General features: G+C 33.9%; 1 protein-coding gene across 1 annotated transcript; it reads left to right on the top strand.

The window, feature by feature from the left end:
- Positions 1-24,106: 24,106 nt before the first annotated feature.
- On the top strand, positions 24,107-56,584 carry LOC131078655 (probable transcription factor KAN2). The gene is made up of 7 exons (XM_058016397.2): positions 24,107-25,932; positions 26,576-26,652; positions 26,864-26,909; positions 27,240-27,432; positions 43,730-43,844; positions 55,594-55,774; positions 55,913-56,584. Exons 1-7 carry the CDS (start codon positions 25,038-25,040, stop codon positions 55,927-55,929), a joined length of 1,524 nt encoding a protein of 507 aa, XP_057872380.2. The 5' UTR covers positions 24,107-25,037; the 3' UTR covers positions 55,930-56,584.
- Positions 56,585-72,089: the final 15,505 nt, after the last annotated feature.

Raw genomic sequence — 72,089 nt, 5'->3', positions numbered from 1 at the left:
TCAATGTCTTCAGATAGGGAAAACCCATCTAGTTGCTCAATATACACCTCCTCTTCAAGTATACCATTTAGGAATGCAGATTTTACATCCATTTGATATACTTTGAAACCTTTAAAAGTTGTATATGCAAGAAGCATACAGACTCCTTCCAATCTGGCTACAGGAGCAAAGGTTTCTCCATAGTCTTCTCCTTCTTCTTGAGCATATCCTTTGCACACTAATCTAGCTTTTTTCCTAATCACTATGCCATCCTCATTCAGCTTATTTCTGAAAAACCCATTTAGTACCAATGACATTTTTGTGCTCCAGTCTGGGTACCAAAGACCATGTACCATTTTTCTCTATCTAGTCAAGTTCCTCTTCCATTGCCTTGATCCAGTCTTCATCCTTATGTGCCTCTTTGAATGATTTAGGCTCAAATTCAGAGATCATACATGAGTTTTCTCTAACCTTTCTTCTTGTAAGGATTCTTGCATCCTTATCTCCTATGATCTGCTTAGGATCATGATTCAGCTTGACATACTGAGGAATGGCCTTGATAGATTCCTCTTGCTTTTCTTCTTCATCCTCATCTTCATCAGTATCAACATCTACATTTGCCGATGTAGGAACAATGTTACTGGTACTCAGTTGGCTGTCAACCGGTTCCCAGAAGTTTGCAACCAGTTCGTTTACCGCTTGCTCACTATCGGTTTCCTCAATTTTCTCAGAGGTTTCATCAACTCTTACATTGATGCTTTCCATAATTCTTTGAGTCCTATTGTTGAAACACTTGAGAGCTTTGCTCTTGGTGGAATATCCTAGGAATATTCCCTCATCACATTTTGCATCAAATTTTTTTTGGTGTTCACTCCTCTTGATGTAACATTTGCTACCAAACACTCTAAAGCAGCTAACCACAGGTGTCTTACTGGTCCAATACTCATAAGGAGTTTTATCCTTACCTTTCTTGATGAGTACTCGGTTCATTGTGTAGACTACAGTGCTCACCGCTTCTCTCCAAAAGGTGTGAGCTACCTTTCCTTAAATCAACATGGTTCTAGCTACTTCAACCACAGTCTGGTTATTCCTCTCTGCTAGGCCATTCTGATGTGGAGTCCGAGGGGTAGACAATTGCCTCTTAATGCCATGTTCTTCATAGTACTTGTTGAATTCACCGGAAGTGAATTCCCCTCCTTGATCAATTCTCAGGCACTTGATCCTTTTACCACTTTCCTTCTCCACTAATGCTCTGAAAGCTTTAAACTTTACAAAGGCTTCAGACTTGTCTTTCAAGAATGTGACCCACATCATTCTTGAGTAGTCATCAATGAGAATCATGAAGTACCTATCACCCTGCACACTTCTAGTTTTCATAGGACCACACAAATCAGTATGCACAAGATCAAGCAAGTTGTCAGCAGTGAAAGATTTACCTTTAAAGGTTGAGGAAGACATTTTCCCCAATTGACACTCTCTGCACAAGGTATTATCCAGTTTTCTTAGTACCAGCAATCCTCTAATTGCCTTGATCTTACTAGCCTTCACAATGTTATCAAAGTTTACATGGCAGAGTCTCCTATGCCATATCCATCTATCATCAAATTTAGCCATAAGACATGTACTTATATTTGCATTCAGCTGAAATAGGTTTCCTTTGGTCTGCATGCTAGTGGCCACCAATTCACGATTCTTTCCTTTGATTCTGCAAACTCCATTCTTGAATTCTAGAGTGAGTCCATTGTCATTCAACTGGGCAACACTCAGAAGGTTGTGTCTAAGACCATCAACCCAATACACATTTTCAGCACTACTCTTTCCATTCAGAGAGATGGACCCTCTGTCTTTAACCATGCATGGTGCATCATTGCCAAAGCAAACCACACCACCATCATACTCCTCCAAGGATTGAAACTTGTCACTCATATGGTGAGAACAGCCACTGTCAATGATCCACTCATTGGAATCATCAAACCGAGAGACAAGGGCCTTCTTGTTTGACACATCTTCCTTGATAGCAACAAACACAATATCTTCATTTTCTTCATCCTCTGATTCTTCATCTGTGACACCTTCATCAACTGCCACAAAATAGTTTCTCCAGTTTCCTCCTTTTAATTTCTTGAACCTTTCTAGTTTGTCCTTGTTGTCGCCATTAGGAGAGTTTACAACAATATGTCCTATTTGATTACAAGAAAAGAATTTCAAAGGTAGCTTACCTCTCTATTTGCTAGTTCCTTTAGGAAATTTCCTGGAAAGGAGAGCTTCAAATGCCATTAGAATCTCCTCATCATCCATTTCTCTACCTTGTCTTGGTTCACCACTAGTGCTAGCTTCTTTTCCTTTTCTAGATGGTACTGCAGAAGCTTTAAAAGATGATTCAGTCTTTTGAACACTGCCATCGAAACTATTTAGCTCATAGGCTATCAACTTTGCAATGATACCTTAGTCTTGTTTATTGATCTTAGCTCCTGAATAGCATCAATTCTTATTGCATAGACCAGCAAAAGGGATCTCGGGACTTTTCTTACCACAGTTGAATCTTCTATTTTACCACCTGCACTCTTGATATCTCCAACAACGGTTTTGATTCTTATTCCATACAGTTGAATGGTCTCACCTTCAACCATCCACATATCTTCAAACTTCCCTCTAAGGCTTTCTTCCTTAGCCTGTTTTACATTCTCATCACTGCCATATATATTTTCAATAGTATCCCATACCTCTTTGGGATTTACCTTATCCTGAACATCAATAAACTCAATGTCAGATAAGCTACTAAGTAGGGCTTCCATGACTTGCCCATTCTCCTGCATCTCTCTCTTTTGGTCATTGGTGAGAGTACCGGTAGGAGCAACATAAACAATCTCAACATAGCTCCAGTGTTGAGCACCCATGCTTCTAATGTATATCTTCATTCTATCTTTCCATATACTGAAATTTTCTCTGTTAAACTTTGGACCTTCCCTCTTCATCATTAGACTGGGATCTTTACCTCAAGCGGTTAAGCTTATAGCACAAAGGACCTGGAGGACACTCTGATACCAATTGATAACTCAATGATGAACAGATAGTACTAACCCGGTACTGAGAGGGGGGGGTGAATCAATGCAGACAAAAATACAGTCCTAAACCGGTTTGACAACAGACACTTCAAATGACTGGCAAACAGTGACACCGGTTTGAAACAAAGTGCAACCGGTAAAGCTAAGAATGACTGAGACAAGCATTAACTGGTATCTTTTCACTCAACTCAAGACTAAACTACCATTTCACCCTTATGCATAAACAAGTAACCTATCATCAAACCATAATAATAGCTAGTTCAACATGTTTTATTAACAAGCATAAAACACAGAACCATCATATGCTTGACAGCCAATAGCAAAGCATCACAAGATAAAAGCATCACACATGACACACATATTTTTCACGTGCAAACCCAACTGGGAAAAAACCACGATGGGGATGAAAACCCATAAGCTATTTTTGAACTCTTTAGAAGTCCGCTCTGTTAGGAGCCTTGTCCAGTTAGAGACATTACAATAGGTTCTGCTAGGAACCGATCCTGTTAGGGATCACCCGATTAAGGGCTGGCTAGAATACCTAGTTAAGGGTTAAACCTTGTTAAAGGTTACATTGTTAGAGGATTTCAAGAACTCAATAGCTAAAGGATTTTGAACTCAATAGCTTTGAATTACCCTATTAAAGGATTTACAACAAGCCGGTTAAGGCTACCCTGTTAAGGGATTTTCCAACTGTTGAGGTGGTTAGAGATCAACAAGTATTACAATTATCTGGTAACAGCACTCAATGCCGATGCAAATCCACTCAAGCTCCTCTTCACCTTCTGCACTTACACTCTGCAGGTATCACTTCTCTCCTTTTGGTCTGGCAAGAATCACGTATCCCTTCTCTTGGATACACACACACAACTTTTGCCAACAACTTCAGAAAGAGACACAATATCGACCTTATAGGAAAATAGATAGGTAGGTAGAATAAACCCTAAACCCTAAACTTGTTAGGTTAAGGAATTCAAATGGTTCAATCATGACCGTTGAGCACGCTGCATTAAATGCAGCAATTCTTGATCCAATCTCAAGACATTCTCCATCGTCCATTTCCACCAATTTTATGGCGGCTGATAATGTTAGGCCCAATATGGAAAGCTAATGTACTGAGAGGGGAGGGGTGAATCAGTACTTCAAAACTTTTCTTCAATAAGAACTTTACTGTTATGCATAAATTGAATAGTGCAATAACATAATATAAAGTTAAAACAAATAGATAGCTATCATACATGATTCACTCTATAACACATATATTTTGGTTACGCAAAAACTCTTGGTTAGAGAGAAAAATTGCGGTGGGGATGGCACCCACAACTTCACTACTGCAATAATAAAGAGTGCTCAGTTAGAGTTACATGTTTAGCTATTTCTGATAGCTTACCCTGTTAGGAGTAATAAGATCTGTTAGATCTACCTTGCTAAAGGATTTTACAACACTTAAACTAAATGTTGCACCTGGTTAGAGGCTTTACAATTTATAGACTTGATTAGAGTCTTTTACCCTGTTAAAGGTTTCTCTTACAACTTCAAAATATTACAATAAAAAATCATTACAAATATCTGCAACTTTACATCTGGAATGTTATAGCAGATTCTATGTGCTCAGAATATGATTACCTTGCTTATAGCATACCTCGGTAACCCATATAGTAGCTCGGTAAACCCTTTTGTTTACTCTGTTCTTCAACTGTTCTCTGAAAACCTTCTCGGTGACCTTTGTGTCTCTGTAACAGTCTTCTTACTCTCGTGCACACACCTATTTAATTCTTAACTCATGCTGTATATATAGATCTCTTATGACGGTGATCCATTTATTGCTTCGATCTTACAAATATGATTTATCGAATGAATAACCATGCAAGATATTTCATTGGTTAGATGACCTCGAAATCATACACAATCTTTAAGTGCAATTTCCAATGTGATAACGGTTAGATGTTCCTCGATCTTGTAACACGTTTTCATATATATGTCTAGGTTCAATGAATCTGGTAACACATTTCACTCAGTGTATATCAACTTGGTGTGTCATCTTTGCTACTCAGTAGACATGGAATGATACTCAGTAGACAACGCGATGTATACTACGTTTTGAGACTACTTTCTTCTGTAACCAACTAGACTGTGCATACCGACTGTATATTTCGGTAGTAGTAACCGACTAGAGCATATAGTATAACTTTGACATGAAACTAATGGCAACTTGATAAGTAGTGATAGATAACCCATCACACGTTATCACCATTTTACAGACTTCTCACATTCCCGAGTTAGATAGGAACAATCTCCTTCATGCAAGATCCTTCACGCGCACAAGGCTTACATGGCAACATGATCTGTTCTTTGTTACCATGCTAACTCATCACACGAAGTCACCGGTTGAGCCACACAGGCTTGAAGCACTTAAACTGGAAACCCTGAAGTTGAGACTACCAACCAATAGTCATACAACACTTCCATGTGCCGGTTCCCATAACTATATGCCGGTTCATCATGAACAAACACACCGCTTCACTTTGGCACAAATGTCGGTTCACATTGTTCTACCGGTTCTCTCATATGCCAGTTCTCACTTCTTCAGCATATTGACATCAATGACAACATACAATGTCATTATGTCCTCATACCGGTTCACATAATGCCAACAGGATCTAAGGCTAAGTCTGTGAAACTCCTCCGTATAACCACTTACATCAAGGTCTTTTTGTCTTAAGTTTTGTCTTTTCCTATGAATTCGCACTTCATAGTCATCAGTGAGATAGACTTCTTTGATTTTGACTAACATTTTTTTCCAAGAAGAGATGGGTGTTTTCCCTATTTTCTTCCTCTCATCTTGCACAAATTTCCACCATTTGAGAGAAGCTCCTCTCATCCTAGACTTGTCCACTTTGACTCTTTGGGCTTCAGTTTTGCCTTCACATTCAAAATGGTTCTCCATGCCCTTTATCCATTCTAGAACCACTTCTACCTCCATCTTACCAGTATACAATGGAAATCCTTCTAGTGATTTACCACTTAAGGCTTTCAATGCCTTTAGGAAAGGTTCTTGTTCTAAGACAGGATCAGGTTTAGGTACTTTTTCTATCTCTGACACCTCTTTACCCTTCCCTTGTACTCCTTCAACATTTACCAACACTTCATCTGCCTTGGTTTCAATCTCACCAAGCTTACTTTCCAATTCAATCAACTTTTCCTTCAAGAATCTATTCCCTTCCTCCTGATCATCAATTTTCTTTGCCAACTCTGAATTGGTCACCATGGTTTTGTCTCCTATGGATTCCACTGAGGACATCTGCTCACCTAGCCCAAATCTTATAGGCTCTGATACCAATTTGATAGGGTCTACCTAGCTTGCTCACACTTCACCTAGTTGGTATTGCTCAATTCCACCAACCTCTCCAAGTCTAGCAATGCTCCAAGACCTCCAAGTCATTCTCAATCTCTTATAGGGCTTGCTCTTTGCTGTTGAAATGTGGTGACTGATCAGCAAAGTACTGTACACTCAGCACGTATCCTCGCCAATTTTTTTTGTCGTTTTTGTTGATGAAAACCGACATTGTAATAAAACCCTAAAAAAGGCCGACTTTGTTTGTTGCCCTAAAAATGCATGTTATAAGCGACTGGGATGCTTAAGGCATTGTAAGGTTGATGTACTGTTTTTGCTGGATAATAAGAAAGATTGGACGGCTGTGTATGGTGGACGTAACCCATTCTGGGTGAACCATGTTAAATCTCTGTGTTATCTGTGTCCTGTTTTATTTCTTTATCTTTTGTATTTAAATCTGCATATAATTGTTAGTTCATATTTCCTTCGGATCTGCTTGAAACCCTAACATTTTCCAATCTCAAGCTGTTTGCAACAAGTGTTTAACTAGGAATCCAACCATTACCAAGTGACTTCCATATGCTCAATTGTGTTATCTTGACAACAACTTGTCAAATTCACCCCCATACTATTGTGAGTCATTGCAAAGGTGTGGAGGTAGCATTTAACATGGAATGAATTTTATTTCGGTCCATTTGTGGTTTGTATTCATTATCTTTCCTACCGATTTCACCATTTTGCCTAGAATTAGGGCTACAAGGAATGAGCCCCTATTAGGCCTCGAAAATCCAGTTTTCAAGGAATTTGAGGAAAACGGTCCAAAATACCTTGCAAAGAGTTTTATTTTTCTTCAATCATTCACCTATCCCCAAGATATTTTGGTGGTTTTGGTTTCCCAACTTGTCGTAGAATGCCCTAACCCAAAAATGAGGGTTTGCTAGGGTTTCTAGGCCTCTTAACCGATAGTGACTGTTCAAATTTGAGGAATGGGTATCTAAAGGTCTTTTCAAGGCTTCTACTCGTAGTGGCAACTTAGTATGGACCTTTTGAAACTCTCCAAATTATTAGGCTAAGTTTTTGTGTCCACCTCTACACTATGCTCTCAAATTTCACCTTGTCTTCTCTAGCTGGGTTGCTCCTGGACTCGCCTAGAACAAGGTGGTAACCATGTCAATATTCACTTCCAAAAATCCTCCTTGCATATATACACTATAAAAGGGGTTGCCTTCCATTTACCAACAGGTTGTGATGGTAGCACGGAGGGATTTTATGGGGCAACCATTTTACATGAAATTGCTATTTACAAGCCAAAATTGGCTGATTGGAAATAAAACAATGAAAACACTAACACACCCTATCTACAAAGAGTGAAATGAAACAAATGGCACTAGAACACAACAAATTATTTCAATCCATAACTAGATCAATGGATTCAATCCATTATCATTCACATTTTATGCAAAATAAGACCAAAACATTGATAATAGTCCGAAAATGAGTAGTTTCAGATTGTTAATCTTAGAAAATCAAACTTCCAACCTTGGTAACCATGAAAGAGGAGGTTTAAATAGTCTTCCCCACGTGTGGAGGCATTCTATGGCATGGTGCTATCCCTAACTCCACTGCTAAGCTCCTTTAGGACAAAAGTTGTCATGACAACTTTTACAACTTTCCACTTTTTGCTTTGCCAACCTAAACAACCTATTACAAGTCATTGCAGAAGACTTTTTAAGCATTACTAAGACCACTATAAACCTCTCTAATGCTTATAGCAAGTTATGCCACTTTTGACCATCAAGAAGGCCAATTCAACTACTCAAACCACTACTTATTCACAAAGTGCAAACCTAGGAAGAAAACCAACTCAACTAGGCCTACACTTGACTCAAAACAAACATCACACACACTCCTTGGACCCTCCTGGAGTCCTTATTAGGAACTTTACTTGGCTAAGGTCAGTACAACCCAAAATTGTGAAAGGGCTATGAACCTAAGTCCTAGGTGCTCCTGCACCATTCTCCCAAACAAAAGAAAACTAAGTCACCTCCTTGGGGATCAGATTCTGATAAATGCCTAACTTCTTAAACTTTGTCTCAAGCACCCATGTAGCTTCGGCATCATCCATACCCTCCCACTTGATTAGGTGCTCCCAATAGATTTGGTGTCTTGTCTTCTTAGCGATCCTTGAACTCAATACATTTTCAACCTTCTGATTTGGTCTTGTTGGTATTTGAAGGTTATTTACATCATCTGATACCTCTGAGTGACTGCTATTTGAACCTTGAATGGGTCCTTTGTAAGAAACTAAGTTTGCTATGTTGAAAACTGGTGACAATCCTATGTCACTAGGTAGGTCCACCTTGTATACATTTTCTCCATACTTGGCTAGGCTGGCACATGTACCCAACCTTCTCATTTGCAACTTGTTAGGTACTTCTTGTTGTAGCCTTGCTTTGTTTAGGTGCACCATGACAAGATCTCCTACTTGGAATTGTAGGTTCTTCTTTCTCTCATCAAATTTTTTCTTAATCTTACTTGTGCTCTCCATCAATGCTTGCTTGACTGATTCATGTACCTCTTTCATTGACTGAGCAAAATATTCAACATATCCACTTCTTGTTGCTGCATTACCTAAGTCTCTTAGCTCCAATATACCCCTTGGGTGAAGACCATAGACCACCTCAAAAGGACTCTTGTCATTGGTTCTATTTATTATGTCATTGTAAGCATATTCAGCTTGTGATAGCACTTGATCCCATGTTTGCCATACTCTTTGGTAAGGCACCTCAATGAGTTTCCTAAGCTCCTATTTACCACTTTGGTCTGCTCATCTGTTTGTGGATGGTAGGTTGATCCAAAAGAGAGGTTGGTGCCAAGCTTTTGCCAAAGTGTCTTCCAAAAATGACTCATGAACTTTGAGTCCCTATCTGAAATAATGCTCATGGATAAACCATGTATCCTTATCACTTCCTTGAAGAACAAATGAGCTATATGGCATGCATCATGAGTAGTCTTGCAAGGTACAAAGTGGGCCATCTTACTAAATTTGTCCACTATGACATAAATGTTGTCAAATCACTGCTTTGTCCTTGGTAAACCTACTACAAAGTCCATACTAATGCACTCCCAAGGTCTATTTGGTATGGGAAGAGGTTGGTACAAACCAGCATTTGAAGAAGTGCCCTTGGCCTTTTGACATACAATACAAGTCTCCACATACTTTTTCACATATTGATTCATCCTAGGCCAATAATAATACCTTTGAACTAACTCTTGAGTCTTATTGACTCCAAAATGACCACTAAGACTGCCATTATGCTTCTCTTGTATGAGATTTTCTCTCATTGACCCTCTAGGCACACAAAGTTGTCCACCTCTAAACAATAACCCACCTTGTAAGGTAAAATCTGAATACTCACTATGAAATGATTTTGATACACTTTTCACACCTTGTAGGCATTTGTTAAGTATTCATCATCCAGGTATAGGTCTCTAAAACTGTCAACACCTATGCTCCTTAACTGAATTTCTTGGACTGTCAAGAGTCTTCTCCTCAATGCATTAGAAACCCGATTTAATTGACCTTTTTTGTGCTTGATTGTGAACATGTAGGCTTTCATATACTCCACCCACTTCATGTGTTTGTGACTGAGCTTGTCTTGTGAGTTTAGAAAGCTCGAAGCTTGGTTGTCCGTATAGACTACAAATTCCTTAGGAAGGAGATAGTGTCTCCACTTCCTCAAAGCCTACACTAAAGCATATAATTCCAGGTCATATGAGGAGTATTTCCTCTCTGCATCACTTAGCTTCTCACTATGGAAAGCTATTGGTCTTTCTTCTTGGCTTACGACAACACCTACTGCAATATTGCTTGCATCACATTCCACTGTGAAGAGCTTATCAAAACTAGGGAACACTAACACTGGTTGAGTAGCTATCTTCTCTTTAAAGGTTTCAAATCCTCTATTTGCTTGTTCATTCCACTAAAAAATTTCCTTCATTCCACCTCTAATGGTGTCCAACATTGCTGCACATATAGCACTTAATTGCCTAATGAACTTCATGTAATACTGAGCTAGTCCATGGAAGCTTCTCACCTCTGTTGCTGACTTAGGAGTAGGCCAATTTACTATGGCTTCAACCTTGCTAGGATCCATCTTGAGGTTTCCTTGAGACAACACAAACCCAAGGCAAACCAACTCTTGCTTAACAAATTCACACTTGTCCAAGTTCATGGTTAGCTTCTCTTCATACAATATTTGTAGTACATTTTGCAAATGATTAATATGATTTGCCCTATCCTTACTAAAAATGAGAATATCATCTAAATATACCACCACAAATTTACCTATGAAGTCTTTCATCACCTCATTCATGAGTCTCATGAAGGTGCTTGAAGCATTGGATAAGCCAAATGACATTACAAGCCATTCATAAGACCCTCTGTTGTCTTGAATGTTGTTTTCCATTCATCACCCTCCTTAATCCTAATTTGGTGGTATCCACTTTTAAGGTCAATCTTGGTAAAGTATTTGGCTTCCCCTAAACAATCCATTAGGTCTTCTATTCGATGAATTGGAAACCTATATCTAATAGTGATCCTATTTATAGCCCTAGAATCAATGTGCAATCTCCAAGTACCATCTTTCTTTAGGGCTAAAATGGTAGGTACATCACAAGGGCTAATGCTTTTCCTAATTAGGCCTTCGTATAAAATCTCTTGGATTTGTTTGGAAATCTCAACATTTTGTTGGGGAGTCATTTTGTAAGTTGCCTTATTATGTAAGGATGCTTCGGGAATAAAGCCTATTTGATGGCTTATGGTTCTTTTAGGGGGTAAGGTGGTTGGTTGTCCATCACTCACTATCCCTTTGAACTTCTTAAATAGGTCCTGAACCTCTATTGGCAAATCTGGCTGCTCTTTCTTATCTTGCTCTTTAGGCTTCATTGCTAATGCAAACCCTATACCTTCACCTTCCTCAAGTGTCTTCAGGAACAGTTTTTCAGTCACTAAGAGAACATTAGGACCTATTGCCCTTTTTTCACCTTCCTCAAGGATGGATTGGATCTTGAATGTGACTCCATCTTTCTTTAATGAGTATGGATTCTTGGCTCCATCATGAATAGCTTGTCTATCAAATAGCCATGGTCTTCCTAATAGAAGATGGCATGCATCCATGGGTAGAACATCACATAACACTTTGTCCTTATACCTCCCAATGGTAAAACCCGCCCATGCTTGCTCATTGACTAGGACATGTTGGCCTTTGTTCAACCAAGTGACTCTATATGGGTTGTTGGGAGGTATCCTTTGCAATTTAAGCTTACTCATTGCCTCTTCTAACACAATGTTGTCTATTGACCCTGAATCAATGATCACTTTACAAACTTTGTCCATAATCTTGCATTTGATCCTAAATAATGACCTCCTTTGGCTAGGCTCTTCTCTGACAGGTTCTTTTATCAAAGTTCTTATCATCAAGTTGTCACCTACCTCTTATTCTAAGGCAACCTCTGAATTCTTGCTGCTTGAAGTCTCTTCTTGAAGGTAGTTCACACTCTTCTTTCACTATTATGTGATGATGATCCCTTCTCTAGACACCTATATGTTGGATGACCAAGTTGATTGCAATGATAACACTTCATTGAGGCAAAAATATGAGGAACCTCTACCTTATCCACTAGACCTTCCTCTGAAACCATTGTTTGACCCTCTTCCTCTATTCAATCCTCCTTTACTAGTGCCACTTTCTTGTTTCTCAGTGAGTTTAGACTCACCTTGTGTTATTTTCTCTGAGTTTCTTCCTCCAAAGCCTCCCCTATGGCCTCTATTTTCTTTTCTTCTACTCCTGTCCCTATTACTAATTGAGTCATGTTTTCTTTTTAGTTTTTCTTCCACTTTAAGGGCAATTTAATAGCTTTGATGAACTGTCTTTGGGCTCATTAGACTGATTTCCTCTTGGATGTTCCACCGTAGTACATTTAGGTATCCAACAACTTTGAGACTTTCTTCTTCCACCACATGAGATCTAAGGCTAAGTTTGTGAAACTTCTCCGTATAACCACTTACATCAAGGTCTTTTTGTCTTAAGTTTTGTCTTTTCCTATGAATCTACACTTCATAGTCATCAGGGAGATAGACTTCTTTGATTTTGACTAACATCCCTTTCCAAGAAGAGATGGGTGTTTTGCCCATTTTCTTCATCTCATCTTGCACAAATTTCCACCATGTGAGAGCAGCTCCTCTCATCCTAGACTTGGCTACTTTGACTCTTTGGGCTTCAGTTATACCTTCACATTCAAAATGGTTCTCCATGCCCTCTATCCATTCTAGAACCACTTCTTCCTCCATCTTACCAGTAAATAATGGCAATCCTTCTAGTGATTTACCACTTAAGGCTTTCAATGCCTTTAGGAAAGGTTCTTGTTCTAAGATAGGATTAGGTTCAAGTACTTTGTCTATCTTTGACACCTCTTTACCCTTCCCTTCTGCTCCTTCAACCTTTACCAACACTTCATCTGCCTTGGTTTCAATCTCACCAAGCTTACTTTCCAATTCAATCAACTTTTCCTTCAGGAATCTATTCTCTTCCTCCTGATCATCCACTTTCTTTGCCAACTCTTCATTGGTCACCATGGTGTTGTCTCCTACAGATTCCACTAAGGACATCTAGTCACCTAGCCCATATCCTATATACTCTGATACCAATTTGATAGGGTCTACCTAGCTTGCTCACACTTCACCTAGTTGGTGTTGCTCAATTCCACCAACCTCTCAAGGTCTAGCTATGCTCCAAGACCTCCAAGTCCTTATCAATCTCTTCTAGGGATTTCTCTTTTCCAATCTCAAGGTGTTTGCAACAAGTGTTTAACTAGGAACCCAACCATTACCAAGTGACTTTCATGTGCAGAGGTGTGGAGGTAGAATTTAACATGGAATTAATTCCATTTAGGTCCATTTGTAGTTTGCATTCATTATCTTTCCTACCAATTTCACCATTTTGCCTAGAAATAGGGCTACAAGGAATGAGCCCCTATTAGGCCTCCAAAATTCGGTTTTCAAGGGATTTGAGGAAAATGGTCTAAAAGACTTTGCAAAGAGTTTTATGTTTCTTCAATAATTCACCTATCCCCAAGATATTTTGGTGGTTTTGGTTTCCCAACTTTTCGTACAATGCCCTAACCCAAAAACGAGGGTTTGCTAGGGTTTCTAGGCCTCTTAACCGGTAGTGACTGTTCAAATTTGAGGAATGGGTATCTAAATGTATTTTCAAGGCTTCTACTCATAGTGGAAACTCTGTATGGACCTTTTGAAACTCTCCAAATGATTAGGCTAAGGTTTTGTGTCCACCTCTGCACTATGCTCTCAAATTTCACCCTGCCTTCTCTAGCCGGGTTGCTCCTGGACTCGCCTAGAACAAGGTGGTAACCATGTCAATATTCACTTCCAGAACTCCTCCCTGCATATATACACTATACAAGGGGTTGCCGTCCATTTACCAATAGTCCGTGATGGTAGCACAGAGGGATTTTATGGGGCAACCATTTTACATGAAATTGCTATTTACAAGCCAAAACTGGCTGATTGGAAACAAAACAATGAAAAGACTAACACACCCTATCTACAAAGAATGAAATGAAACAAATGACACTGGAACACAACAAATAACTTCAATCCATAACCAGATCAATGGATTCAATCCATTATCATTCATATTTTATGCAAAATAAGACCAAAACAGTGATAACAGTCTAAAAATGAGTAGTTTTAGATTGTTAATCTTACAAAATCAAACTTCCAACCTTGGTAACTATGCAACAGGAGGTTTAAATAGTCTTCCCCATGTTTGGAGGCATTCTATGGCATTGTGCTATCCCTAACTCCACCGCTAAGCTCCTTTAGGACAAAAGTTGTCATGACAACTTTACAACTTTCCACTTTTTGCTTTGCCAACCTATTATAAGTTATTACACAAGACTTTTTAAGCATTACTAAGACCATTCTAAACCTCTCTAATGCTTACACCAAGTTATGCCAATTTTGACCATCAAGAAGGCCAATTCAACTACTCAAACCACTACTTATTCACAAAGTGCAAACCTAGGAAAAAAACCAACTCAACTAGGCCTACATTTGACTCAAAACAGACATCACACACACTCCTTGGACCCTCCTGGTTTCCTTATTAGGAACCTAACTTGTCTAAGGTCAGTAAAAGCCAAAATTGTGAAAGGACTATGAGCCTAAGTCCTAGGTGCTCTTGCACCATATAGGGGGAGTTCACAACTTTACATCCCTTGATTTTTGAACCATATGTTGGCCAAAGAGGGAGAGTTACCTACATAGGGGGAGAACATACATTTGGTATCAGAGGAATATACAAGTGATATCAAATTGGTATCAGCAAAATAGTATCAAAATAAATTTCTACATATCAAAGGGGAGAAGATGCAATCTAACCAACAGGTAAGTGAAATTTACTGACACACTTTTCAACAATTGGTATCAGACTGGTATATACAATTGGTGTCAGATGGTGTCTAAGACCTCTATCTCAAGTATTGTTGGTTGAGAGGATGCAAAGTGAAATGGTCAAAGGGGGAGAAGCAACTAGTAGAAAGTTTTGTCAGTACTCTTTGTTATTATTTCCAAGGGGGAGAGAAAACCAGTAGTATACTAGATACTACATGTGTTGACATCAATGCCAAAGGGGGAGATTGTTGGCATTGGGTTGTCATTGATGTCAATTGGTAATGGTCTCATTGATGTCAACCGATATAGCATGTTACCAGTATAGCTTGTCACCTATAAGAAGAGGATGCCAATTGACATTGTGATCATTGGAGTCACCGGTACACAAATTAGTGTTGGAGACATAAGTTTGGATGTTGACCGATGAATAGGCATTGGAGACAGTTGGCATTATGGTAATGCCAACCGATGAGTGATGTGTTGGCAGTGTATGGTTGCCAATCGGCAAACATGTGACTGGTAAGAAAGAAAGGTTGAGCTAATAAAGAAAGTGCAGGCAATCGGTATGCAGTTGGGTGTCATTGATGTCAATCAGTATAGCATGTTACCAGTATAGCTTGTCACTGGTAAGAAGAGGATTTCAACCAACATTGTGGTCATTGGAGTCACCGGTACACAAGTTAGAGTTGGAGACATAAGTTGGGATGTTGATTGGTGAATAGGCATTAGAGATAGTTGGCATTATGGAAATGCCAATCGGTGAGTGATGTGCTGGCAGTGTATGGTTGCCAACTAGCAAGCATGTGACTGGTAAGCAAGAAAGGTTGAGCTAATGGAGAAGGTCCAGGAAACCGGTATGCAGTTGGGTGTCATACAACAAGACTCCCAACTGATGAAGAGGTTAGCACAGGATGAAGATATGACCGACAGAGTTTGGGCTGCCAAAAGTTAGTAAGGTAGACAAAGGGGATGTCTACCAGGTTATATGCTTTGATTGAAGATGTATCTACTCAATGTCAGCAAACTTATATAAGTGCAATACCAAAAGTAGAATGATAAGGTGACAAGGATCCACTCCCACTCAGTGTTGGCAGGTTTAGCGCATTGGTCCATCTACTCCCACCAGTAAGTGGTAATACTTAGCTCATCTCACAATATGCATGGAATGCATCATAACCCTTCGGGATAAGACAATTAGAGAAGTTAAAGGCACGTGGTTGAAGACACATACCAGATGACCAAAGTGAAACATCAGAAGCCTCCAGCATGTGAAATTAGAGATGTGTATCGGATCAGCAAAGGAAAGTATGATGAGCTATCGGGACAAGAAGAGGAAGAGTGAGGAGTGATGAGTTTGTCACTTTGACAAACTAGTTGAGAGGAGAACCAGTCTAATGAAGATGAAGGTAAGGTTTAGTAGTTGCTAACATGGAGTTACCAGAATGCTGATATCAATAAAGATCCCTATTGATGATTGATATCTATGTTGTCATGTCACCAGTATGATAGAATGTGTATATTGAAGACTGTTGACATGCTAGTGTCAACCGATAAGGATGTCAATCGACAAGAGACCAAAGAGGAAAATGTGAAAGGCTCACATCAAATGGAATTGTGCATTAGTGGCTCACTTTGAATGTATGTTGAGGATTGACATGTTTAGTGACCAGACAAATGTGATCCAACCAACAGAACAAGAGACTGCATGTCATGAAGCTAAACTGGTCTGTGTATATCGGTAAGGTAAGACGAACTGGTAGTATAAGGAGAAACACCAGTTGTGTGTCCAGTCGGTGACTAAGCTTGAACCGACATGATTAGATGAGTTGGATGCTGACTGAGATGCCACGTGGTCTTCAAGTGGCAAATGAACAGTGCATCATCAAAGTTATCGGTGATTGGTTAAACATTAATGTCGATTGCAAAATACAAGGATCAATTGCATAGGTGTGTGTCTTGAGGCATATCGAAAGGTTGACTGATGTTGTGATGATCGATGTAGGTTGTGCAGATACAGTTTTGATTTGGAGTAAGAAGCTGTGAGATCATTCATTGTGATTGACAAGTGCAGGCCAACAAACAGGTCATGTTTGCTAAATATAGCAAGTGTGTACTAGAAGCAACGAGATTGGCGGAGTTGAGTGATCTATTACAGGTGGTCAATCTATGGAACAAGATCAGATATAATTTGATATTGTCCACGATTGGTGGAAGGAACCCTAGCATGCCAAAGTTTGAAGTTGTGTTTTGGCAAGAATGCTTGGATATAAATATGCAGGCAAAAGACCTAATTGGGGTGTTGCTGGATGAGAGAGTGACATTGGTGAAGTGAGTGCAAGTAGAGAATCAATAATTCAAAGAGTTTATTGCAGAATATTGAAGAAGCTGAGTAGAACCGGTAAGAGGGTTTAACCGATGAGGTTAAAGTGACCGATGAGCTGTCATAGAAACTAAGAGATCATTCAACCAGTAGTGTTAGAATAGTGAGAAGGTAGTAGAGAGTGAAGTAGTGCAGAGTAAGTGTATGAGGAGATCCAACAAGGTAGAGCAAAGGCAAAGTGGCAAAAAGAGACTCAACCGGTAAGGGTTGAGGTAACCAGTGAAGCAGTTACAGTGTCTATCAGTTCACTCAACTAACAGTGTTTGAATCGGTAAGGTTGCAACATAGAGGGAAGAAGAGTAGGAACAATGTGAGTGGAGAATGGGCAGAGAACGGAGTAGAGATGAACCGGTGAACAGATATTTGTGAGAGTTACAAAACACATTTGTAATAGGGTTATTACTAATGTATTGTTTACAATTATTGTAATCACTGAGTTGGTGCTCATTGGGTTGGTACCCTAAATCAGGGGTTGGTGCTCCTTAGGTTGGTACCCTAAATCAGGGGTTGGTGCTACTTGGGTTGGTGCCCTAAAATTTGTAATACAGTGTTTATTGTGAGGCTGGATTGGAGCAATATACTCCAACAACATTTCTCACCGAGGTTTTTCCCATTTGGGTTTTCCTCGTACATCCAGTGTTATGTGATGTGTATTTGTGTGTTCTTGCATCTTGATGTCTTCCCCTATCTCATAGGTATATTTAATTTGTGTTTGAACTGCTAACTAGTACACACTTTTAGGATTAAAAGGTTAAGGTTTTTGATAACCACTGATTCACCCCCCCTCTCAATGGCATCTTGTGTTCTACATCACCTCCTCTCATGTCTCTTCCCCAAAGACGAGTCTTGATTCTCAGGACCAGGGCACTAGGGTTCCCTAATCTTAGCTCAAAAACATGGTACCACAATGCCCTAGTTGTCTCAATCAAGACTCAAATTTGGTCCTCACAACGATCACATCAAGTGAGTGATAATTTAGATCTTGTGTTGGCCTACTTTGAAAATTCAAATAGTTTTTGAACAGTTAGGTATAAAAAGAGGTCTACCCCTCTCATTTAAAACCTAAGCTTCCTAATCTAAGTCTAATTACACTCTAGCAAATTCCATTCAAGTAAGAAAGAAATCAAGCATTCATCAAGTGTTGGAGAAGTAAATTCAAGTTCAAGAATTCAAAATGGCACCCATGATCAACCTTTTATGAAGAAATTCTACAAGACATCTTAAAACCCTTGTATGAGGATTCAAGCAATCTTCATCAAGGTATACATTTCAATTACAAGCATTCAGTTTTAGATCTATCATTTCCCTCAAAAGGAAAGTATCTTTCTATTTTCATTACAATTACAATTTCAATTTCAAGGTTAATTCCTAAATCCAATTATTTTCTTTATCTAGGTTGTAATCATGACTATTCTTAAACATCATCCAACTCAACAATTAAAGGTAAATATTGGTCAATAAATATAAAATAAATTTTTACAATTATTTGATCATTGAAACATATGATGTTTAAATAAAATATGAGCATTACATGCATCACCAACCTAAAATTATATATACACACTAAAATTTTGAGAAAATATAATACTTATTTTGCTTTATAATCATTTGATCTTCTGAGAATCAAATGACAAACACATTATAAATACTCTTAATATATTTGAAAATTTACTTGAATAATTTTTCCTAATGTTTAACTGAAATCATAACCCAATTCTTGTGTTTATCTAGGTTGTAATCATGTCTATACTCAAACATCACCCAACTCAACAATTAAAGGTAAATATTGCTCAGTAAATACAAAACAACTCTTTACAATTATTTGATCATTGAAACTAATGAGGGCAAAATGCAAGGCTCAGAAAAACATAGTAATAGAGACAACAAAAAATTATTTTATTATTGTTTGAAATTTATTTTTAATGCATGCAATTACAATCTGGAGGATTAAATCCTCACAGGTTGCAACCCATAACAACTTACACAATTTTCTAGAAATCCCCTTCTCTCACAATCCAACTTTTCCCTCCCAAAAACTACCACAAGTTTCCTCAAATGGGTCCTAAATAGCTTCCCTACGGTTTGGAGCCAAAAGTACAATTTGAAAATTAAAATTTGGCGATCTAGTGCTAAAAATTGAAATCTAAAATTTCGAAATCAAGCCAAACTTGAAAACTGGAAACTTTCCAAAAAGTTCTCCAACTTCTGAAAGCCATAACTTTTGATTTGGTGGTCTAATTGATGCACCGTTTGAACAGTTGGAAAGCTCTCGAAGTGAATAATATGCTAAGAATCCACTTATCCTATTCCTGCCATTTCTAGGGTTGTTTGACATTGTTTAGTGCCTCAAATCTGACTTGGAAGAGAATTTGGGAAACTAAAACTTGAATAATTTTCAAACCATAAATGATTTTGGCCTAATTCTTTCGCCAAAGTGCTTATTTTTTTGTTCTGAAGCTTCCCACAAATTTCTGTCTCCATCCACCTTCAAATTGAAACTTTCTAAAAATAGTAGGTTGGTTATGAAAAGCAACAAAACAATTCTAAAAGTTGGAATTTCTTATTCACCCAAATGGGTATCCAAAAATGCAAAAACATTAAAAGAAAAACTAACAAAAGGAAAAACAAATTTGGGTGATGCAAGATTGCCCTTACACCACTGGATGCAAGATTTTTATAATGTGTTGCATTAGAAACATATGATATTTAAATAAAATATAAGCATTGCATGCATCACCAGCCTAAAATTATACATAGTAAAAATTTGAAAAACTATGATACATATAATAAATTTTATTTTATTTCAATTTATAATCATTTAATCTTTTGAGAATCCTATGACAACACATTATAAATACTCTCAACATATTTGAAAATTTACCTATTAATTTTTCCTAAACTTTAACTTGAACCATAATCCAATTCCTATCTTTATCTTAGTTGTAATCACATTTGTTCTTAAACATCACCCAACTCAACACTTAATGGTAAAAAATGATCAATAAATATAAAACTACTCTTTACAATTATTTGATCATTGAAACATGTGATGTTTAAATAAAAAATAATCATTCCATGCATTATCAGCCTAAAAGTATATATGCAATAAGTATCAACCTAAAAGTATATATGCAATAAGAAGTTGACAAAAATGTAATACTTTTTTCACTTTATAATCATTTGATCTTTTGAGAATCCCACGGCAACACATTATAAATACTCTCAACATTTGAAAATTTATCTAGTTACTTTTTTGTAAATTTTAACTGAAATCATAGTCCAATTCATGTCTTTATCGAGATTGTAATTAGATTTTTCTTGAACATCAGCCAACTCAACAATTAAAGATAAAAACTGATCAATAAATATAAAACAATTCTTTAAAATTATTTGGTCATTGAAACGTACGATATTTAAATAAGATATAATCATTCCAAGTATTACCAACCTAAAATTATATACATAATAATAAGTTGACAAAAATATAATACTTATTTTACTTTATAATCATTTGATCTTTTGAGAATCCTATGACAACACTCTATAATTACTCTGAACATATTTGATAATTTATTTGTTAAGTTTTCCTAAATTTTAGCTGAAATCATAATCCAATTTGTGTCTTTATCTAGATTGCAATCACATTTGTTCTTAAGCTCACCCAACTCAATAATTAAAAGAAAATATTGGTCAATAAATATAAGACTACTCTTTACAATTATTTGATCATTGTAACATGTGATATTTTACTAAAGTATAATCATTACATGCATTACTAGCCTAAAATTACATACATACTAAATAGTCTCAACATATTTGAAAATCTAATTTGTTAATTTTCCAAAATTTAACTAAATTATAGTCCAATTCGTGTCTTTATCTAGATTGCAATCATAACTTTTCTTAAACATCTCAGCAATTAAAGATAAATATTGGTCAATAAATATTTAAGCTACTCTTTACAATTATTTGATCATTGAAACATGAAATGTTTAAATAAAATATAATCATTCCATGCATTACCAACCTAAAAGTATATACCCAATAAGAAGTTGAGAAAAATAATTATTTGATCTTTTGAGAAACTTTGACAACATATTATAAATACTCTCAACATATATGAAAATTTATTTATTAATTTTTCTTAAGCTTTAACTGAAATAATAATGCAATTCATGTATTTATCTAGATTGTGATAACGACTATTCTTAAACATCACCCTACTCAACAATTAAAAGTAACTATTGATCAACAAATATAAAACAACTCTTTACATATGTAAAAAATGTACAAAATTGCATGTATTATTAGCCTAAAATTATATACACTCTAAATACTCTCAACAAATTTGAAAAATTAGCTAGTTAATTTCCTAAACTTTATCTATATCATAGTCCAGTTTATGTCTTTATCTAAGTTGTAATAATGACTTTTCTTAAAAATCACTTGACTCAACAATTAAAGATAAATATTAAACCACTCTTTACAATTATTTGATCATTGAAACGTGAGATGTTTAAATAAAATATAATCATTCCATGCATTACCAACCTAAAAGTATATATACCCAATAAGAAGTTGACAAAAATAATTATTTTATCTTTTGAGAATCTTATGACAACACATTATAAATACTCTCAAAATATTTGAAATTTTATCTTATGATTTTTTCCTAAATTTCATCTAAAATCATAATCCAATTCCTATCTTTATCTAGATTGTAATCACAATTATTCTTAAACATCACCCAACTCAATAATTAAAAGTAAAAATTGGTCAATAAATATAAAACGACTCTTTACAATTATTTGATTTTTTTTTATCTAGATTGTAATCACGACTATTCTTAAACATTACCCAACTCAATAATTAAAAGTAAAAATTGGTCAATAAATATAGAACTACTCCTTACAATTATTGGATTTTTTATCTTGATTGCAATCACGACTATTCATAAACATCACCCAACTCAACAATTAAAAGTAAAAGTTGATCAATATTTTAAAACAACTCATTACACTCATTTCATAATTGAAACGTGTGATATTTCAACAAAATGTAATTATTACGTACATTACCAGCCTAAAACTATATATATGTCAATGGGCCCTTGGTGTCCACTGGTGAAGTTGAAAGGTTCTTTATGAACCCACCAAGGATCAAGTCTTATTGAAGGTACGGTTTTAACATTATAAGGGATGGGACCGAGATCATATCTTGAACGAATTTGGTGAAATAGATTTTAGTAGAATAGATACCCATCAATTCTTGACTCTTAATCGAAGAAGACAGATATACCCCTTAATTCTCGACTCTTAATCAAAGAAGACGGATATTCTTTTATAAAAAAATAAAAATATCATATACATAATAAAAAGTTGAAAAAAATATAATACTTGTTTCACTCAACCTCATTATATATTACATCCTACACAAATTCAATGCAATTTATATGCCACATCATACAAAATATATACACAAATTATATGCCATATCATAAACAAATTCAATGCAATTAAACAAATGCAAAGTATTTTGTATTGTGTCCTCGCCAAAAGGAGGAATTCAACAATTAATTTAGTAAAAGTTGATCAAAACATATAAAACAACTCATTACAATCATTTGATCATTGAAACGTGTGATATTTCAATAAAATATAATTATAACATAAATTACCAGTTTAAAATTATATATACGTCAATGGGCCCTTGGTGTCTATTGGTGAAGTTGAACGGTTCTTAATGAGCCCACTAAAAATAAGTCTTGTTGAAGGCAAGGTTTCGACATTATAAGAGATGAGGCCGAAATCGTACCCTGAACAAATTTGACAGAATAGATATCCCTCAATCCTTGACTCTTAACTAAAAAAGAAGAATAATCTTCTAAAAAAACAAAAAACTATATATATACAATAAATTTTATTTTTTTTAAAATACTTATTTCACTCAACCTCATTATATGCCCACATCATACAGAAATTCAATGCAATTTACCTAATGTTGTCCTTACCAGAAGAAGGAATTCTGATGCCTAACCAATTGAACTCCCAAATTCAATGAGAGCATAAGTGGAAAAGGAAATGACAGGGGAATTTGGACCATGGGAGGTCTAAGTGTTGGCAACAATTTGGACTTGGAAGAAAAAGAAATTCCAAAATATTCTATTCTATTCTTAAGTGTTGGCAACAAACAATTTGGACTTTATTTATTTTTCTAGGTTAGAAAAGAAATATTCTATATTCTATTCACAAGTGTGTGTTAAGAATTTGTATGCGTGTATGCCGGCACCTTATGATGGGTGTCATGATGGTGTCTTTTTTCCCGATGATGAATGTGATGATGTGTTGTGTTGCATGGCCACAATTTTTTAATCATTAATTATGACGTCGTTTTCACAGAGTAGCAGCAGCCTTTTTACTTACCTCTTTTTACCCACCCAAAAATTAAATTGAAAAAATAATAATCTTTTTTACCTTGACCGCGACTTCCCAGGAGGATCGCCCGGATCGGTCGCTGACTATTTTTACCCCCAGTAAAAACACAAGACCAAACAGACAAGATTAAAGAAAAAACAATAGGACGAATAATCTTTGCGACCCTATAATTTTCGAATTATTACAAAATGATGAAACAATTATTAAATAAAGAGAATTTGCAGAGTCCTTGTAGCAGTCAACGGAATGCATGTGCCCGTGACGCTTGTCCCCACCGCTCACTGCAGCAGGAAGAAGAGGATACACGGTCATATTCACTTTAACCCTGGGTTAGGGTGGGGTTCGAACCACACCTATATGCTTTCTTTTCTTTTCTTCGTTCTGTGAGGGAGTGGAGAAATAAAAGCACATTTACAGAAGGTTGTGCAAGGTTATATATATAAATATATCTATATATATATATATATAGATATCTGTGTGAGTTACCGAATTCTATGTGGGAATGAGCGAATTGAGGTGCCTTAGCTTATTTTTTATTTTTGTTTTATTGTTGTATTGACTAAGTTGCCTGACTGTCTCTGTCGGAGATATACTTTCATACTCTCTAATCTATTCCTAGCTCATTCATTCATTCTCTTCTCTTCTTCTTCTTCTTCTTCTGTCTTCTTAATCATTATCTGCTCTACCCCATCCTTTCATTTCCTTTCCTTTTCTATCATTTGGTCTGTAAAAAACAGTGGGGAGAATCAATCTGTGTGGCCTTGAGGACTATGGTGTGACTGTGACTGGCTTCCTGCAACTTGTCCTCTCTGTTGTAAGCTTTCTGAGTTGTGGACATATATCATAGTTTTTGCAGTCTCTGGAATGGGGTTCATTGGTTTCTGATACCCATTGGATTGAATTCAGTTGGTGGTGGTGGGAAAATCAAATTCTGTGTGTTCCCATGTCTGCAATTTAGTGCTTGGGTTTTTGTTTTTTTTCATATCATTGGCTTTATTGGGCTTAGGATCCAGGAGTTTTCCCTAATCCTCTCATGGCAATGACCTGAGCCAGGTGCCTCCTCCATTACCGGTCTGCTGCCAAGGAGGAGGAGGAGGAGGAGAGATTGGATTTTGATGAATTGGGTGTGTTGGTTTTTGACAAAGATTGGATTTTGATCAGTTGGGTGGGGTGATGTTTGGAAAAGATTGGATTTTGATGAGTTGGGTGGGGTGATATTTGAGAAAGATTGGATTTTGGTGAATTGGGTGGGGTGTTATTTGAGAAAGACTGGATTTGGTGAATTGGGTGGGGTGATTTTTGGAGAAGATTGGATTTGGATCAATTGGGTGGGGTGGAAAAGATTGGATTTTGATTAGAGAAGCAGGGAGGGATGCGGCCAAGAGTGGAAGAAGAGGAGGGGGATGTGCCAGATTTGTCTCTGCACATTAGTCCCCCAAACAGTAACAGTAAGCCCACATCGACTTCAAGTAGCACAGAGCATGACATTGGGTTTGATTTCTGGCGGAGGAGGTCGTTTAAGTCGAATGGGAATCTGAGTGAGGGTTCCACTAATTCCAGTGGGGCAAGCGAGAGGAGAGGCGATGCTGGTGTAGATTTGGGTCTGGCTAACTGTGGCTCTTCCATGGAATTTTGCAGCAGATATGAGGAGGAAAGACATCATCAACGCCTTCAGACAACGCTTTCACTGTTGGAGCTGCAACCCAACAACAGTAACAGAAGCAGCAGCCCTATAAGAGGGGTTCCTGTATATCATAATGGCTCTCACTCTCAGTCTTTTCCTTTTCTGCAGCCAAGCATAGAGGCTCGGAGCTATGCTAACTTATATAGTAGTAGTAATACTAATAATGGCTTCCATGAGGATCTTCATACCCATCCCCATTTTGGCATGGGGTTTGTACAGCAACCTCTCAAGCCCATTCTGCCATCAAGAAGCTCTTTTAACTCAGCTGAGATTCAGAGATTTGGCCCGGCTGAACTGGGCGATCCACTTAACAGGATGATGAATAGTAACAGCAATCATAATCCCTATGGCGGCTCACTGGAGATGGAAGGACAGCGAAGACTGGATCACCATCATCAACATCATCATCCTTACAACAGTAGTTTTGAAGGGGGCGGTGGAGCACCTTCACACAGTGCTGTGAGATCTCGATTCATGGCTAAGCTGCCGTCCAAGAGAAGCATGAGGGCACCAAGAATGCGATGGACCAGTACTCTCCATGCACATTTCGTTCATGCTGTTGAGCTTCTCGGAGGCCATGAAAGTATGGATGCGGCCTCTCCATTAATTTTATATCTGTCTGCTTTTCTAATGATCGAACCGATTTGTTTCCTTTCTTTTTTTGGGTTTCTTCATCAGATATTGCCCCATTAATGCCACTATAGCAGCAAGAAATCTAAAGAACATGGTTTTCCAGAAGTTTTAGTGGGTGTGGTTTGTTATTCACTTATTTTTTTCTTCTCTAACTTGCTATTCTGATTCTGAAACATTGATAAAATCACACGCAGTCAAATCTAAAAGCCCTCTCTTAACATAAATGCCACTCTACCCGCAAGAAATCTGAAAGAAGATATTTTCTATTAGGTATTCCATCTCTTAGCATAAATGCGACTCTACCAGCAAGAAAGAAATCTGAAAGAAGATATTTTTCCTGAAGCATGTAGTGGGTCTTGGTCTGCTATTCACTTTTTTCTCTTTATAACTCAGTATTCTGATAATGGATCGTATTCATATGATCTAAAACATTGATAAAACATACACAATCAAATCTAATAGCTTTCAAATAAGATATTTAATCCCATTGCATCAATATAGTCAACTGTATATAAAGAAAACGTCTTGCTTTTTGGTGAGCATCAAATGTAGATCTAAGGGGATTTCTAACAGTGTGTTGGTCATGGCACCAGGGGCTACTCCCAAATCAGTTTTGGAGCTCATGAACGTCAAAGATCTGACTTTGGCGCATGTGAAGAGCCACTTGCAGGTATGTCTAATCTTCTCCATATTCTCATAGTTGTTGCAAGGAATGAACAGAATACTCCATACACTAGTTTTTCATAAGTGCGATGATTTCCAAGTTTTCTTATTCTTAAAGCCACACAACAGTCAATCTTCTCAAGATTTTTTGGTTTTGTCCTTATTGAGATTCAGCGAGAAAAAAACACCTTTGTTTCATCGATGTTCTCTGTGTGCAGATGTATAGAACTGTGAAGACCACAGACAAACCTGCAGCAGCTTCAGGTGATTGTCATTTATGGCGCAGTTTGTTTTTCTTGTAGTTTCCTATCGATCAGAGAAAAACGCGTAAAGATCCCAATACACGATATATAATATATATATTGTAAAATGGGCTACTCCCGAAATAAATCTGGCACCAATACCTAACCATAAACTTGTGGCAAATCTTTTTCCTGTTAGAAAAATGATCTCTAAATCTCAAAACTTGGACTGAAATCGATTAGATTAGGCTCCATTAATGCGTGCACTTCTGAAACAACTGAAATCTGATGAATATCCACAGTAGCAAATTGCTGACTAACACTTTTTTTTTGGATTTGAATCCCATTTCAGGTCAGTCGGAGCTGTTTGAAACATCCAGTGGGGAAATGGGAGAGGATGCGATAGCAAGCTCAGAGAAACCACATTACAGAGATTCAGTGGATGAAAGTTACAAATATGGCGCAATTGCAAATGGGCGGGCATCTAACAACAAATCTCCATTTCAACAGGAAGAACAGTCGCATTTGTGGACCAACTCATCAAGGTACACTAACACCACCTTCATTAATTCCCTGAAACTATTCAGAATGAATATGCCATTAAATCTCTTCTGTGTGATATACGCTGGATAAATAGGCGCTCTTTTCTTCTTCTTCCTGTTCTATCTATCTTGCCTTTAATATCCTCGAAACAAGTGAAAATGAGAAAGAGATTGAACTGATTTCATGTCTGAGAATGAATCACGTGTGTACGATGCTTAAGTCTGGTTCATAGTTCAAACCTAGTAATTTGACTGCCCTCGTAACAACCATTCAAATGCAGGTATATTGCCCAGACATTTCTCGTGTAGATATTGCAGACATAAAGCGATTGATAACAATTTAACACCCTCAATTTAAAACTTGATCAGAGCCCACACAGTACAGTTCTGGATCAAATATAAACGATAAGTCAAAGTTATAACATATCAACAGAGAAATTAGTAGATGTATATCCATTAGATCAGTGTAACAGACTGTACGACTAGCGTAATATAGTCCCTAGTTTGCGGGAATGAAGATTACGAGCCTTTTTTAAGGGGATGTATCAAATTATCAAAGCCTGAACACGAATAAATGGTTAAAATTATCAGATTTTTACGAATAAATGGTTTAGACGCCATGAATACAGTCTAACAAGTTCTTCGTGGCTCAAGATGGACGTAGTGGAAGAGAGATCATATGGATTGCAGAGGTTTTATATCTTGGGATCTTAGAAACTTAGTGAAATAAGTAGGGTGTATGCTTACAAAATTCATCTTGAACTGTTTTTATGAGTGAAGGCTTCATATATGAGATCATTTAGTAGGTGTAAATGAAGGCAGGCTGTTAATGAATGTAGGGCGAGCTAACTATTCATCTAGTAATTAGGTCTTTTGTAGGTGTATTACTCAGAGTTTAAATGAGGCATTTGAAATTTTTAGCTTTGGTAATGAAATGTCACTAAAAATTTCGTTTCACCGTGTCTAATTAAGATAGTGTGTATATATATATATATATATATATATATATATATATATATATATATAATTTTAGGTTTAGGTAATATAAGTAAAAAAGTGTTAAAATTAATTTTTGAAACATCTTTTATAAACATTTGTATGTGAAAGATGCAATTAAGTTCTGAAAATTGTTTCATATATACCAACATAAAGATCACAAATAAATATACCTCTTTTTTTTAGATTTTTTTTTGAAGTTATGATATAAAAAATAGAATAAAGAATTTATATATGAAAAATAAAAATATTTAAGTTTAGCTAATGTAAATATATGAAAAGAATTACCTTGTTTGACATATATTTAAATATTATCGAAAAATTATTAAAACTATAGTAAAGTAAGGGTATGGTTTAGCATTATTCAAATAAAGACTTTAGATATATATTCTAAAAATAAGAATTCTCTTTGAATTGTGTCTAAAATTTAAATTTCATACCATTTATTTTAGAGATACTCGATTCTTACACATTTATACTTAAAAACTATAATATTAGTATTAAAAAATAGATTTATATAATATAGAAGGTTTGTTATTGTTTAGTACAAAATTGAAATAATGTTCACAATGCATACTAAAATAAAAATAGATTATTATTATATAACTTAGTTATACCAATCATTCTCTTCCATTAGAAAGTGAAAACAAAATACCTTTTCCAAAAATGGAATATATATGAAATCTCTAACAAATATATACTTCTAAAAAGAAAAATTTATATGACAATTTAAGATAACAATTTTGAAGAATTTAATTCTAATTATTAAAAAAAAATCCCAAATTTTAACTAACAACAATTTTTTTTAAAAAAGAAAAAGAAAAAGTTGTGCTATTATATTTTCTTTAAATCAAACAGCTCTCCTACATCATAAATTATCTAGCTTGAAAAAGAATAGTATGTTTAAATAAGAAAAAATAGTTAAAATAAGCTATACATTAAAATTGGTAAATTTAACCTAAACAAATTTTATTAAGGTTTAATTGATGAAGTAGGAAATAGAACATATTTCCACCTAACTAGAAACAATTGAAAGTGATGTAAAAAAAGAAAGGAATAAACACAATTAAATAAATTTAATTTTTGTTCAAAATATCAATTTAAAAGTAATATTAAAAATAATTAAATAAATATATAAATATAGTATATGAAATCTTAAAATTAAGAATGATATTAAAAATATATGTAAGGGTAAAATATATATTAAATATTTATAGTAAAGATCAATTTATATTTGAACTAAAATTATTAGTTATTAAGATAATATATTTCTAAATATTTTTTTATTATTCATTATTTTTTTAAGTAGGATGAGTGCTTGTGAATTAAGGTATTAAATATAAGAAATTAAATATAGTTAACTAGTAGAAATATGATTTTTCTTTATACCTATTTTGGAAACATTTAGTTTTTAGAGATAACTAGTCTAAATTAGTGAAGCCACAAATAAGGACTTCAACTCAGGTTATTACTTAAACCTAACACCAAGTGCCCAAACTCAATAACGTTATTGCTACACCATATGTTCATGCACAATTATGCATAATTGAAATCACCTTCGCTTTGTGGTGTGACACTTATTGACGATGAAAGCTTTTTTATGAAATATATATTTTTAGATTATAATTTGATTTTCAAATATTTATGGTCCCAAGTAATTATATGTTTTAAGTTTATGAAAATTTAAAATATAATTAAATTCTATTATTTAAAAAATATTTATTTAATATTTAAGAGCTCTTTATTAGGTGCTTTCTTATATATGAGTCTAAATTATTATTATTATTATATATATTTATATAAGATTAAACTTTTCTTTTTAATGGATACTATTTATAATTAAGAGTTAAATATAAATAAAAACCAAGTAAAAGAAACTGAATCTAATCCAAATTTATATCAAGAGAAGACTCTAAATAGTGTTATTATTTAATATAATATAATCTAAAATTATTTTTCTCCATAATTTATTTTATTATCATATATATATATATATATATAAAAAGATATACTATGTCGAGTGTTAGTTTGTGACTTTAACTTCAATTAAAATATTTAATATTAAGTTTTAACTTAAATGATAATAAAATATTTTATGATTGTTTTGAAATTATAAGTATATATTGAATTATAATATTTTGTTTTATTTTTCAAACAAATTTTAAAAGTTTATATCTACTTCTTTGAACACATTTGTTAAAATATGTATATTTTATCAATTTATAATAGCCAAACTTAATATATTATTGTTTAAAAAAATTATTATTTAAGATATCAAATATAAAAAATATATATTTAACATTATTTTTTTCAAATTTTATCACCTTATTTAAAGAATTTCATCATTGGTCTCTCACTTACATTTTTTAAAGTTAGATAAAAATGGTACCCCCTAAGAATATATGAAGGGGAATGAGTAGAAACATGAAGACTTCTAGGGGGATATTTTGGTGAGATTGTTAAGGTTAATCGTGATTTGTGGTTGGAGTATTTAAATTTATATTGTCATAAATATAACATAATCTCTTTTATCATGGAGTGTATGTAGAGAAATATGTGATGACAATACTAAAAGAAAAGTTCATATAGAGTATATGAAAAAGGAATAAGAAAGTAGCTCATCTAAGGATGTCATATATTTTTGTGTTTATAATATACAAGACATATGAATCATGGGCAATTAGTGTCCTTATCATTTCAATCCAAGAAGAATACATGTATTTAAACTACATTACAAACCATGACATTTATATTTAATATTGTTAGTCTCATGATTATAGAGTCTAGACAATCATTGTATGTAAATTTAGTCATGAGTACAATGAATCAAATATAGTGAGGATATGGAAAAAAAAAATTATTAGTTATATGATTAAAAAAAGAAATCTTTGAATTCTGTAGAGTTTGCTGGTCTTTTCTAGTCTTAAATTTTTATGATCTTTCACTGAAACATCTTTAAATAGTCATTCAATTAAATAATTCTACACCAACCTTAATTTTATTAATATGCCTTCATTTTCCACATATTGGTTGCGTGGAGGGTTTCCAACTTGGTTATTCTCTTATATGAAAGGTGTGTTCATTATTAGGTTTGTTGGAGTTGGAAGAGATTTTAGGATATAGATGAAATATGTTCATCATACTATTAGATATGGTGAGCAACTAAAATGAGTACAATCCATGTAAAAAATTATCCTATCACAAGTGCATTGATCAATTTACTATACATCATTCACATTGTATAACATCCATGAGGAAACTTTTAAATTCTTTCTCTACTTGATTTCATATTTTTAGTAAATTTGTATTATTACAAATCCAAAAAATATTGGCATAGAAAAGAACATACAGTTCATACCCAAGAATGTTATTTGTACTTTGGGGAAGAAGACATAAATTGTATCCCATTGAATTGTTGAACTATTACTTCTATCATGTTCTTTTCTTTATTGATGACTTCATCTTCATAGGGATATCATTCAACTATGTCTTTATAAAGTATGTGCAAACTACCATACTATTTCAGCAAAGGAGATCAACATTTATTTGGCCCGTGCATTGGAGTAAATGGTCTTGAACAACACAGTTTAAATTATAATTTTTTCCAATTTTTGGAATCTCAGTTAGAAATAATGTGACAACCAACCACAATTGTCATACATATATCATTCAATTGTGTCTTTATAAAGTATGTGCAAACTACCATACTAATTCAACAAAAGAGATCAACATTTATTTGTCTCATGCATTGGAGTAAATGACCTTGAACGACACAAAGTTTAAATTATACTAATATACCACAATAACTACCACTCCACATATTCAATCTCTACAACATATTAACAATTTAAAGATTTTGAAGAAATAAATTAAAAAAAATATTCATCTTAAAAGAAAATTCATGAACTTTTAAGTTTGGTGGCTTAGTCTTGAAAGAGGGTGCCCAACACCAAAATTGTGGAGACCATATCAATGCTCAAACAAAGGATGTTTTTCAGTAAGTTATAGTATCTCATGACATACATGTGATTTGACATCCACTATGTATTGACATCCATTATGTATTGACATCCACTATGTAGAACAAGAAACTTACCTCTAGTGGAACCAATCACCTTATTATTGTACACTAGCCTCACATGTTCCTAACACAATGCTTGAAGAATGATTATAATTGTCTTTAAGTCAAACCATTGGTCCTTTATTTTTGTGATGGTCGACATTCACATAACTTTAGGGAACAACATCTGATTCATTTGTAAAAACTTGCTAGACAAGATTGCTTTTTAAGTCTTTTCATTTCAATTATAACAACCCTTATGGTTTATTTGTTAATGACTTTTTAAACAATATTGCATTTATAAGTCTTTTGATTTCTATCATAATACTATATTGTGTTTAGATATTGTTACACTTTGAACCTTTGAATCCACCCTATAACAACAATTTAATTGACCTCATATATCTAGCCTAGATGACATTTATCCTCTAGAATGGTTTGGATTACATCTCCTATCTTACAATATTATTCTTGCCATATTCTCATTAACATGAATTTTGAAATATTGTGTTGTTTATTATTTATATTATTTAAATGTTTAAGTTTTGTGATATGGTTTAATATATATTTTCTATGCAAGATACTAAACAACATTATTTTATTTAGAAAACTTTAATATTTTATTTTCAATTTTCAGAAACCTTTCTTATTATAAGAAATAAAAATCATAATTGATAATCATAATGTAATAATCCACTTAAATTTTAGTTGCAATGGGTAGAAGAGTTGACTTGAGTAATGGGTTTACTCTCCATTGATCTCAAATTCAACTCTAGAAACCCGATGAACTGAAGTTGGAGATGCTCCTCATTACATTTTAAAACGTACTAAAACTTCTTTTTATGTCTATTATACATTGAAATCAAACTTAGGCACTATTTTTGAAATAGTTAGATCTGCTATGGAATTTGTTTGCTGGTTATGTTTGTTTCATTTATATATATATAATATCAATACAAGTTGTTAAATTTTTTATTTAAAAACACTGTGAATAAACTTTGATTATATATCATCATTTAGTATGAGAGCTTGATCAATGAAGCTCGTTCATCTTTCCTGTATTCACAGATGATTCTGTGTACACTGTACCGCTGAAGAATCCTCCACAGTTCAGATCCAACCCTGCTGATTTCTACATTCTCACAGAAAACATTCAAACGAAGATTATACAGTTTCAGTATTGTTTTAGTCTATATCAACTTGTAAAGGGATTTACAAATGTCCAATCACTTTTTTAAACTTGAATAAACTTAAATATAGTGAGTAATTTTCAGAAGTTCTATATTAGAAGTGTTGGAATTTGAATATCATACTTAGATGATAATTTGTTACTAGTTAACTCTTGTGGGTTGGTTACCTTTTATTTATCCTAAATACCAAAACAACCTTGCGTTTCTGATATGAAAATATATTCAAATGATGGATTGAAAAAATGTCTACCTTAAAATTTATACAGTATATAAAAAATGTCTACCTTAAAATTTCTTCTGTCTGGTTAATAAGTGTCAACTTCACCCAGTTTTCTTGACTTTTTTAAAGAAAATCAAGAGATCTAAATTAAAACTCAATGGTAACTAAATGGTTCCAGAGATTGGATAAATTTCAGTCACAGGTCTGGGAAATAGGGCTTAAGGATAAAGGCCTCAGGTCTCCCTTCATAGGGATTAAAGGGAGTATAAAAAGGCCAGTTAAGAGATGAGCACTGATAAACCTTTAATAATCTGAGGTGCCATCCACCTTAGGCTTTAGAGGAATCTACTACATAACCTACTTGCAAATGCTGATGTTCAATTAGAATTGAATAATTTATAAAAAATGTGGTAGTCTAAAGGTCATTTCTTTGGCTATGTGGATTTAGGATGTAAAACAATAATTATTTCAATCTTTTAATCATTGTAGTAGATATGCAATATAATTTTGAATGGAGAGAGTCTATCTTATAACTCCATAGAGAGTTAGGATACTTGTAAATTCCCATATTTATATTTGAGTAACAGGTAAATGCAGCTTTTTCATTATGATTAGAATTAGGTAACATTAGAACAAAATGGTTTTTTTTATTAAATTTATTTTATATAAAATTTCTCTCTTTTTATCTACATTTAACTTATTTGTATTAATATTGGTTTTACAATTTTATTATTATTTCATGATATAAATAAAAATAAATTACATTGCAATGTATTTGTATGAGGTTTTTAGTAACATCTATTTTTTATTTTAGATACTAGAGTGTGTTATAATCATTTATAACTCTATAGTCTGGAATTATACTTTGTTGTTAGTTCAAAGGTTTTATAATCTTTTAAGTGCGTTCATGACATTTGTCGAGTTTTGTAACATTTTGTATCATACTTTGTGTTTCGTCATCAAGATGGGGACTAGAAATGATGGATCAAAGAGTGTGATCTTAAACATTGATGCAAAATAAACTTACACAATTGTTCATCCAAAAATACTAAATAATTTTTTCTTTTATTTTTTGTTTTATAAATTATGTTCAATTCATAAATTAATAACTCCTTGATAACTACAATTTTTTTGTTCTATTCCTAGATTCAATTGTGTGTGCCTTTTTTTCATTAAAAAAGAAGGCCCACAATTGAATCTAGAAATAGCACAAAGAACTATCATGGATTGTGGAAAACTAATATCGCTTAACTACAAGTTTTTCTTCAATTAATTTGATAACCTTGTAACAACTTTCCTTTTCTAATAAGAATGTTACCTTTACATTAGCCGAAATACCATAAATATGTGTATATGTAAAATAGGCTTCATTCAAGATATGAAAAGGTCATTTATTGGTTGTCCAACTATACCTACAAGAATTGAACCTTGATGTTTGGGAAAATATGTTACCCTCTCTAGATTTCAACATGATTAATATATTTCTATATGTTTTGTTATTAAAATAATAATTTTAACAATATTAATGTAGGCTATATGAAAATAATTTTGCCTATAATTTCCATTACTCTTCTCTCCCTTGAGTATAATTGTGCTACTTCTAAAAAACTAGGGTTTGAATATTATTATAGAGGTTAATGTATTAGTGAATGATCTCTTCTTAGCTTCTCTAGTTAGCAAAAAATACCTTGGGTATTGTTGCTCCCTCTTCTACTTCACACATTTTCAATTCTAGTGGAGTTTTAGATGCTTCATCTCATGACATGGTGCCAAGTCCAAAGATTTATTTGACATCTCTAGTGTGTTTCTACTCACCAAATCCTATAGGAATTATGTTTAGTACTAATAAATCTAGCCTTTATTTGTCAAAGGCTCAATCTAAATCAACAAAACTCAACTTAGAACAACCTTTTTATTTTAAATCTATGGTTATGTCATTGGGTATCATGATTGTTGAGTTAGGGGATGAGAAAATAGTAGCTAAAAGGGTGCATTGTAACATACTTTCATATGTTGGTTGCACAATTTCTATCCAAGTTTGATTAAGTTGAAGGAGATGATTCCCTAAAACTTGAGACTATTACTAGAAGAAATAAATTTTATAGGTTTATATGCAAAGGATATCTTCATTGTTACACATGGACCACCAAAGGGAATGGACTTGTTATCTTGTGGGGGATTGTTTTCCTAGAATGAAACAACTTTATGATTACAAATATGGTTCCTAGAGTTCAATCCACTTAATAGAAATTTATCAAACATGCTAGTTTAGGCTCTATTATCTAATATATCATTACAATTTGGGACAACTTCTTTCCTTTCCTCCATTAGAAAATCCATCAAGAAAATCATATCAATCTTTAGAAAATATCAACTTCGCTCTCAGTTCACATATGCTTGTATCCTTTTGGAAATGAATCTTTCCAAGTTGTTCCTAGTGGGAATTGATCTCAAGGTAGATGATAGAATTTGGTCTCAACAATTAGATTGCGAAGGGATTATATTTAGTTGCAAATCATGCTAATCAATAAGGAGCTTGGTAGGTGATTATCCTCAAGCTAGCATTGTAATGAATAGGATTAGTCCTTTGAAGAAGTAGGCTACTTGGTGGAGTATTCATTTGCATGAAAGGAAAGTTCAATTGGGATATGTATGTTCATCTGCATGAAAGGAAAGTATTGGAATTGATCGGGAACCAACATGGGGAAACAAGGATGGAGTTCTTTTGAACATATGATTCGCATAGCTTATGGGGAAACAAACTAAATATAATGTACTTAGGCAGTACTAATTCAAGAAATCAATATATTTATCTAAATAATGAAATCCTTGTCTCTTTGGAGCATAATTATGATTCTAAGATTCCCCCTTAATAAGTTAATTCTTCCTTTATCAAAGATTTAATGAGATTCTTCCAAAAACCCAAAACATAAAGATTTATCCTCTTTCTTTGGAAGCAAAATAGTTAAATCTCCTCGATTGAAGGACTTTGTGGTGTTTTCTAAAGATGTTAACAAAGATTATGAGAATGAAAGCATAGAAAAATTAATAATAGTTAAGAAGTAGATATTGTATTTTAGAGAAGATAAGTCTAAATATTAAATTTCTTTTCATTCTTATGAAATTTATCAGGCAAGCTCTTTAGTTTAGGTAAAAGGGTCAATGAGGTTAATTATAAGAAAAATTTAATCTTTGTATGGACATACATGATAACTTTACCAATATAACTCTCATGCCTCTATCCATCCCTTCATTTTGCTTTAAAACAATATTGCTAGATTTACCTTTTATCTTATAGTGAATGAACTTGATATGGAAGTTTTCTTTTAATTATTTATTTTTCTTACCTAAAATGTTTGAATTATTTCTTGAGAATCTTTTGTTATTTATTTATTTTAAATAAATTTTACCTACATCAATTATTTGTTTCATTTATGGAGAATTTTTTATTTAAATATGATTATTTTTAAAATAGAACATTGTTGAGTTTGTTTCTTTAATTTCCTTGTTCTAAATAGTGAGAGATTATGAGATTGCATTAGACACTTTATCATCTTGAAGCTAAATATGGGGCATTAGGATTGTTAGCCTTAAACAAGAGATAATTAATTGATTTTTATAGAAGTTTTTTATTTTTTATATAAACAAGAGATATTTGTTGGTTTCTTGGCTATCCTTGTTTCCATCAATGGGTTGTAGGTGATGAAGGCCTGTCTCTATTGAATACAAGTAGAATCACATGCTAATGCTATAATTCCAATTGAAAATCCAAGGCTAGGAGCCATGAATTAATATCATTTAAAAAAAAACCTTTGAGCACCTATTTCATCACCATTATATTAGCCATTATGCTTACTATTAAACTTTCTTCTTCTATATCCAACAAAACAAAACATCAACAAACATGGATGAATTATTAGATAGTTTATGAGAATTCATCTCCTAACAAACATTGATGGTATATAATAGCATACCCAACTTAGATTTAAACACCATTTTGAGCCTCAATTATGAAACAATGCCCAAACATTTCAAATGACTGGTATCACAAGTTAATCATACACACATTTTTGTATCTATTTTGTATTTGATGGTAGGTGCTAATTAAGATATATCTGAACATTTAATCATCATGTCTCATAATGACAAGTGATTTTATTATTATTATCTTTACTTGCAATTTCCTTGTGTAGGAAGTCTTAATTCATCTACCCTATAAAGTAACTTGCTTGATAATTATTAGTGCATATTCCTAAAAAAATTGCAATGCATCATCATGGAAATTGGTTTTGGAGTTATTAAATATTAATCAAATTGTGTAAATATTCTAATCCATTTACATGACTACTAATCTTCTTTTCTTGAATCATATCTATAACAACTATGCCTAAGAAAGTATATTATTAATTTTCTATTTTCAATCATTTTTCCTTTGAATTGAGTTTATGAATTTCATTGAATAGTCTTCTATTTTAATGTTCTTTAATCCAACTTAGAGCCAACTAGAGACCTTGTACCAATGCCTATGTGTTAACCTCATTATTCATTTCTTCTCTTTCTTTTGAATCTTTGGTGATTCTTTTTTCTTTAAAACGGGCACAACTTACTTTTAGATGCCTCATAAAATTGTTAAAGACAATACATATAAATTGTATATTATTTTTAGGATAAAGTTTATTATAATCAACAACATATTCATATAATATAAGTTATATAAAATGATTATTTAAATGAAAAACATAAACATTTAACTATCTACTTGTTTTAAATTTCATATCAAGGAAATAATCTAAAACTCGCTAATTCAATATATAAATATTCTTTATGAATTATTTTTCATTAGATTAAATTTAAAAAATACTTTTATCATTATAGAGTAAACATTTCTATACACTTAGAATTTATAATATGAAAAAAAATTATTAACAAATGAATAACAACATATTTATGAATAAATTATTTAATAACTTATTTTAAAAATAGAAAAGAATCATTATTTTCTTTTACTTGCATATTAATCACAATAAAAAATAACTTGAAGATGGGGTAGATAAATACACTTTACAATTATAATATTCAAATTCTTGTATATATCAAGAATATTTTGGTAAAACATTAATTGACCATTTTAAAAATAAGATTGTTTGTTAAATATATTTTATTTATATAAAAAAATATTTAAAATACTTATATTTAGTTTTTATTTATTTATATTTAAGATATATATATATATATATATATATATATATATATATATATATATATATATATATATATATATATATATATATATATATATATATAATTAACAAATTAGTTTTAAAAAGAAGTGGCACTTAAGGTTTTGATTTAAAATCTTTCATCTCAAACCATTATAATTGATTTTTAGTTATATAAAGAAAATATATATTTGTATTTTTGTGATGTCCTATCAAACAATTTATTAGAGTCCAAACTAAATTTATATTTGTGTTGGCCTTGTATATAACCTATAAATTGATCATAATGTAATTGAATGACGAATACATAAAGATAAAAATATAATAATAAATAAAAATATTTTGGATATTGGTGCTTCACACACACTAAGCTCGTAAATGGTACATCAAATTTGACAAATTTTTTGGTTGTTTTCATATATGACTTAGAAGCTTAAAGCTATTTTTTATCTTTTGGGCAATTAGGAAGAATGCATGATGGTTCATTATGTGCAAAAAGGTCAAAACATGTTCATTTAGAGGTGATACTTAATATCTACTTAAAAATGACCCAATGACATACACTACAACTACTTCAATTAAATATTAAATTTTAACTACTAGGGGTACAAGTAGGTGGTTATTGGTACATGTGAAATATCTTAATGGGCTTTTAATGATCATTTTTCTTATTTTTTAAAGTTAGTAACTGGGGGGTTGGATGAGCAAGGAGTGAACAGTTATTGGAACATGGGTGGTAATTAGGCCCCTTCCCCTATAATCATAAATATTTAAAAAAAAATTGAATAAAAATTATATTTTTTGAAATAAAAAAATATTTTAATTATTAAATTTAGATTAATTAGTTACCATCCAATCGTTTCCAATTTTACAAATGTAAATATCTATTCTTATAACATTACATTTTCAAAATTATTATTCATATTTTAAAATATATATATATTTTTAATTATTAAATGTAGATTAGTTAAATTACATCTGTCATTTCCAATTTTATAAATGTAATTCTTTATTCTTATATAATATATATAATATTTTTTATTTTAATTTTTAATTTAATATAATTTAAATCATAAAATAATAGATTTTCTCTTGATACATACGAGTCAGAATATATAGATGTAAGCATATATCTAATCACAAGTCGTCTTCAACTAAGCAATCACATGTTAGAGGAAGTTTGTCAAATCCAATCCGTCAAATTCACCAACCACGTGATAAAGGATCCAATCCGTCAAACTTACCAACCACGTGCAAGAGGATCCAGATCTAGAACGTCAAATTCACCCAAGTGTTAAATTTGATCTAAATGCGCCTCTCGAGATTTGAAGAGCCTTGGTAGGTGGTTTTATATCACATACCATCTTGCTCACCAATTGTATTTAACCATTGAATTACAACCCTTTATTAAATTAACATAGTCATTCTAAAAAGAACTCCTATTGACTTTCAAGCATGTTGTCAAAAAAATATTATTAATTTCCATAAAAGAAACAAACTTTATTAGGACGACCCAAATTAGAGTCCCCTAATCTTCACCATATCCTACTATTCATAAAAGAAAATCTGATTTGGTGGCCCTTTTTTCTCAATTTCACACTTTGTCTCAACTTTTGGGAAGTTTTTTATGAAGTGGGTATGTTGTTGTATTGTCAAATCAGTCGACCCAAAAACCTATCCAATTTATTTAGATAGGTATGAAGAGGAAGAACAGTTGGGGTGTTCCAGTCAAAACTGACAGGTTGCGGGGTCGAATTCTTTCACTGTAAAGCCCAAACTTTTGATCCCGAAACCCAATAATTTCCTATGAAGATGTCATTTCATTGAATGCAGTCGTGTAAAGAATCATCTGCTCACGTGTAGTTTAAGTTTTGCCAAATTTTGAGCGTACATTTTTATGGATGGCCATTTGGCTATCTTCTTTTGAGATAATATTCCTGTGCGGATCGGTAAGTTTTGTATCACTTTAAAAGGACAGTTACACAGAGTTTGAAAATTGTCTTGTAGGGAGTCCTCTTTCATTTTGTTCCACACAGTGCCTTCAATTATATTCCACAAGCTTTTTCCACCACTACCCAATAACTTACCTTTTGTTTTGATGCAAATAAGAAGATGACTGAGACAAATGAAATATATGCATAATGACAGACATTTTGGGCAAAGTAAAGTGCTGAAAGAAATGCTTTTCTTCACGTAGTGGTTAGGAGATTCTTGACGTAAAACTGTGGGCCACCATAATGGAGAAGTTAAACCTGAGAGACAGCCTTTTTTGTCTCATGGAATGTAAGTTAATGGGCATCACGTGGGGTATCCAGCCATTTTGATTTTATCAACCACTCTATCATGTCGTCTACGTGATGGGACGTCCCAAATAATCAACAGTCAAGGGAGCTCCATATACTTATTGTCTGTCAATTCACAGCAAAAATCAATGGTATATTTGTGTATTTGTATATTTGTATATTTATATATTCCAAATGCCGTTTTGTTCTCCGTGGTGAGGTAATTGTGTTAAATCATGTCTCATCTGTCCATGGAATTTGATTGTGCAATCTTTCGTTCAAACTCGGAGGAATATAAAGCATACGTGCATGCATTGCATTCATCTTTTTAACAGTGTAAAGGATCTTTTCTGTCTTTATATTTTGTCTTTTCCTTCGCTTTTTCACACGGACTTGTTGTGATGATGATGATACAAGGATGGGACTGCAATTTAAACCATTTTAAGCAAAAGCATTGTCTGATTATGAATCATAAGCAATGGTTTACAAGTGATTTCTTAAAGAATAATTTTCAGTACTGTAAACTTTGGTATAATTAATCTGTGGGTTCTTGTCCCATGGATCAAGATGCCACAAGCAATGTTTTATAACTTTATAAGCGATTTCTCAACGAATAACTTTCAGTACTGTAAACTTTGGTATAATCAATCTAAGATTTCTCAACGAATAACTTTCAGTACTGTAAACTTTGGTATAATTAATCTGTGGGTTCTTGTCCCTTGGAACAAAATGACTTAGAATAGCATTCAATCCATGAAAACTTAGTAGTGCTGGAATTTGTATCTTTCAAAGACTTTGGGTTTAAGATTTTAAGGCCTAATTACTTTCTAATATTATGCTTTAAAAGCAATATCTGATTATAGATCAGCACAAAGCATTGTCTGATTATGAATCACAAGCAATGGCTTATAAGCGATTTCTCAAAGAATAACTTTCAGTGTTGTACACTTTGGTATAATCATCTGTGGGTTCTTGTCCCATGGAACAAAATGACTTAGAATAGCATTCAATCCATGAAAACTTAGTAGTGCTGGAACTGGAATTTGCATCTTTCAAAGACTTTGGGTTTAAGATTTTAAGGCCTGATTACTCTCTAATATTGTGCTTAAAAAGCAATGTCTGATTATGAATCAGCACAAAGCATTGTCTGATTATGAATCAGCACAAAGCATTGTCTGATTATGAATCACAAGCAATGGCTTATAAGCGATTTCTCAAAGAATAACTTTCAGTACTGTACACTTTGGTATAATCAATCTGTGGGTTCTTGTCCCATGGAACAAAATGCCTTGGAATAGCATTCAATCTGTGAAAACTAACTAGTGCTGGAATTCGCATCTTTCAAGTTAGGTTTAAGATTTTAAGATCCAATTACTTTCTAATGATGTCTCTGGGAACAAACAATGCCTTAGAATAGCATTCAATCCATGGAAACTTAGTGCTGGAATTTGCATCTTTCAAAGACTTTGGACTTAAGATTTGAAGACCCAATCAAACTAATCTTAATCCCATTAAACTAAGTAGTATTAGAATTTGCATCTTTCAAAGACTTGGGGCTTAAGATTTTAACATCCAATTACTTTCTAATGTTGTCCCATAGAACAATGTCTTAGAATAGCATTCAATCCATGGAAACTTAGTGCTGGAATTTGCATCTTTCAAAGACTTTGGACTTAAGATTTGAAGACCCAATTAAACTAATCTTAAACCCATTAAACTAAGTAGTATCAGAATTTGCATCTTTCACAGACTTGGGTTTAAGATTTTAACATCCAATTACTCTCTAATGTTGTCCCATAGAACAATGTCTTAGAATAGCATTCAATCCATGGAAACTAAGTAGTAGTGGTGGAATTTGCATCTTTCGAAGACTTTGGGTTTAAGATTTGAAGATCCAATTAAATTAAGTAAGTAGTGCTGGAATTTGCATCTTTCAAAGACTTTGAGTTTAAGATGTTATGACCCAATTAAACTAAGTAATGCCGGAATTTGCATCTTTCAAAGACTTTGAGTTTAAGTTTTTTAAGAACCAATTAGTTTCTGTTCTTGTTTTAACTATGGCGAACAATTATTATGGGTTGGAATGATAGAATAGGATAGGATAGGATACTCTCTCTGACCTGAATAAGAGAAAGGAGGTAGATTCATTCCATAGCTCTGTATATTACTTGAGAATGAGCATTTATTTTATTTTGGGTAAAGAGGGGCATCTATTTTGAATCAATACGATGCCCACTGTCTACGGTGTGCTGCTTTTTCTAAGCATTTTAAACTCTGGAAATATGAAAATTTCATTCCAATGAAAATGACATGGTATATTTTTTTTTTTACAGTGGAGGATGTTGGGGAAATCGAGATGAGGTACAAGAGATGCAGCTGTCTAGCAGCGGTCAGAGCAATTTGCAGCATTCCTTTCGTATGCAGCAGAACTCCATGCAGTTAATAGAGGTATGCCGTACTTTATTCTTGGACTTATCGAGATAAAAAGAGCAAGTTTGTTTTGAATTAAGTAGAGTCTATCAAATTCCTTTTTGACTCGAAATCCAGAGCGTTTTTTTAAAACAAGGAAAGTGACAAAAGTTGGCTACAGTGTCTCGAACATGGAATTCATTCTTTTCACGCTATTTTTCTTTCAAGTTAAGGAAAGCGCCAGAGAATTTTTACTTTATTCTGAGCCTTTTTTTTTTTATGAAACAACAGTTGTGCTATATGGTTTTTAATTTGCATTCAAGGCATATTACGAAATGCCGGCACAGGCATTGTACGATGACCCACTTCAGATTAAGCAAAAGAAATGACCTAAAGAAGAGGTAAAACGCTTGATATGCCAAATAATGGTGGCGCGCAGTACAAAAGAATAAAAGTTATTGCCATAAACAGAAATTTAAAAGAGTGATTTAAAATATTTTAAAGTTGATGGGATTTATATAAAAAATAAAATGAGACGACTTTATCAGAACAGATACCCCTCATTCTTTAATTCTGAGTTGAAGAAGTGTCAGCATAAAAAATTAGTCCTTTCATATCAAATAACAAACTGTTAGATAATATAAATGAACCCAGATACTTGGACTACATAAGAATTACACAGTACTATTAACCAGCTTAAAATTACATCAAGATAAATTTGATTGAAAAGTAAATCCTGAACATAGAATACGCGGCCAAAGAATCTAATGTTATCAGCTTCATTGTCAAAGCTATTATTATGGTGACGTGGAAAAGTTGATCTTGATAATGGTGCTCTCTATGACGTGACTATCAGGCAAAAGATCCATTGGCCTTAAGCTATCCTGCCAAAAGATATTCCTCTGCGATTCAGGACTGAAAATCTGAGGAGATCGTAAGAAAAAAACATGAATGAATTAAACACTGGTTTGAATTGGAATTGGAATGTCAGGTGGAGTTTTGATGGTGGGGAACAAGTGCACAGAAAACGTATATGCTTACTGTGCAAGACTTGTACATGAAACCCATGAAACATTCTACAGCTTTTCCATTGTCAAACGGGCATTTGATTTCATCCACATTGCTTTCCCATCTGCCAATTTTATACAGCTGGTCATGGCAGACCCAAGTCAAGGCTGTGGGGTAAGAGTTATGATATGGAGGAGAAACTGGTCATGGCAGACCCAAGTCAATACTGTGGGGTAAGAGTTATGATATGGAGGAGAAAATTGGTGGTGAGGGTACAGCAGGATTTGTTAGATGGGCTTGTTGTGATACACACAAATCCATGTAAACCATAAATGTTATTATCAGTTGGTGTAAGCTGGAAAACTTTTGCACTTGCCTCAATGTGTGCTGTGAGTGCTGTTTGAATCGTTTCCCACTGACAGGAGGAGAAAAAGAAAACTTTAAAAATGGAGTATATCTAAAAACTATAGGATTCCCGGGGCTCGGTTGACCAGGTTTGAGGACTATCATTTAACAATAATTCATACTGTCACATTGCTCGAAACCATTTGGATATTCACATTAACTCACATTGGATCTCCTTTTTCATCAGGCATAAATGGCATCTTAAAACCTAGATGAAACCCCTACTTTTTCTTTTTTCTTTTGCTAATTATGTTGTCAGAAATTTGTCTTGCCTAGGAGAAGCCATCAGAACACTTGAGTGTTTTGTTTATTGAGAGGATGCCATATATGTTGGTATATGCCCACACCTCCCTATCTTTAGATATTTGAGCTCAGTTGAAATATTGATTTCCATAGGATTGTAATCTGTTGATGTTCAGGTTTTTCACATTAGGTGACTTCGAATCTTTGTAAGGTATTAGTGAAGGATATATGAGAGACCACTTTTTCTCTTATAAGATTTAATATATTCAAACTTTAATGTTTTCATATAGACTATGTATAATTATTTATGGTTTCAATTATATTAAATAATTGTATTATTTTAGTGTTTTTCATTTATATTAATTTTTAATGTTTGCTTGATGTCAATACAAAATTATTAAGGCTCTTTTAAAATAAAAAAAAGTAGTAGTCTTCTCCAAAATCTCCTTACCAAAATAATATGGTATTTGTTCTTCCTTCAATTATCATACCATTGATTTCTACCATCATACTTCCACTTCCATATCTAATGACAAAATGATCTTACTCCTATTCTCATTTGCAATGCTAACTTATTAGAAATGGTCATTTTTAAAGTATTTTACTCAAGTATGTAACCTTACTTGAGTTCAAAATCATCTACACAAGTTTTTCTTTGTGAATAAAATTCTCACCTATGTTTTTTCTGGATCCTATATCATTGCAAGCAAGTACAGCATCCAGTTAAGCATCCAGTTAATCTCCCTTTTGTATAGCTAGCACTATATATTTGACAATTGAACTACTAATATCAATTGTATTTTATCTATATAATTCCCCTTGAAACCCAATAGGGACCTCATAAACCAAATAGCTCAGCTGAATCACAACATAGTAATGCAAAACACATAAAGACATAATAAAAAATATAGATAATATGAATAGTCAATGACAAATTCTTACAATATTGTGCAAAGATTAGATATCAATTGATCTCAATGAAGAAAATAATTTCAAGAATGAAAGAGATGATTACACTGAATTTCAGGAATGTGTATTTCTACTCACCTTAGTTTCCCAAAATAAACCCTTACTCTATCCAAAGATAGGGACAACCATCTCAATTGGGTATGTTATTAGAATTTATACATATCCATACTAGGTGGATTTAAGTGAACTATATTATTTGAGAGATATGAGGGGTGTAACTGGAACTGATTAAGATTTAAGAATCACACGAAGTTAAGCTTAGGAGAGTTTGAATTGAAGATCAATATTAAGTGCAACAAAGGGTGTCATTTGTTAGCAAATTTTAGCATCAGCGTAGTTTATTACATTGTTTGTTTTAGGCTTAGGCGGTTTCTAAGCAGTTATTTCAACTTATAACTGCATTTGTCCTTCATAAATTTGTACGCTGCACATCAATGTATGAATTGAGCTTTTACCTTGCTCTCTTCTAGTTCATATATAGGGTATCAGAGTGTCTAACTGATCTTGTGCAATGTGAGGCATGTGGAAGCTTACGCATAATAATAATATACAATGTGCTGTAGAAGGCGTGGAAGAATATTGTCACGAGACAGAGGAAGCTAGCGAAGACTTGGAGAGAAGGATATGAGATAGGCCATTTGGGCATTTCAACTGCACCATTAAAGGAATCAATAAATGCTCAGAACCGCCAGTTATTGATGTTTATGCATTGGAAAAGGTTGCTTATATGATTAAATGACCATTACAGTAATAGTGAATTTAAAGACTATGCTTATGTATGATTTTTTAATTGATGTTTGATGACATCTATAGAGGCGTAGGTCTATGGAGACACTTTCATTTCAGTTTGTAGCAAGCATAGCTAGAAGAAAAGCTTGGATTATCTATGAGAGAAGTGCAAATGTGGAGATAAAGGCACACTGTTAGAACCTCATATGCAACTCAGAAGCGAGTTGTCAAAGTGTTAGTAGTAGTGTACTAGGTCAAGTGATTGAATCAGGTAGGTGTTGCGTTCCAGGTCTTTTGAAAATGATATTGATTTCTTTTCAAATTCGTAGAGTTTTTTAAAAAACTTTTAAGTGTGGAGAATAAATGGAAGGGATTGAACAAAGAAATAATAAAGAAATTAAAGATAAAATAAAATCATGTCACTATTGTACAATTCAAACTACTATCACAAGGAAATCGAATTGGAAGAACTTAGTGTAGCAAGAAAGGCGTAATAGAATTCTTTTATGCTACCAAAAAATATCTAAAGATACATGCACCAAGGGAAGAGTGCATAGAAAATGGTTCTAGGGATTGCACAACATGTCTAAAATATATAGAAAAGTAGAGACTTTCATTTGAGTAATGCAAGGTTGCTTGAGATTATTTGAGTATAGTTCTCACAAATAAGGGTTAAGTAGTCGAACTAGTTCCTTTTGATGAAAGCTCCTTCTTAATTCAAATAATCTTGAGCAACCTTATTAGAGTATTTGTTGTACTCTTATTGTTCCTCTTGAGAAACGAATAAGAGTATAGTTATTTGAGGTGAATTAGTGAATAAGGTTGCTCAAGATTATTTGAGTATTTGTTGTACTCTTATTCACCATAGCCTTCTCTTCTTCTTCTTCTTCCTTCACACCTCAACTCCACCCTCAATTAGTAACAAATAAATCATTATAAGCATGCTCTCCGCTAGGCAACATCTCTCCCATTATAAAATAAGTCTAATAATCAACTTAGTCTAGATTTATGGTCAATAAGGGTAGGTAGGGCATGATGAACCCAAAGGTATGAAGAAATATATAGATTGGTTGACTACAATAATCAAGGAGAACAACATAAATCTTCTTAATTCTCTTTTTCAAGGTTCATCTTCTTCCAAATTTGCTAGAGAGAAAGGAAAGGCATTGGTTTTAATTTCTACTTACTTATTTGAGTCGTGAATTATTGATTAGATAGTGCTTCACATATATGACCTCTTCAAGAGATGTTCAATAATTTGAAAAAAATTCATTGATTTTCACGGGTGATGATTATGTAGTAGATGTTTGGGGGATTAGATCTATTGATGTGGGTGAATGAACATTCAAATATATATTTTTGTGTTACCTCCTTGTCAACAAGCCTCCTTTTCATCTATTAGATCATGCACATGGTCATAAGTAAGAAGGATAAATTTACTCTAGTTTTATTTATAATTCAAGAACTAGAAGATGAACCTCTAGTTGTAGTTGGAAACCTGCTAATCACTAATCTAGATTGTAAATCTTTTCTCACTTTGTGCAAGAACTCCCTCCACTACACTTTTTAATCACACTAATGATATGGCTAATTTGACATGAGTGGTTGACCTTCTCAACTACCATTATATTCAATAGTTGAGTGAATTGGATATGGTCACACAACTTCCTAAAATCCACCTTTCTGATGGGGTGTTCTAGGGATACATCATGGAAAAACATCATGAAGAGAATTTTAGAAAAGGAAAAGCTTTGCAAGATCACAAGTTTTATACATAGTTCACAACAATCTATCAAGCCCCTTCTCATCTATATTTTAGCAAATACCAACATTTACTTACCTTCAATGACGATTTCTCTAGATTCACATGGGCCTACTTTCTTTGACATAATAGTGAAGTGTTAAACAACTTTCTTGAATTCATGGCTCTCTTAAAGAAACATGTGAATCAATATTTTGATGACCTGCCCAAAATGTTTCTTTATAAAATTTCTCTAGTTTTGCAAGGATTCATTCAATATTTTTCCTTGGTACATGTAGACTTCAAAATATCTCTATAATCTCAAATAATTCACTTGTGCTCAATAGGCTAAGATGGATTCCTTGCGTATTTTTATAGGATCCTCTTGATACCCAAATTTGAATATAAAAAGATACAAATTTAGTAGGAAACATTAATTTATATTGTACAAGAAATTTCAATGATCATATAAGTGCAAAAAAATTAGATTGCATCCACATTAAATGATCAAGAGAAACTATGCAAATAGAAATAAATCTTCATAACATTTAGTAGAGTAATGCCAAGGGACATAAGATATACACTAGAACAACTCTCTGAAGGAAAAAATCTAGCATCAAAAGAGTCTACTCAATATGTTTATCTTCTATAAGATTGTTGCAATACAATCATGGAGTCTCATTGCTTCAATGGAGGCCTTCAATCTCTATCTAGTTAATTTGATAGCATAACATTGTAATAAAATTCACACGGACTCTCCATCCCAATCTACCAATTTATAGACTATGAATTTCTTGAAAAAACAAGTAGTTCAAAACCATGAGAGAAATACTAGTCCAACTATTCTATGTTGGATCCACACACGCCCTTCAAGAGTAACTCCCCCCAGAATAGAATATAGTTCGCAATGATGAACTTTGAATACTATAACTAGGGGGTCCAATTTAAATCTAAAATGCTCCATATAGAGGGGATAATTACACTTACACACCTTTAACACAATATTATTTTAGCTTGTCAGTGATGCTCTTCCTAGTCCACTATGTAGCTCCATTTTAAATATACTCTTATAAATGTCATAATATATATAGCTTACAAGTTGTATAGTTTTCCATTTATGGAATCTCATGGATTCCTCCAAATATATCACCTATTTTATTAGTGCTCAAATATTACATTATTTCTTAGGATTTTCAATGGAACACCACCTAGTCCTGATAATCTCTTAGTTGTATACAATATAAAATAGCAAACAAGCTTCTGAAAAAATGTACTAATTGTTAAGAGAATCAATTCTCACAGCCACCCTATAATACTCCTTTGTGCTCATAGGATTCATCAACACATCTGCAATATCAATTAAAATATCTACCTTGACGATAGTTCTCTTTCCTTCCACTATGTCATGAACAAAAATGTATCGCAAATCAATATGATTTATCCACAAATAAAAAATAGGGTTCTTTACCAAGCTAATGACCTTGTTTATCACACTAAATCTGCATTGTATGTAGACTCATTCCAATATTTAAACACAACCTTTCAAGCCACGTTGATTCCTTACAAACACAAGTAGTTTTCATATATGCTACTTCTATTGTTGAAAGAGAAGACATAAATTGTCTCTTTCTTATCTAACTTATTGCACTATCAAACAAGTAAAAAATATTGAACTGGTAGACATCCTACTATCCACCTCTTTCTTATTTTGAATCTTGAGGGATTCACCCCTAAAGAAACACCTTATCGTGTGTGTGTATTGGGGTTTCTTAAATGACCAAAATGTAACTCAATGTATTTCTTTACTATGAGGGGGAAAGGGGATTATCAATTATTATGATACATGTAGGCACTGACAATGGAAAGAATACATAGAAGGGGATGTGGTCTTTAGAAGTTTCATTTGAAATTTCATTATAAATCAATTCTCACAAGGGAAATTTCATTCACCATGCTAGTCTTGTTAAGATCACAAATCGATCACTTTGCTTACATCAAATAGTCTTTTATTGTGTTAGAGCCACTTAATCCCAAGGGCGCCTACTTAATCCCAACTCTAATCTAGTTAAAAAAAAAAAATGAATACACCAAGGTTGTGGAGGTATAGTACAATCCTACCAAGTTTCTTAAAACTAGTTATTGGACACTTTTTTGGTAATGCCATAACCCTACCCAAAATAATTTCCACATATCTCTAAAATCATTTGATTATAATTTATATTAATATTTATACTATAATTAGACTATATGTTATTTGGGAAATTTATTTTTAGAGGTGGTGTGAGCTAAGGGTTTGGTGTTGAGATGCATAAGTGCTTGTAAATCAAAGCTTTTTGCAAGACAATATATTTGTCATAACTCATCTTAGTTTTCTATGTTGAGGCTTTAATATATGAGGTGATAATCAAAACTAGTTTTGACTTACATGTAGGGGTGAGTAATGCTCTTAGTTGATGTGGCAGAAATAATAAGGGTGCATATAACAATGTAACTTAAAATAGGTAAATCTAATAATTGATAATAAGAGGGACGTATTTTAAATATACTAAGTTTAAGGGAAAAAAAAGAATTAGATATTTATTTGTAGATTATAAATACATGTTCTATGCTATTAGTTTATTAAATGAATCCCATAGAGTTTCAATCAGCACATTATATCTATATATTTGTTGTCCTTCTCAAATAGGGTCCTCCATAGTAGAAAAGTAGAATATTTTGAAGTGTAAAAAATAAATTTTAAGACCATCTTCATTGGATTCAAATAATTCTTATTTTTATTGGAAATATACCTGCTTAGAACTCCTACTTGGACAATGTCTATTATGTCATTGACCATACTATATATCAAGATATTAACTACAATTGCACAAGGGCATGCAACAATGTCTTCATTCACAACGTTACGTGTCAAATAACACTAGATTTAACTAGAATGTTTATTTCCACAAGAATGGGAATACTCCCTAGTTTACAATATTACATCCTAAATCTATACAAAATTGAGTTAGTGTAATTCCTCTAGCTTAGTCAAAGTTTAATATTACCTTTGTCCATTTCAATCTCCATTCTTAAGATAAACTTAACAATTGTTAAATTATTCATATCATGCTATAGTAAGAGATAGGACTTCAAAACTATAATTGAACCTTATTATTGATGATCAACAACATGTCATAAACATAAGCAAAGATAATGATAAACTGATTACTTATCTACTTGTTGTAAAAATAGTTATTTAATTTATCTCTGATAACTCCCAAATTTTAAAAATATTTTGATCAAATTCTTGAGACTAAATTTTAGGAATTGTGAAAGGAATTCTTCGAACTGCAAACTATTTCCTATTTACCTTTTACTACAAAGTGATTTGGATGTGTCATGTAGTTTTAAATATTCATCTATAACCCAATGCAACAAAGTTTCCTTAACATCCAGTTTCTTAAACTCAAAGTTAAATTTAAAAATAACAAATCAATAGAATCAAATGAATGTAAGCTTTCAATAAGAGATAAAATAGTCTTTAGCCACTAATGTTTCGTTGCATTTGATTGTACCTCTTGATAACCCATTTATAGGAATAAAAAATCCTTACCTTAGGCAATTGTGTGAGGTCTCATGTATTGTGCTTCTTTGACACAATCATTACTTTGTTCATGGAATTCCTCTATAACTTCTTATAATTAGATTCTATTGCCTTCTTTATAGTTATCTTTACGTTCTTTTTTATTTCTTTGAATCACTATGTGAATCAACACCCTCATTAGGTGCATCCTAAATTTTTGGTTTATCCTCAGGTGCAATCTTCCCAATCATTGGATCAAACTGTACCAATACTTTATCTTCATCTATAACATCTAAATGTTTAGGAGAAGATTGATATCTAAATATCAGATTCTAGATTCAAACAATCTTTTCTATCTCAATATTCTAAATTTTGTATTAATTAAATCCATCATTTTACTCAATGAAGACACACATCTATTCTTTGAAATCAAACTTGTAATAGTTCTCCTTCAGCACACGTATGCTTTGAAACCAAAAATATTGATGCACCGTGATAAATCCTTCTTACCAATTCAAAAATCCTTGGGGTTTTTGTCCAAGAGAGTTGAGCTAGGATTTTTTTTAGTCAAATTGCAAGTTATGCTCTCAATGTCCATAGATTCTAATCTAAATTGGCTCAACTAAGCATTCTTCAAGCTTTTTCTCCATTGACAAGATGTGTGTCCTCTCCACAACTCCACTCGATTGAGAGGTGTATGGAGTTATCTTATCCCTCCCAATACCACTTGCCCTATATAAAATATCAAACTTAGTTGAATAGAATTTGTCATCATTTTTTATCCTCGCAACCTTGATCTTTTTCTTTGTCTAGTTCTTTCAAGTGACTGCAACTCTTTAAAATTTGAGAGGACAACATATTTATTCTTGAGAAGGCGCATTCATGTTTTTCAGAGAAAGCATCAATGCAAGAAACATGCATTATAAATATTTTCCAAGTGAAGGTACATCAACATGACCAAATACATCACTATACATCAAATAAAAAATTGTATAGATCTAATAGAGCTCAAATACAACTTAACGTTATTTTGTGCTCTATAAATATAATGTTCAAAAAATAAATTGATAATGAAATTTCTCACTATATTGCCCATGCATTCATGTCATGGCATTATTTTCTCACTGGGAATCATGATTCATAGAATCAAGAAATTGAGAACTAATGTATTGATTAATTGTGTTAAGGTAAAATTGGGTTCTAGAATGAACTCACTTAGTCAACACTATTTCTCCATGCACCACCTTCCACCCTTCTTTTGTAAAGATAAGGTCTACACACCCACAATATTTATCTTACATATAGACAATAGATTTAATAAACAAGGAATATATAATATATGAAAGAGATATTACCCTTCCATTTCTAAATGTGAGCTTTACATTGTCATGAGAAACAATCTTGAAGGATGTTTTATCTTCCAAATACAACTTTTCACCATTATATATCTCATACTTAAAATACCACTCACTATGGTGATTACTATGGAAAAAAGATCAATATTAAATCAATATTTAAGGTGATTCAACAATAGTATGTTCCACTTGTGGGATGGAATATAAATAAGTTTTGGAAGGCAAAAATATTGAGTACCTTTAAATGAAGATTTACCTTAGACAAAGGTCCTTCATTTGAAGCTTAAATGCTTGTCATGCATCAATAACCTAGAAATCAAGGGAGAGACACCTTCAAATGAAGGTGGTATCTTTCAATGAAGGCCTCTTTTTAAAATTTAAATATTTCTCATTGAAAATCCTTTATGAAAGGGAATTTCAAATGAATATATATTTCAGTGAAGCTACTACCTTCATTTGAAGGTCTCTATGATGGCATCCTCCCTCTAGTCCCTTGGTTTTTAGAGAAATTATATTTCAAAGAAAGGGTTGGATCATCATGTAGAGTCACAATCTATGACTACATGATAGTGAGAACAAAGTCTTTTAGGAAAGAAGATGTTTTACAAGAGAATGTTAGAAGAGTTTGAAGGTGAAATATACATTGATCCTTTTGAATACTCCCATGTTGTATGGAAACACAACCTTCTACTATTTTAGATTATCTTATTTAATTTATATTTGTTAACATAAAATTCAATTGTAATTTCAGTCCACCATCTTTCTATATTGAAAAATTGAGTTTTTAATAAAATAATTTATTTTTTAAATTTAAATAATTTAATAATTAAAAGTGTATTTTTAAAATAAAATAAGATAAAAAAATTTATTACTTTTATACATAAATAAAATAAAATAATTATAAATTATTAACTATTAAACTATTTGATATTTAAATAAAAATTATCAACCTTTAAACATTTGAATTGATTGAATCTATTATCGAAATCATATTTCTCACATTCATTATAAAAAAATCAACATCCTCTGCAACATATCACTTTGAGTAAGAACTCTTAATATATCTGTTTTACTTGATGTTTTCAAAGGGGCAGTAATATGCTCATTTCTGAGTTTAATGGATGTTTGGTTGTAGGGAGAATGTTGGAGATATTTAAAATAAAGTTTGAAGTATGTTGAGATGTTTTAGGCGTCCCAAATAATTCAGTTCTTCATTAGAAGGGAGAGTTAGAATAATGAATAACAAAATTAAACATATGTTGAATAATGCTGACAGACAGTTTTACAAATGATGACAGCAATTATAGATGTGTCAAAAATAATTAGTTTGCTGTAATCAATTCCCATTATATGTAAAATATAAATCCATTTTTATATGAATTTGTTGTACTACTTTGAAACTATATATTGCAGTCATTCTTTATTAAATAATACAGTAATTTTTCATTGAATAATATATTTTGCTGTTAAGTACAACCGGAATTGGTTTAGTGGTGGAGAACTTGTGCTCTTGAAATAGACGTTACAAGTTCAAATTCCACAAAAAAAAATAGGGTATGTACATCTTATCGACTTCAGCTCATTACCTATCAAAATATATATATATATATATATATATTTTACTGTTAATATCCATAATTTTATCAATTCAAGCATTTCTGTGGATATGGTGGTAGCTCATGATAATAGAGTAGACTGTGAGCAGTAAAGAATGTTCAAGTAGCTTTTAATACCTCACAAAGCTAACTATACCATTCGTTGCATGTTATGGTGCAGGTAAATAGTAATAATCAAAAGCAGAATCAGCATTTGAATTCGCATCGAGTGGTCGATGGGTTTCAGGAAAACAACAGAGAAAACCCACATACACATTTCAACAGTTCAACTTTGTCACAAGTTAACATAATACCTAAAAACCCTAATTTGGAGTTCACTCTGGGCAGGCCAGGTTGGCAAGGTAAACATTTAATCTCCTTACAATGAAGTGAATCAATAAAAACCCTAAAAAGAAATTGAATCATCTATCCACTAATCCATTCAAAAATTTAGTAATTGGTATTGAAAGTTGCTGAAGGTTTTCTTACATGGTATGCAGATCTTAAGCAAACATAAGGATGCTGGAGTACTGGTAGAACTATATTGAATTCAACAAATATATATATTATGAGCGAAAGGAGGAGTTATATTTAGAACCAGAAAGAAGGTCAAGAAGGCAATTTTTTTCCAGGTTTCTTCCTCAGGCTTTCTTCCCCCATCAGTCCAATCATGGAGTTTCAATACATTGTGATGTATTGAAACCAAAATGGGTGATAAAATTCAAGAGAGGTTCCACACACAAGGTGGTATAAGGGGTGTATCTTACGTTTTTAAATTCTTGGATGCACTTTGTAACATGGGTTGTTATTATTATGAAAGTGGCAGCAAACGGCAAGTCAAAAGCCCTTTCTTATATACAGTATAAATGTACATCTTGCAATGGCTTTTCAATGCAATCTGCAAGAAAAGATGGATGGCTGAAGGGTGTGTATGACTTCTCACACATGGCTGTATTATAAGATTGTAAGCAAGTAACGTCTATAGAATTTGATGTCACTTGTCTTTTGAGGAGGAGCAGAACACATGATGTATGTATTCAAGAGTATATATAGGCAGCTTCATGCCATTTTGTGATGTTAATGAAAATTTCAAAATTTTAGTAACCCACAAATAACTTTGTCTCGGTTTATATGATTGTGTAATCAAATCTGAATAGAACAACTTTTTGAAACATTCATATGTTAATGTTGGATAATCAAATTTGTATAGAACAACTTTTGAAACATTCATGTGTTAATATTGGGCAATCACATTTGGATAGAACAATTTTTGAAACATTTATGTATCAATATTGGGTAATCAAATTTGGATACAACTTCTTATTGCCATTATTCTGACCGTTATATTAATCTAAACAAAGCCATGCTTATCACTCTGCATGCACGAATCTAAGTTGGGAGCACTAGAAGAATTCAGAGGAACGAAACTTGAACAACTGGTGAGAACACTAGAAGAATTCAGATGAACGAAACTTGAACAACTGGTGAGAGCACTAGAAGAATTCAGAGGAACGAAGCTTGAACAACTGGTGACATATCATGGAGTTTTGCGTTGTATGTTGATAAATTTATAATAATTGCCAGATAGATGATCAGATTTAATTTGCATTTTAGTTGTAACTCAATTCATGATGTTGTCTCCCATCAACCCCTCATGGCATATAGAATCTAATCTTACATATTTCACTTAATGAGCAAGCTGGGTGACTGGGATCATTTTATTTTGTTTCTTGTTCTCAGTTGAGTTCTATTTGCCTTTTTCTGGGTGTAATCTTGTATTAAGCCAATTTTTTTAATAGGTACATTAGTTTCTATTGATTATAAAATACAGATATTCAAAAGAAAGTGAGGGGACATAATGTCTTTTTACAGAATTTAGACATTGTTTTTAAAAGTTATAATAATAATAAAAGAGGCTAACAACTTGTCGATTATTTTACTTAATAAGAGAGTGATCAACAATTAGTATTGACAATGTATAATATACATGTATTCAAAAAAAAAAGTGAGGCGATACAAGGTCACCCTTGGGAGTTTAGATAGTACCCCCAAAAGTTAAATAGCAATAGCAATAAAAGCAGCTAACCACCTACCAATTATTTTACTTGATAATAAATAGAGAGAGAGAGAGAGAGAGAGAGAGAGAGAGAGAGAGAGAGAGAGAGAGAGAGAGAGAGAGAGAGAGAGAGAGAGAGAGAGAGAGAGAGAGAGAGAGAGAGAGAGAGAGAGCAACAACTAGTATTGACAATGTATAGTATACACATATTCACAAAAAAAAAGTGAGGCGACACAAGGTCACCCTTCCGAGTTTAGATAGTACCTCCAAAAGTTAAATAACAATAGCAATAAAAGCGGCTAACCACTTGCCAGTTTTTTTACTTGATAATAGAGAGTGAGCAACAACTAGTATTGGCAATGTATATTTTTAGATAGCCGATTATCACTCAAATATTTTTTATGTTATGGTTAATTTTTCAGAGTTTTGATCTTTTCACTTTGTTTTTATAGTCGAGATTTTCAGATTATTCATATTGATTAGAGATATTTTTCAAATTTTTGCTATTTTTATGGTTAACTTTTAAGAATATTCATATTATTTAGATATTATTTGATGTAAACAAGTTATTTATAAAATAAGAATCATTTAGCTTATTTTGAAAAATTATCATAATCTGAGACAATTTTACCACCTACTTTGTTAAATGCAATATTATTCTTCTTTGTTAGAGCCAAAAAAATATTTTTTTATTAATTGGAAACCACAGGAGTATATTAATCAACATAGAAATAGGGCTTAAAATATGTTATGTAAATGCCACATGAGTTATTTTAACTAGCAAGTATTACAATAGAAAACTACCCACATGTCCCATAATTGAATACTGGACCAATCATACACTAGGATTAACATAAGTGTTATAGTCTACCCCTCATCCTCCCTTAGCCTAAAGAGGTTACAATCAAATTGACCATTCCTATTAAATTCATGAACTTCTCTCATCCAAGCACTTTAGTTAGTAGTATATATATTGGTTCTTCTACAATTGGACACTACTTGAGCTAAACATGTTGTCATCTTTCACATAATGTTAAATCAAATGGAATTTTATGTTGATATGTTTGGTTTTATCATGAAAGATGATAATCTTCATCTTTACAGTATAAGTTATTAATCATCAGAGGTGATAGATTTTTTGCCATCTTTATATTATAAGTGTTATTGATCATTAGAAATACTAATGATTATTGCTTCTCATGCAATTTATCTAGAATCCTTTTGAGTAGAAAAAAATATTTTGTCACTTCTTGTCAAGGAAATTTAAGATAAAATTATCTACTTCTTGGAGTCCCAAGAAATAGTATTTAACCTAATTGCATACCTGTTAATTTGAGGTAGACTTTGCATCTTTCAGATCCCTTGCAAAATTTGAATCTGTATACCTAATAAGTTTGAAGTCTTAAATTTCCCTTGAGTATTTTAGTCTACATTAATGATTTCAAAATGTGACAAGAAACCAATAGTAAATGAGATAAATGGACTCGTAGCTAGCACATAAATTAGTTTTCCAACAAGTCGTATGTATTTTGTCGTATCTAAGAATATTGTTGTATCATTTGATTTGATTTTTTAATTTTACTCCAATCAATTGATAGTTTTATAACCTGAAATTCTGAATTCTATCGAATGTTTGTTAATATACTTTTATTGTGAGATGCAAATGCATCTAGGATTTTGAATCACTTCAATTACTATCGAAGGAACATAATTGGACCATTGAGAGGGGAGGTGAATTAGTGGTACTTTTATTAAACTAACTTTTAAAATATAATAGCATTAAAATCAAAGAGCAAGAAAATCAAAGAATGAACTACTGAACATACATGCAAATCATATACGTGCATAACACAATGTGTACAAGGAAAACTCCCAGTGGGGAAAATCCTTGGTGAGAAAAGCTGCTAGAGGCTACTACTCTAATCCAGACTCACAAATAAAAATTTGATTACAAGTTTATGGGCACCAACCCAAAGGAGCACCTACCCCTAACTTTATGAGCACCAACTCAAAGAAGCACCTACCCCTAATCTAAGCACCCACTTAGATGACATACAATGAATAGATATCTAGTTACAGTTAAGCACCTAGTTACAAATGAGGTTTTGTAACTCATTATTGTTCTGCACTTTTGTTTGGAGCTTCTACTACTTGCTCACAATGTTATGCTTGATCTACCGAGTTGTGTTATGTTGATGCATTAAGCTCACTCTTCTACAACCCTCTTCAACTCTCTGGCGTGTTGATACCCTGATCTATATCTTTTCTTCAACTCCTCCGCTTTGCTACCTCTCACGCACTTTGTTGCACTATATCACTTTCTCATGGATACCTTATTCACCTCTTTTCTCTACCTTCTTCACCTTCTTGCTCTACCTTATTCACCTTCTTAGTCCTCTATTTTTATGCTCTCTGCTTAGGTTCTCAGTTATCTCTTGCCTCCTCTTCACCTCTGATCATTTAGCATGCATTCTCTTTTGGTGTTATGCCTGCTCTTTTACTATGTTATGCTAGTATTTTGAGTGTGCTTTTGTGGATCTTTTATCTTTTTCTTTGTACTTTATATTCTCATTATGTTTTCCACCTTCACTTCTTTCTCACTACTATACCTCATGTATAGTGCATGTGTTCTGCTTAAGGATTGAGCTCATCCTATAGTACCCCCTTTTCAACTCTCTGCACCATAAAGAAAAGGTCTTTTTCTATATGCTCTCACTACCTCACTGTTAAACACCCTTTCACACTCATTGGAGAACACCTCCTACAATCTTTCTTCTGACTATTTGATAATCTTTTATGTGCTACAAAATTCATGCATTATGTTCCTGTTGATTCAAAGAAAAACACTCAATTTGTCATCAAAATTGTTGATATGATGCCCCAGATATGAAGAATTGATTTGATATGAAAAGTTGATATGAGACTGATGTCGATATAAGACTTATATGAAATTGATATGGAGATTCGATATGATAATGCCCCCTCGGGAGATCGTTCGTGCACTAAAGGCATGAATGATCTCTCGAAAGAAGAGGAATGCTATTTGAAAGATAGAAGAGTGGATAATTTATGACATGCATGGGTTTGATAAGATTGAGCGGATTGATAAGATTGGTCAGATTGAGATTAAGTCTGGTTTCAGGAATGAAACCTCCTGTATAAGACAAAGATGATCAAAACGTCTGGTTTCAGGAACAATATATCCTGTATAAGACTTTATCAAAACGTCTGGTTTCAGGAAAGATACATCCTGTATAAGACATGATAGAATGGATTAGATGAAATGGATTGATAGAATTGATAAGATTGGGATCAAGTCTGGTTTCAGGAATGACACCTCTTGTATAAGACAAAGATGATCAAAACATCTGGTTTCAGGAACGATATATCCTGTATAAGACCTGATCAAAATGTTTGGTTTCAGGAAAGATACGTCCTGTATAAGACATGATAGAATGGATTAGATGAAATAGATTGATAGAATTGATAAGATTGGGATCAAGTCTGGTTTCAAGAATGACACCTCCTGCATAAGACAAAGATGATCAAAACGTTTGGTTTCAGGAAGGATATATCTTGTATAAGACCCGACCAAAACATCTAGTTTCAGGAAAGATACATCCTATATAAGACATGATAGATGAGAGTTGGATGAATGATGAAGATATGAAAGTGAAGAAAGATTATGTGATGATGCAATAGATATGCATGCCAGGGATGCAATGATGAATGTGACTGGATGATGATGATGAGATATATCTTGAAAATGAGATGTAAAATAATTATGATGATGTGAGATGTATCTTGAAAATGAGATGTATGATAATGATGATGATGTGAGATGTATCTTGAAAATGAGATGTATGATAATGATAATGATGTGAGACTAATGCAAGATTTAAAATGAACTGCAACTTAATGCAAGTTTAAAATGATATGCAACTAAATGCAATTTTAAAATGATATGCAACTAAATGCAATTTTAAAATGATATGCAACTAAATGCTCACTTTAATTTTGTCATTGTCATTCTCGTTTAGTCACTTGTTTGTGCTCCTTTTGTCATCATTGAGCTTTTGATATGTTGAAAGTTAATACAAGCATCATGGTATAATTGAACCATAATGACCTAAGTAAAACTTACATGGATGTTTGATATTGCAAGACGTCACAAGCGTCGAGGTATAATTGAACCAAGACGACTTAAGTGTTGCTTGCGTAAACCAGACAAGAGTTAACCATTTGCATGCGCAAAGTGGAAAATGTCTTCAATGATATGTTTCCAATCATGTCTCGAGACAAATTTGCACCATACGAATGATCACCTCACAAACAGAAAACCAAAGAAAATGTCAGATTCCTTTGTCGCTTCTCTAGCTCAGAGCATCCTTGAGTAGCCCAGGAGATCTAATGATTCAGAAATCAAGATACAAATAGTCAAAACTTCATGCTAAAATGTAAAAAATCATAATTCAAAAAATCATCCATCATGTGTGTGTTAAAGTTGTAGTTGGATAATGATCCTATTTTCTAGCCTGATGATCAGTTTTGATAATGGTTCCCTAGTATGTTGCGATCCTTGTTTGTTGTCTAAATGAGAGGAATGATGCCTCCAGACATAGATATTTGTTGATGTGGATATATACATTGATCACCAAGTCATGGTGGAATATTTTATAAATAACAGTGGCCGCCAATTGATGTATGCCTGGAATGTGGTATCAACCTGTAATAGAGAAGAACGCTTCAAACATACACATGGAACATTGCATTAGAGTTAGAAATCAATCAAAACAAGTTAAATGAATCTAAACTCTTTAAAATCATTCCATTCTTCTCTATCTCTAAAGATCTCTAAGATTCAAGGTGGCCCTCACTTGGAAGAGCACTTGATCCTCAAGATGACAACCTAGAGAACGAGATTTAAATGATTCTAGGATCAAAATGGATGCAACTAAGATCCTAGTGCTAAGATGATGGATTAAGATGAAATGCAAGATGCAAGACTAAGTACTCAAGATGATGAAGATATGAAACTAGGTTAATTCCAAATTGAAGATTAAATGCTACTAGATGAGTAGATTAAGCTAGAAAAGAATATGCATTTAAGCTAAATGAAACTAAAATGCTATGAGATGAATGCTTGATGCTTGAAGATAACAAAGAGAGCTCCTTAACTTGCAAAATGACTATAAGTTTGATGCACAAAAGACTTGATTTTTTTGAAGAAGGAATGGGCTCTATTTATAGGAAAAATAGGGCAATGGAGGGTTAAGATTGAATAATCTTAACAATGGCTAGGATTGAAAGTTATCAATCCATGTGAGTGATTCAATCCAATCCCAAGTTGACAAATGTCACCTTGAGAGGGTTTGAGAGGAGATGTAAGAGGCATTAAATGCTCAAGGAGACATGGAGGTTACCTTAGGAGGTAAGATTATGGTTAGGTTAGTGGATAACCAATGGATAAAGCCTCGACCCAAGGGGTAAACTCTTGTGCAAGGGTTAATAGGATAACTAGGGTCAAAGCCATGAGTGCTTGATGAGACCCTTGGGTTAGCTGAGGGTTAAGTTAGAGAGAAAGTCTCTAACCATGTGGGAAGGTTGAGTTAACCATTAATGGTTAGGAAGACTTTGGGGACGAATCTGTAAGAGTCCTTACAAATTTGGGGGAACTCAACAAGTTAGCTTGTTGAATGGATAAAGCCTTTATTGCTTTTAGAAGACTTTCCTCCAAATTTGAGACGTGACCTCCTCAAATTTAGGGAAAGGACATGATTAGGAGTTGATTAGGCTAATTAAAAGAGTTTAGAAGAATCTAGAAGGCTCTAGAAGAGGTTTAGGAGGCAAGTGGGAGATGTAGGATTTTACAAGTGGGTGGGGAAAAATAGAATTAAATTAAAAAAAAAAAATTATTTCAAGTGTGGTTGCAACTTGCATTTGTACGATTTTGCAAGAGGGGGGATTTAATTAAATGGGCTAGAAGGGGGATTTAATTAAATGGGAAGAGGATTTTAATTAAATAAACAAGATTTATTTAATTAGATGGCTTAGGGTATTTAATCAAACCTTGGTTTAATTAATTTTTAGAAGAAAGAGGTTTAATCAAATCTTTAATTTGATTAATAGGTTAATTAGAAGAATAGGGATATTAATTAAATCTTAATTTAATTAATTGGAAGAAATAGGGATAATTAAATGAATAAAATTCACTTAATTTGTTGTGCAACTTTTAGGTGTCTATAGTGCCTACTCGCCACTGTCTAATGCACACAGTCTAAAACTGCTTCTCTACACCCCTATTATTTTTCTCTACTCTATATCCTTCCATTTTTCATATTTTCTTCACTTCCCTTGTACACCTACCACACACTCGTGCTAAAATATACCTTCACATGTGCACACACTCCACCTTTTGGTCATCTACATTCTTCACAGATTTTCCCTCCAAAAAAAATTAAAAAAATATTCTCGAGCCCTTACACAATCTACCCTGTCTCCTCTTCAATATGGCAGTAGTCTGGATATTAAATGTTACCTTTATTTCAACAACCTCTACCTTCCTTTTGACTGCCCTCAATTCTGCATTTACTCATTTTTTTGTTTGCAAGTCAAACTAAGAAAACTCCTTGGATACATATGCCCTTACAGTTTCATGGACCAGTCAACAAGGATTTTGCCCACATAGCCTTCATGTCTCACTCAGCAGCATGGTGGATGTTGGGACCCATCATTATACCCCTATGCTCACAAATGGTTCGTGTGTAGGAGGCATCCATGGTGGACCCTCAAGTGGAGTGCTAAGCTAGCATTTCCAACAGCCCAGCTAACACAATGCATTATGCGGTCCCTGTAACTGCGTGCAACTAACACGGTGTATTATGTTGTATTGCAACAACACTTTTTTTGAGTCGCGCCTTTTTTCCCAAAGCCTTAACAACTATATGGCCTTTGTCTTCTCTATCCAGTCACAAGTCCCAATAGCTAACCCCAATTGTCTTCTCTATCTTCTTTATGGTCTTTGACTAAATGCAAACTCCATGCTTGTTCAGCTTTCTCACATACACATAAATCTACTCAAGTCTACCAATATTATACAAAACCATCACAACCAATCTAATCTTCACTCTGGGACACTCATCATCTTGCATCTTTGTCCAATGGATGTTGACATCAATGACAATCCAATACCAACAATCTCCCCCTTTGGCATTAATGTCAACCACATTCATCTTCTTCCCCTTTGACAACAATGGCAAAGAGTGGGTCAACCATCCTTCTCTTGGCTGGAAACAAATGTCACTCCCCCTGTCATAATTCCCTTCAACACTAGTGTAGGGGAGGAAATGTGTCACCTCCAAGATGATGAATCTTAGAGGACAAATCAATTTGCCCCTACCTCACTCAAACTGGCACTAAGGTGAGCCAGGGGATACAAACAACAAAGCTAGATGATTATTCCACAGAGAAGACCTCGGAATGATCTTGCAAAGCCTCTATCTTTGGGATGGATGCACAAAGATGGGACACCAGTGCGACACACTATCATCCTATACGGACAAAGTACAGAGACCATACAATGGACACGAATGCAATAATATAACTAAATTAACAATGTTGTGATAGATAAAATAAAAGCGATAGAATGTTAACAGCTAAAAGAAGGTAAAGGAAAGTTAAGGGAAGCTTACAACCGATCTATGACTGAAGCCTCCAATAAGATAATCTCCCTTTTTTATTACAAACCTACACACAAGCAAGAAGGAAAATGTTGGGGGTTGTGATTTGGAGTCTACCTCAATCAGACCCCCATTTTGGTGTTTCCACCTCCACGAACAACCCAGATAGATTGATACAATAAAAGATAAATGAAAGATAAAATAAATGATAAATGATATATGAGGGATGTGATAAATCCCAAGATGCTCAAAGATAGGATAAATAGATAGATAGAAGGATATTACCAAAGAGGCTTGAGAAAGACAAGGGAGTTGCAAGAGATATTGTGAGAGCTTGAGGGTGTTGTAGCAAGTGAGAGAGAGAGAAAGAGAAATCCATGAGAGCCAAGAGAACAAGAGTGTATCAAAAAAATAGAGAGCTTGAATGAAGAGAAAAGATGGATTTAAAATGAGAGAAGAAGAGGGAAAAGAGGTTGGTGAGCCATTTAGAAGATTCTAAGTCATTTCCACCGACCAAGGTAGGTGACAAGTGGAAAGGTGAGCTCAAAACTGATATTTGAACTTTAAGATATAGTAGGACTAATGCGTGGTGCATGGATGTTCGCATGGCGTGCTAGTGTCCAAACAAATCATGCTCAGAAATGACATGTGACAAGAGAAACATGCGGCTAACAGGAAGCAGAAGCAGAAGGATAGCTATTGAAAGGTGTATTGAGCATACTGAGAGGGAAAAGGATAATGCAAGGGCTAAAGTGAGCCTACTCAGGTGCCAGGGGAATGGACACCAAAGTGGTTACAAAAGATGTAGGTCAAATTGCAAAGGGGTATGCAATTTTTTACACACAACTAGTTGCTATAAACTGCTACAAATCAGGTTTATAACGAAATCAAGTGCAGATTGAGACTTTCTTTCCCTTGATGATTCAACTTTTACTATGTCACATACATGGACAACAAACTAGTTCAGGGTCTTAGGATGAGAAACAATATACTCCCCCCAAACCAAAGGCTTCTAATTGCATTTAAGTGTTGGAAGAAAAAGGAACTACACCCAACCTTAGTCTAAGGTATTCAAATGTGTCCTTAACCAATGGTTGTGTAAAAATATCACCCACTTGCTCACCAATACTTACATATTCAACCTTGACTCCTTTTTCAGCTACCTTCCCCTTCAAGAAATGATACTTAATTGCTATGCATTTTTTTCTTAAGTGCATGATAGGGCTCTTGGAGATGTTAATTGCACTTAAATTATCACATTTTATGGAGATTGGATCTACATACTCTACCCAGATGTCCTTGAGTGTTTGCTTCATCCAAAGAACTTGTGAACAACATGTTGTAGTGCAGCTAAGTACTCCACTTTAGCAATAGATAAAGAGATGGATTATTGTTTCTTTCTATGCCATGAGACTAGTCTACCACCAAGGAAGAAGGCACCACCACTAGTGCTCTTCTAATCATCAATGCATCCTGCCCAATCAGCATCAATGAATACTTCTAAGTTGAAATCACCATTCCTTGGATAGCATAAACCATAATCAAGTGTACCCTGTGAATATCTCAATATTCTTCTCACAATATTTACATGAGATTGCTTTGGGACAACTTGAAATCTAGCCACCATACACACTGCTTGTACTATGTCAGGACTGGGGACAGTTAGATACAAAATACTCCTAATCATTGATCTATACATGGTCTAATCAAGATTAAGTCTCATCATTTTTACTTAACTTGCATACATTCACCATGGTTGTACTAACAGGCTTAAAATCATTCATCTGAAATCTTATTAACTTGTCTTTTGCATACTTAGTTTGGGAAATGAATATACCTTTGTTTAGTTGTGATACTTGGAGACCGAGAAAGTGTTAGTCCTAATCAATGCTGAGAGGGGAGGGGTGAATCAACACTTTATCAATTTTTCACAATTAAAACTTTTAACTCAAATATGCACTTACATAATATTCATCAATATACTTAAATACTGCAGAAGAATATGCATGCATGAAAAGATATACAATGACACCAAGATTTATCTCATGGAAACCCAAATGGGAGAAAACCACGGTGTGAGTAGGAACTCACAAAATTTGTACTCTTCAAGAGTACACCCAATGAGGAGCCATCCTTGTTAGGAGATTACAAAGACATTGTTATATGCCACCTGGTTAAGGGATTTTGTTTAAGGCCTGTTAGTGCCTTTACCCTGTTAAAGGTAGCCTGATTAAAGGACTTAAGAACATCAATTAAGATGTCACCCAGTTAAGGGATTTTACAAAGGGACCTATTAAAGTCCACCCAGTTAAGGTATTTAAGTTGCAATGGTTAGAAAACAACAAAAGGATGATTTGTTGAATTAGCTACTGATAGCTTGATCAAATCACAATGGGAATCATACTCTATCTATGTATGCTCTACACAACACTGATTTTTTGCTTATATCTTAGGCTCTACACTCTGTCGGTCCACTAACCTTTGGCTCTGCACTCTGTTGATCCTCTGTCCCTCGACTCTGCACTATGTCGGTCCTCTATCCCTGGCTCTGCACTCTGTTGATCCTCTGTCCCTTGGCTCTGCACTATGTCGGTCCTCTATCCCTGGCTCTGCACTTAGTCATTCTACCTCATACACTCTCTGCTCTGCTAAATATTTTTATCACTTCCTCTCACTCTACTCTTCAATTTGGATCGCCTTCTACAGGATCTGCTTTTTGCAAATTTTACAATCAAGAATTTTTGAATGAACTCAAAAATACTTTATACATTTTTTGTCTTCACCTTCAGGTGTTTCCTCAATCAAAGCAATCATAGATTTCAGAAGATTTAAAAATTCAAAATCTCCCACTCTTTCTCTGCGTGCCCTACAACAATTCTGCCACCGCATGCCCCAAAAATAGTGACTACTGGGTTGAGTTTAGTCATTTAAGTGTGAACCAGAAAATCCGCAAGTAATCATGGCTTGACTGCATGATAGTTGAAGTTGATTTCACCAACTTTTAGTTTGGCATAGACACAAGCTCACTAACTCACCTTTTTCCAACGCAACTGAATATCGAATCATCGCTCTAAGATTTATGGTGATCACCTATCTTCCTTCTGCCTTACCGATATACCACTGCGCTCTATATTACCAGTTAATCCTTTGATTGTCGGTTTGTTGTGCTAGCATCAAGTCTCTTTCCATGTTTTCCAATGAGGTTCTGGTTTGCATACAACCTCAAGTCTTCTTGCCCGAGTCACCTTTTGTGACTTCATCATCATCAAAATGACCGATCTTCTTGAGTGACAGATCGGCTGGCTTAGTCTGTCTTCCCTTGAGCTGATTGAACTTTGGTCATCTGTTTCTAATGTTGTTTCCATGTTTTTGCAAGTCATCACCTTTGCTACTGAGATACACCACTCCACCGATACCACTTCACCAGTCGGTGTTAGATATCAATGACAAATCTTAGCTCATATACCGGTTCTCTGGATTGACCATTTTTGTCAATGCCAACAGAAAGTAGGATAGTTCTCCTAGCATTGACATTTTGAATTATGATCACATTTGATCAACAAATTATTTGCACAATTCATATTTATTCTCAACAAAGATGATGTCATCTACATAGACAACAACAACAATCATATGATTTCATTCTGATTTATGTACTGATGCTCTGCTAAATGGACAAGGTTAGCAAATGAAAAACAACACAAGACACCAGAAAATCACTAGTGTTAGTCAATCAAAAACTAATCTAAACAGGCATATCAAAAGAGATACTAAAATCATGCTAATATATCTAACAAATGAAACAAAGATAATAAGGCATCTCCAAATACCTCCTAACATGCTCTTAGCTCCTTCTCCCTTGTTCCTCTCCTCTCCAAGTTCCAAAATAGTGTAGCTCTCAGCAGCTTTTTGCACTATGGATGCTTATGGAGGATTGAGATTTGAGTATTTTGCTCTAAATGTAAAATAAAAAGCTAAAATACTAGATGATATTAAAATGATTGATTTTAACCCAAAATAACAAGATTTTAGTTGGATATGCTAAATGCTCTCTAAAATGCCTATAGGTTAAATGCATACAAGTTTTCAGGATCTAGATTATGAAGAAATGGGCTCTATTTATAGGGAAAATGGAGTAATGGATGGTTGAGATTGAGCAATCTCAACAAGGGTCAGGATTGAATGATTTCAAATCCATGTGAGGGCTTTCAACCCAATCCTAGGATGACAAGTGTCAATGCGAGATAGGTTGAGAGGGGAGGGAATAAGCATTAAACGCTTGATATGACCTTGGGAGTTAAAGTCAAGGTTAGTTGAATAAATAAACTCTTTATTCAAAGAATAAAGCTTTTATCCAATGGATAAACTGTTGTGCAAATGTAAAAAGGGATAAATATGGTCAAAACAATAAATGCATGGGGGGACAAGTTTGAAATAACTATAAATGGTTATGTAAGAGCCATAAATGGTCATGTAAGAGTCATTAGTGGTCTTGGAAGACTTTGGGGGTTAATTTGTTGAACATACAAAGCATTAAATGTTTTTCAAAGACTTTTGAAGTCTTTGAGAAGTGACTCCATTTTGCTTAGGAATGTGACAATAATTAGGGGATGGATTAGGCTAATTAGGAAGGGGTTAGAAGAATCTAGAAGGGGATTAGATTTTGCAATTGGATTTGGTGGGTGAGGGAAAATAGGATTTTTATTTAAAATAAAATTAGTTTATTTCAATAAATGAGTGCAAGTTGCATTTGTAGGAAAATGCAAGTGGGGGGGGATAATGATTCAAATAAATATTTTTATTTAATTTATTTAAAAGAGGAATAGGGGGGATTTAATTAAATAAATAGATTTTATTTATTTAATTGATTGGAATTTGATTTAATGAATTAATTAAAATAAATTGAATAATTTATTTAATTAATAGGAGAATGTTTGGAGATGAATTAATTAAATATTAATTTAATTAACTGATGGCTAGTGGATTTTTAATCAAATAAATAGCAAATATTTATTTAGTTAAGCTAGATAGATTTGTGTGACTACATTTGCCCCTCTTTGAGACGATGCGGTTTATCGCGTCGTTTCAAAGAAAGAAAAAAAACTGGTGTGAAGAAATGCCCCATAAAATGTAAATTTAATGGGTGGTATGCCCCCTCGAGAGATGGGCCGAAAAATTTCAAAAAATCAGGCGATCTCTTGAGAAAGAATGAAAATTGGCAGGGTGTTAGAAGAAAAGGAGTTAGCCATACGGGTGAAAAATAGAAGAAATCGGGGGGAAAATGGAGAAATGGGGGGCTCAAAAGTTCACGGGGACCACGGCGGTGAGCAGGGGGAAGTTACGATGAGGGCGAAGGGTATAAATGGGGTGAAAGGGATGAAAACAAGATCATTTGTGACCACGACCAGTGTGAAACTAGAGCTCTAATAGTGACGTTTTGGAGGAGTGAGCAGCATTCAAGATGCCGATACCGATTACAAAGCACAGATTTAAGCGAGTCCGACGGTTCCAGTGGCCAGACGACTATGGACCAGCGGTACGCAAATTGGAATTTTGAATTTTTAAGCATTTTTTATAGGTTTTTGCTGAGTCTAAGTCGAGTCGGAGCAAGAGCGCTAAAACTATGGTTTTGGCGCTTTTGCTCCATGAACTAGCGCTATGGTGCCGCAATGGCGCTATTGGCCTATTGTTTGAGCGCTTTTGAAATGTTTTAGCACTATTGTATGCATGCTTAGGCGCTATTGATTAAGAAGCACTATTGAGGGCTTGTTTGAACGCTATTGATCTTGTTTGGTGCTACTGTGTATTTGTTTTAGCGCATTTATAGTTTGAGCCCTGTTGGATAGTTGATTGAGCGCTTTTGTTAGGGTTGTAGCACTATTGTTGAGAAACTAGCGCTTTTGTTGGTAAAATAGCACTTTTGTTTTAGGATAAAGAGATGCCCCAGTTTGGATGAAGAAAATCTCTCAATGCCAATGATGGATGGATGGCGATGTGAAGTGAGAGTTGTTTTGAACCAAAGCAGCCTGATGAGACTTAGGTCATTTTTAGGATAAATGTCTGTTGAAGTCTAGGTGGCCATGATTGCTTACCTGTTGAGACCCAAAGATACTTGATCAAAGTATCTGTTGATAGTCTAGGTTTAAACTTAAGAATGTTTGAAAATAAAACAACTGATGATGATTGATGAATGTCCATGTGCAAGAGGAGCTAGGCATGTTGCAGTTACGCGAGAGAAATCCTGCGACACAGGGGTTGTAGGATCGATTGACAGAGGCAGAGAGAGATTGCATTGCTGCTACTGGATTGTATGAGGTGATGCACATGCCCGTGATTTGAATGAATCACAATTTGATCACAGGGTTAGTCGAGCAGTGGCACAGGGGGAGATGACAGTGACCTTAGAGGATGTGTGATGCATCCTGCGAATTCCGATTTGGGGGGAGCTGGTCACATATGACAGATCCTGGGGGACCCTTGGAGTTCAGAGGTTTTTTGATGAGGACGTTTTTATTGATGATGGCTCGATTGCCTGGGAGGAGATAGCTGCATTATATGAGCCTCTACCAGTAGTCTTATAAGGTATCGTGGGAGGACTTCTCTATCCAGACAGGCGATCACATGGTTTGGCCGTGGGGTGGGGGCAAGTGGTCGAGATGATGATTACCGAGGGGACCTGTTTTGCTTGGGGGTCGTGCGTGTTGGTGCACCTATATCAGGAGCTTCATGAGGTGGTTTACCAAGGGAGAGGTTCCTTAGTAGTGGGAGTGACGCTGCTGCATATTTGGGCCTGGGAGCACCTACCAGTGAGTCTAAGGTTCCGTGCAGTAGATCAGCCATATATGTTTATGTATAGCGGCATGATGAGTCAGCCCCACCTGGGGAAGTTAGAGTGGTGGCGACGGGCACTGGACGATCTGGATGCAATTATATGGTGACCAT

The sequence above is a fragment of the Cryptomeria japonica genome, chromosome 2, assembly GCF_030272615.1.
Source record: "Cryptomeria japonica chromosome 2, Sugi_1.0, whole genome shotgun sequence".
Taxonomy (NCBI): Eukaryota; Viridiplantae; Streptophyta; class Pinopsida; order Cupressales; family Cupressaceae; genus Cryptomeria; species Cryptomeria japonica.
This window is presented reverse-complemented; position numbering and strand designations above follow the sequence as displayed.

Coding starts and splice junctions, on each gene's coding strand:
- LOC131078655 (XM_058016397.2), top strand. CDS start 25,038: ATGCGGCCAAGAGTGGAAGAAGAGGAGGGGGATGTGCCAGATTTGTCT. Junction 25,933..26,575: donor GCTTCTCGGAGGCCATGAAA/GTATGGATGCGG, acceptor TCATGGCACCAG/GGGCTACTCCCAAATCAGTT. Junction 43,845..55,593: donor ACTCCATGCAGTTAATAGAG/GTATGCCGTACT, acceptor GTTATGGTGCAG/GTAAATAGTAATAATCAAAA.